At 40.0% G+C, this 72,089-nt stretch overlaps 1 protein-coding gene across 1 annotated transcript; it reads left to right on the top strand.

The window, feature by feature from the left end:
* The first annotated feature begins 29,868 nt into the window (after positions 1-29,868).
* On the top strand, positions 29,869-65,957 carry SMPD3 (sphingomyelin phosphodiesterase 3). The gene is made up of 7 exons (XM_086469473.1): positions 29,869-31,206; positions 45,320-45,395; positions 53,612-53,767; positions 57,964-58,053; positions 58,926-58,989; positions 64,262-64,424; positions 65,856-65,957. Exons 1-7 carry the CDS (start codon positions 29,869-29,871, stop codon positions 65,955-65,957), a joined length of 1,989 nt encoding a protein of 662 aa, XP_086325599.1.
* Positions 65,958-72,089: the final 6,132 nt, after the last annotated feature.

The following is a 72,089-nucleotide window of genomic DNA, read 5'->3' as shown; positions in this document are numbered from 1 at the left end:
GAGGTGTTTAGACTAGTATTTCTGATGGGCAGTGCTGTATACTGGAGAGGTTTGGGCTAATATTTCCTTGATCCTATCAAGGACAAAAAGCTAACTGACCATGTTGGTAAGCCAGTGGGGGAAGTGGGGAAGGTGAACAAATCATTAGTTACATAACTGTTGTGGGCTGATACTAGAGAATTTAAACAAGAGAAACTTAGAAGAGTTGTTTGAAAGCATAATGGTGGAAACTAGCTGAGGTTGCTTGAAGAAATTAAATATTGTACATCAACAGCTTCCTGGTATTTTAGCCCAGACCGTTGCTATGAGAACTTTTTGGATGGTGTTTCCGCTCTGTCATTTTCTCCCCATGATTCTTCAGAGAGTGTTTAAGCCTTGAGGAATGAACAACACGGTGTCTTGAGGACAGAGAGCAGGACTCCAGTCTGAGTTCTACTATCTGCTTCCCGGACTGTTTCATGTAGTTACCTCGCCCAGAAACTGTATGGTTGAGAATACTCCTGCTAGGTGAGTGCTCTTGATAAGCCGTTCACTGAGCTCTGCTCGGTTCGTTTGAACGTGTACCAATGCCTGTCTGCAATGGATGAACAAGCCTGTGGAGGTCAACAGGGTGGCACAGTTTTCTGCAATCTTGTCAGATGACTGTCAGAGTTTTAACCAAGTAGCAGAATATTTTAAAACAGCTAATTCCAGCTAGTTTCTTGCTCATGTTATCTGTTATTTTAAACTCTAAAGGTAGCTTTCAGTATGAACTGTCTGGCAAACCTAGGTGTCTAGTTCAAAGGGTTCCTCTCTGAAGTCCAGGTGTGTAAAAGCTACAGACTGAAGTGGCTTTCAGGTGCCTATAAGATCTGTTAGATCACAGCCAGTTTATTTACCTGTCCAGGACAGCCTTAGAAAATAATCTTTCTTCCATCTTTCTTCCCCCATATTCCCTTCCCCATCCAATGCTTTAGGTGATAGAATAATATAGCCTTAAATCATGTGAGATTAGATACCCTTCTGACAGCACATATAAGAGACTTAAGATATGAAAATTAATTGCAACTCATTGTGTTCCTATAATTAGATAAAAGCACAGTGTGTCTCAGAACACAGAAAGCAAGGCGAAAAATGATTTTTTTAGATTTTTTTGGTTTTTTTTTTAAGGGAAGATATGGCAGCAGCATGATAATAATCTTGTACTCAGATATGCTACAAGAACTGCCATCGTAAAGCAGATTAATGTAACAAAAAGGTAGTGTCAAACACATTACGTCTTGCTTTTTATACAGTTTTAAAAACACGATTTTACCCAAGCTTGTGTACTTTTTGTATAATTATTATTATTCTATGCAAACTTGCTTTTATGAAGCATAAATATGAGGAATAGCTCACGCTTTCGTTTAAATGAAAGCTGATTGTTAAGGCAACTGGAATACACGTTTTAAAAACAGTGCTTATATTTGGAATATGTACTCTGATTATTGTGAAATAAATACTCATTTGAAAGATATGGTTCTCTACAGAGTCCTCATTAGGCTTTACTTTAACAGTTGAGCAAGGTTTTTTGTTGTTTTTGTTTGTTTGGTTGGTTGGTTTGGTTTGGTTTTTAGGGTCCTCCTTGAAAAATCATCTGCTTCATCTGGCTGTAATTCAGTCTATAGAATAAACTCAAACTGTACAAAAGGGTTGTGTTAACAGGTTTATATCAAAAGAAAAATAAGAAGGGAAAAGCATCGTCCTGGGCCAGTCTTTTAAATTGTTTTGGAGGATCTGCAAATGAAAAGATAGGGAAAATACATGTATAAAAATACATATATATGGATAAATATATATGGGGGGGTGTACACATATCTATTACAGAAATTTATTGAATAAACATATATGTATTTTTATATAAATATTCCACGTAAAAAGTAGAAGCATACATGTACAACTTCTGTTTATACATGTGAAGAGAATGATGGACTGACCTAGTGTTTTCTCTAGAATTTCTTTTTTTGAAGTAAAAATGTTGCAGTTATTGTTCTCCTGACTCTTTCTTAAAGCCTCCTGGTCTCCTGAGATTCAAAATAACCTGTTGGCTATGTGTGCATTTGTATCACATGGTAGTTAACCATGTTAGCAGCAACTGTATTTCTAGCATCCTTTGAAGATCCACTTCTGCCTCCAGAAACTGATTTCGGCAAGCGATTTTGAAAATGGGCTCACTTAACATAGCTCTGTTGACAAGTGATGACTGGTGAGAATGGAACAGATTATTTTTTTGATTTTTTTTTTTTTTTTTTTTTTTTAATAAAAGTGATGACCATAAAATGTTTCCAATTCATTAGTGACCTTAAGGAGTGAAGGAGATCAGTTTTCAAACACCAACATCGAAAATGGATTTTGGGATAAAGTCTATATGTATTGCAGGTGATATTTGGTCTCAGTCCAAAGGTGATACTAAACCTGGAAAATCAGTTCCTCTCTACTGACTCAGTTTATGTAAAATTTGCATTTCCCTTTTGTATAAACATGTTTCTCCAAAGATAGAACTAACATCCAGTAACATAAACTTTGATGTCTCTAGTACAAAGATCCGTAGTTGAGTTAAGATCCTTCAGGCTTGCATCTCATTGCTTGTCCCACTAGTTAGGAGCACTTACCTTGACATTGAGTGTTCTCTTGCAAATTCATGATTCTAGTGAAAAATCTCTTGAAGGTGGTGAAATGTTTGGGATTGTCATAGACTTATTTTTCACAAGAGATTTTTTCAGAAATACTTGTTTTTTCATGACAGCTTTCATTTCGAAATTGTGAGCTAACTGGACAATAATACTAATTTGTAAAAGTCAAACCATCATGTTTCTATAAAACTGTGCTAGTTTGATTCTTCAGTGTCATGCTGTTTACTCATTCAGGCGTAGCCAGTGAATTCAAGCCTCTCAAGACTTAATGTTCCTACATGTTTCAGGCAGGTGGTTTTTTTGTCACACCTTGGATTATTTGGCTTTTAATCATAATTCTTCAGCACTTGTGCTTTTGTTCTGGTGATGACAGGAAAACAATCTTACTGCATCCTGTAAAATTATTCAGTGGATTACTTTACACATTTGTGGTATGCGTATGATGGGTGCTTCATCTAGATCTTCCTTTAGTTAGCAGAAGCTTTACAAATGTTTTTTTTTGGTCAGTGTTTTCAGCAGTTTGCATAGCAGGAGCGTTTCAAATTTTAAGGTGTTACTGGTTGTTTTACCATACACTACTGAGTTATAGGAAGGTAACCTAATTATTCTCTTGTAAATCCCATCACGAACCAGTCACTGAACTTCACATCAGACAGTATTCTAGTGAGCAAACTTGGGGGGGAAAGTGGTCCAAACGGTGTGTAAATATTCTTAGGCAGTTGCTCACAGTGAGGATGACAGCCTGGTACTTTCTTTCCCATGTAAGCATGCGAAGAATTCTTTTATTGATGCAGTTTTTCTTGCTTATTGCTGTGGTTTCTTTTCGCTACCATTTATTGCGGATACTTTTAAAGAACTTGTCATGTTCCCTTTGATTTTTTTGTTTTAAATTTTTATTTACTTATTTTTAATTTTTGTTTATCTTGCTGAGGTAGGTCAGCCTGCATCCAGAAGGGATGGATAGGGTGGTTAGCACTGTTACAAACTGGCCTAAGGGTTAAGCTCTCTGAGCCCTGCGAAGTAAAGATGGAGTCTTATTTGAGCCTACTGACTTCTAAGGAGACCAGAAGGTCCCACCTTTGATACCTTGTGTGTGAGGAGGGGTACATTTCATTCTTAATTCCAAGACACTGCGTAAATCTACGTTGCTCTGCTTGTAGGGGAGGCACAAAGCACTGATTTGTAGTGTTGGAAAAAGTCAGAGCTGTAACACTGAATGACTTCCCTGGCGGCTTTTTGTCAAAGAAATTTTTAAAGGCATTTGAGCACCAAGCTCTTCTTTGTGCCTTGTAAAAATACCTCATGTGAAAACAAAGGTGATTTAGAAAGACTTCTATTGGAAAGCCTTTGATAAGACTTCATACTGCTTTCACAATCTAAGGTCAAACATTCTTAATCTAATAGCTACTTGCTTACGAACAAACTCATGCTTTCTCAAATGCATCCTTACTAATAGGGAGGCCACAATGAATGTTTGGATACCTGATCTGGATCCCTGAACAGGATGAGTTGTGAGCAGTGTACCCTAGAAGAGATACCTAACAGACAGCAGTGCTTTAGTTCCTTGTTGACTGTTACGTAAATATGTATTGAATTTTCCAGAGCACATCTCTATATTTATTGCAAACTAGATTTAGTGCTTTTCTTCATATGTTTTCTTACTAGGTTATTCCTAGCTTCTAAACCGTGTTGGCTTGGATCTCTATGGAAGTTTTTTATGTTTTGTTGGCATCATGTGTTAATAGTGTTTTTGCGTAGTCAGGGTTATCTACCTGAAAGTTCCTACCAGTCTTGAGCTACCCGTTATTAGTATAACTTCCATGAATTATTAGAATATGCACAGAAACAAATGCTGTGCTTGGGCTGCAAACTCATTTTCCTAATACAAAATCAGTTGTGTTGTTCACTCATATTGCATGCCATGTAAGGGGTTCCTGTGAGGTCAGGACCTCGCTATGCTTGCTGGCTTATTGACATGTCACTGAAAGACACTTGTTGCTGCAAAAAGAAATAAAACCTTTGAGGACAAGACATAGCTCATACTAATAGTGATGGAGGGTTGCTCCTCCTGTATTTGTCAAATACTCATCTCCACACAAAAATACATCTTTGTGACTATTTTAAGGATCATCGTGCCCAAGAAAATGTTGCTTTTTTTTTTGTATTGTCAAGATTGCATGTATTTTCAATGATTATATTCTGCTGCAGCTCTGGCGGAGAGATGAGCTGCACTTATGCCTTTGTGGTTTTATTGTAGAACTAGCTTAATTTTCTGATTTCAGAGCTTGTTAACACAGACTGCATTTGAGAATGGTATTTTTCATTTAGTGGAGTTGCATTAATGGGGCTAAAACTTGCTCAATAACTGCATGACATTTTTAAGAATTTTGTGATTTTTGTATGCCATGTGGCATCAGTTTACAGTACTTGGTGTCCTTTTTAAGGAATGTAAGACTAGAAGGGACCATCTGGGTTATCAAAAACAAAGCCCTCACAATTGCAGGCAACAGGGAAAGAAACAGAGCCGGTGCAGAAAGATCCACAGAGTATATTTTATGTACCCTCCCTCGCCAAGGACACTAAAGATAAAGCACTTCCCCAAAACCTTAAAACAAATAAAAAATATTTTTAATTAGGAAGAAAGTGAACTGCTGTTTCAGGTTTTATCATGGCCAAGAAGAAAAGCTAAAGTGTAATGAGTTGCATCCAGATTACGAGAAAAAAGAAGGCACAATTAACCGAGAACAGGATTCCGAAGACTTGAGAATTTTTGCAGTTTACTTACTGCCAACTGCATTTCTGAAAGCAAAAATGAGCCACTAGTTGGCACACAGACTGTGTAGAAACCTCTTATCAGTTTGGAAGGGACATCAAGGCTGTTGAAGAATGGCTATCCAAAGCACAACTCTAACATTCTGAGCTGCAAGGAACAGTTCATTTCGTAGTATAAATTGCCTTTGTCTTTAAGATGAATATAAACCAACAATTACGAAAAGATAGTCTAGTAATGCAGCTATTCATTGTAAGCAATTTTTAGTGGGTTGATTTCAAGTTAATTTGGAAAAACAGAATCTTTTGTTCAGAGAAAGAAACTGCATGTGTTACCATAACATTATGCAGATCAGCACTCATTACAGTAGCATTTAAGTTGATTTTAATAGGTAGAGGTTTTCCGAGCCATAAAGGGGGGCAGTCAGCTGTTTAGTTCCTAATTGAGTTCAAAAGAGTGAGATTCTTGTTTCTGTCTTAGTGTCTCTTGAAAGACGTATCTTTTTCCATATTTGGGAGAAAATGAACAGGTGAATGTATGCTGTATGTATTTATTTGGAGTTTCTTAATCCACAGAGGCGCATACTATATTGAATTAATCTCTAGAAGAGATTTACGCATGAGGGAATTTCCTCTTCCCCAGCCCTTTCTCCCTTAGGATCTTTGTACACAGTAGAGATATATATTCCTGCCGAGTTTGAGGAATTTTTTTTCTTTTCATATTATGTGTGATTACTTTAATTCTTTTATGTTGTTTTTAGGAAGATTTTGTACCATAAAGTAAAACTACTTTGCCCTTGTCTAAATGAAAGAAATAATTTAATACTATGGAGAAGGATGGACTGGCAGTATTAAACATTCGCATATATGCCACAATAAATGCACCAGTTCTTTCCTACAGCTCTTATATGAGTGATTATAAAACAGCTTAACAGTTCTGCTAGTCAATGTTAATATATGCAAATACATACATGAAAGTTCATGCACACGTACGCACTCGTCAGTTCATATAAGTGAAATCTTAGGTGAGGAAAGTCATGAGAATGGTTAACATTGTACAGAGTAAGTTCCGTCTTGAAGACAAGTTTTTCAATGTTCCTACTTGTTTTTTGACATGTCTCCCAGCTCCTGCCTTTTGGCTTCATTACTGTCAAAGTTCCACAAGTGTCACGATCTGCTCCTGTGGAACATGTAACACTGTTCGGACTGGTGGACAAGTTCTGTCTTTGTCACCCTTGCTCAGATTTGAGCTGCTCACAGAAATGCAAGGATAAACCTGGCTTACAAGAGTAAAATATGCAAAGAAAGATTAAAAATGTGTCTGTTGGTCTGCTGTTGGCTGCAACTGTGTATTCCCACTGAGGGTGCCTGATCTGCTGAGGTGTTAGGAGCAGATTGTGCTTGAGTAATAGAAAATCTAAAAGTCAGGTTACGTTGTTTATCATAACCATGTTCTTAAACTGCACATGCTTATGGATTTTAAGTAATTACATTTCTTGCTGTCTGTACAGGTTATCCAGCTCATTTTGGTGTATCTTCAAAGGATTTTAAGTGTTAACTGTCAGATGATTTTCAGTGATACCTAGACAAGAAGTTAATTGATCTTGGAAAAAAAAAAAAAGAATTCGAATGACTTTTTAAAATTAGTATTTAGTATTAGGAGTTGGTAGATGGTAACTGTGACCATCTCCTCTAGCTGTTATTTAGGCATAGCTCAAGTAAAGCTTTTTTAATTTGATTGGGAATTTTGCCTAGCAGAGATTCTAAGATTTGTTTCCAAGTGTCATGTTTAATTTATATAGTACCCATACTTATTTAATTTACAATAATAAAAGCCTTTTTAAATTCTAGTAATATACAGTGAGAGCTGTAGGATAGAAGTTATTAAATAACTTTGTCGATGCAAACAGAAATTTTAATTAAAGTAATTTAGGTTACCTCATGCTTCCATAAAGTCAGCACACAATACAGGAAGTACGGAACACTAGATAATAAATTCCAGAATGTTAAAACAGCTGGCAATTAAAAAATAAATCAGAATAAACAACAAAAATGCAAAAAAAAAAAAAAAAAATCCCTGTGTATTTCTCCAGTGATTGCGGAGCTGTCTTTTCCTTCTTTATGCAGAACATTTCTGTTAAGGGCAGTTTTTCCTAACCCTTGCGAAGAAATACACCACCACAGAAATAGAAGCAGATGCTGTTTCATACGCTGCATAACCTCAGTACTGGTAGGGGGGTTTTGCCTGTTACTATCTGCATCTGTTTTAAAAAACTGTGCTGTTGGAGCTAAAGTTCTGCTTAGTATTTGCAGTGTAAGTACGTAAACCAACAAATCTGACAAACAACGTACGCTACTGAACACTTTAAAAAATGCTAAATAGCATTTAGTACAGAAGTTCCGAGGGATCTTGTAACAGTGTTGTTCTTGTGAAAGACAAGCAGCAATCATGCTGGTTAAGCAAGCAGTATTATTTCTTTGTTGGGAGCTTCTTGCATTACTTTTATTAATGTAACATTGCTTGCCTCTTTATGATTGTTTCTTATTGTTTCATGTTGCTTTGCTATTTGCATTCAAAGACTTAAGCTCTTGCTAAGTGCACATTTTATGTCTGCAGGAGACAAGGAGTAGCTTTAAACAATTTGACAACATTTAGTAGACTGTGTGTAATGGGTCTGCGTGGCAAGGTTTTGGTAGTGGGGGCGGTTACAGGGGTGGCTTCTGTATGAAGTTGCTAGAAGTTTCCCCTATGTCAGATATAGCCAATGCCAGCCGGCTTTAAGACAGACTCGCCGCTGGCCAAGGCCGAGCCAATCAGCGACACTGTTTTTCGCCTCTGTGATAACGTATTTAAGAGAGTGAAAAAGTTGTTGCGCAGCAGTAATTGCAGCGAGTGAGAGGAGTGAGAATGTGTGAGAGAAACATCCTGCAGACACCAAGGTCAGTGAAGAAGGAGGGGGAGGAGGTGCTCCAGGCGCCAGAGCAGCGATTCCCCTGCGGCCTGTGGTGAAGACCATGGTGAGGCAGGTTGTCCCCCTGCAGCCCGTGGGCGTTGGAGCAGGTGACTGCCTACACCCCGTGGAGGGCCCCCACGCCAGAGTAGGTGGATACCTGAAGGAGGCTGTGACCCCGTGGGAAGCCTGCACCGGAGCAGGCTCCTGGCAGGCCCTGTGGCCCGTGGAGAGAGAGAAGCCCACGCTGGAGCAGGTTTGCTGACAGAGACCCCGTGAGGGGGGCTCACGCTGGAGCAGTCGGTTCCTGAAGGACTGCGCCCCATGGAGGAGACCCACGCTGGAGCAGTTCATGAAGAACTGAACCCGTGGGAAGACTCACGCTGGAGAAGTCATGGAGGACTTTTCTTCCGTGAGAGGGACCCCACATTGGAGCAGGGGAAATGTGTGAGGAATCCTCCCCCTGAGGAGGAAGGAGTGGCAGAAAACAACAGAGTGATGAACTGACCCCTACCCCCATTCCGTTTCCCCCCCTGTGCCACTGGGGGAGAGGAGGGAGAGAAATCGGGATCAAAGTTATGCCCAGGAAAGAAGGGAGGGATGGGGGGAAGGTGTTTTAAGATTTGGTTTTATTTCTCATTACTCCTCTCTGAGTTAATTGGTAATAAATTACATTTTCCTTTTAGTCGAGTCTGTTTTACCCGTGACGGTAAATGCTGAGTGATCTCCCTGTCCTTATCTCAACCCCACAAGCCTGTTGTTATTTTTTTTTTTTCCTCTCTCCTGTCCAGTTAAGGAGGGGGAGTGATAGAGTGGCTTTGGTGGGCACCTGGCATTTTGGCCAGGGTCAACCCACCACACTGTGCTGAGTGCTAACAGTGCTTGGAATTTTATCTCCAGTATCTCAGGGTGTGATAGCAGATATGAGTTGAGGGGTTTCAGCAGACTTAGATTGAACAAAACTTCTTTGGTTAGAAATAAAATCCCCCAAAATTACTGAGAGGCACTCTCCAGCAGACAGAACCCTTCTCCTTAGAAGATAATGAGGCTAGGCTAAGTTGGCCCTATCATTTATGTTTCCCCTCGATAAGATACAGGAAGAATTTGGAAGAATTCCTTTCTTTTCGTTCTTTCTTCTGTTTGCTATGTTCCCATGTGGTTAGACAGTATTAATTTCAAAGGAGTCTTTTTGGGTCTCTGCATTTACACCATTACATTTGGTCTCAGCTTTTCTTGTAGCTGAAGTGCTAGGTGGTTGCCTTTGCTGAGAAACTGATGAATGAGGGTTCAGTTACCTGGGGCATTATGACTCAAGGAATGCTGCAATTCTACCTCAAGGGTCTGATCTTTCTGAGGATGCATTTCTAAGAAGCCCGCAAAGATTTCAGACTGCAAGGGTGAAGATTACCCTACAGGAGACATAAAGCCTAGCTGAAGAAATTATGAAAGGTAATTGTAGCTTCTGTGTAGCAGCAAGTAGGATTAACCTAGATGAACCTGTTCTTTCCCTTAGTCTTAGGTCTTTGGAATTGATGCTCTTTGATCTGTTTGTAATGACAATTAGTTGGAGGACTCCCATGTGGGTCTTTACAGTGAATAGTATATTATATATGTTGAATGCTTCCAAATGGATGTTTGGGGTGTATGTGTTTATTTATTTGTTTTGTCAGAAAAGTATTTTGATGGGTGGCCAAATTGATGTAAAATTAGGTAGATAACGGCATACAACTTTAATGTTAAATAGTTATGGCTACTATGAGCTGCTCTTGGTATGAGCTTTCTCAGTGAACGAAGCATAGCATCTATCTTTCGTGTATTCTGCATTCGTACCGATGTGATGATTACAAACTTAGAATCAATAAGCTGAGAGAATTAGTCATTATATATGAGTATTTTGTCCTTTCCCAGGGAATTTAATCAGTAACACCATACGCAATTAATTTGAACAATTCTAAGCAGGTTGCAACAGGATCAGGAGCAAGCATATATTCATAACAATCAGGCAACACCGACAAATAACTGTTCAGATTAAAATCATAATTTGAATTAAAATTCAGGTGAGGCCCATTTGCCTTTAACCAGTTTCTTGGAAATAATCACTGCTGAAGTACATATTGAGCCATTTCATTAACCTTTAAAAGAATGCCTCTAAGTGTTGCTCCTTGGCTGAGATGTTAATATGCTAGTCATGCTGATGACCTCTTCACAAAAGCTGAATTACCAGCTGCATTTGCATTGATGTATGGATGAAAAGTGCTATTTTAGAGCTGAGTGTTGTTCTCCAACCACAACTGTATATACTTCTTAGAGTGATAATACAACAAACATTATTACGTTGATGAAAATGTGTCAGTTTTTAATGTGTTGAGTATGAAATATATATTTTTGTATATATGATGGGAAATCTTACACAATGAATAATTTGTCAACTAAAGACACCAAGATTGACAGTTACCGAGCTCCTAAAAGCTTCTGGTGTGAAGGGATGAGACACAGGGCAAGAAATTAAGTGATCTCAGTGGGGAAAGTTGCTTGACTAGCATTACACAGCTGATTGTTGCCTCAAAGAATAAAATTGTCTGTTTTCAGAAGGCTTCTTGTCTTCTGATGTGCCGATGGGCTGCAGGTTCACTAGCTCATTGGGCTCCTGATCCAAGAACCTCCCTAATAAGCTGTGCCTGAATTCAAGGTCTAACAAAGCACAAAACTCAAGCAGGTAAGTCAGCTTGGACTGGGAAATTGGGCAGTGAACGAGGAGGTGCACACAGAGGTCCAAGAGCTTGCCTAGGGGCAGGTGACAGGTGCAGGAGAAGGAATACGCTTTGCTTTGTGTCTCTGCCCCAGCTCCTGCTGCTCGGTAGCTTCTGGATCACCCCATCTGAGATGCTTATGTTGTGCAGTGGCAAGTAGGCAAAGGCAGGGCAGCGTTTGAATTGGGACTATGGATGATACAGGGGTGTCAGAAACGGTGAAGCACATCTAGAAGTTTGTGAATCAGTGCTTTGTCCTGTGTTGGCTGCCATAACCTGTTGATTACTCTGGTCATCAAGTTTATTCTCCTGATGCAATAAAAAGAAATAATACAAGTTGTTTAGAATTACCATGTTAGGCTGTTGTGGAGGTCACCCTTTAGCCCTGGCCTGGCAGTTCAGTTAGTTTTTAATTGCATCATTACCACTCTATCTTTGAGATGAAAGCTAGTGACAAGAGACACATCTCTGGTTCGTTCCTGTAATATTCCTCTTTAATTTAGCACGTCTGGAAGGTAGGGTTTTAAATCTAAAAGTAGGTAGAAGTGCTACCTTGAAAGCAGTGGTATGCTGAACAACTATGAATGAGTAGAAACAAGTTGTATTAGCAGTATTTAAATGTCTCCGTGCATTAAAAGTAAACTGTGAAACAGAAAATGTTAGGCAGAGGAAAGAAACAAGCTACATTGTAAGATTTGGGTTTCCTACTGTGTGAATGGCAAAGTCTTTTGTTGGTGACGGTCTTTTTTTGTGTAGGTTTACCTAAACTGTTCCTATTTTGGGAATTTCCATAAAGTAATAATAATACAGTTATACTTCATCAAATAAGAAGAAATAGAAGCCATTCAAAGGATTTTTCTAAGGAAAAGAAAGATGTGGCCACAGACCATAGGGAAAGAGAAATGGGGTCAAATATGTCCAATAGCTAGTAAATCACTAAAAACTAGAGCTGACAGGTTGGCATCATAAATCAAAACAGAAAGTTAAGTTACACACCCTACATTATGATTACTTTGAGTACTTGATGGGAACATTGCCAAGATTATCCATTTATAAAGAAGAGATTTTTTTTCTCATTGAATTAAAGCATAAAGTCTGTCCTAGCCTCACCACGTGAAACTGAAATTACAGTAGTTAAACCTCATCAGCTTGCAGCCTCCTCATATGAGGCACAGTATCAAATAATCCTCCTCAGCTGTTCCTCAACCTCCCTGTCGTTGCTAGAGTTATAGCTGATGACTGCTACTGTATGTTGTGCTTCCTGGGAAGCCTCAACTGTGTTGCTTCAGACAGAGACCAGCTCTTTTATAGGTAACTGGAGAGTTCAGGCTGTGAGGGTATTCAGAATATGAATGTATTTTGGTTTTGAAAATCAGAGTGTATGCCGATGACAGCGATAGTTTGATATGTGAGGGTTTGGCTACCCAGTGCCCATCTAGGAAACATGCTGCAGTCTGTAGTTCGAGAGTTACCTTGTGAGGGAATACGATTTTTACATGTCATAAAAATTACTTAATGGTGATGGAGTTCTGTTTTGTTCTTCTGCTGATGGTATTTTGATGTGAAGCATTGTATGTTTTGTAGAAGTAAGCAAAGATGTAATTACAGGAGTCTTCTCTTTACATTGCAACTTGGAGAGAGGACTGAATTAAAAAAAAAAAAAAAGTTAGTCCTCTGAAGTACCAAACTACCAAGATACCAGTACAGTTGGTAACTGAAGTATGTGTGGTTTGATGATTGTTCTGATTATCCCAGAGATTATTCTCTTTTGAAAAAATGTTTTCCTTGTAATTATTTAAAGCAAGCTGACACAATGTGATCAGTGGCATTCTAAGCTTTCACAATTTAAAATGTGCCGTTGCTTTGCCCTCCAAATAAAGGCAGAGGTTTGTACGTTTGTAGTAATCAGAAGTGGTTCTTTGAGCCAAATGTGTGCATGCAGAAGTCGTTTGTTTTCAAATGTCACATTTCCAGTCAGGAGTATGTCCAGAATGGTTAACATGATGTCCAATCTTTGGATCAGTATGCTTTAAAGTCTAACACTGAGATCTCTTAATGTCAGCAAAGGTCCATGTGGATGATTGCTGCAGTGATGGGATTTAAGAAAGGGTCATTCTACACAGTGGCGTATAATCACTAAGTTCTTTTATAAAGCCTTCCATACACTTTGTTGAGGACACTTTTTATTTCTATATGTGCTACTGCATACTAAAGCCTAGGTTTTTAAAGGTGAATTCTTAATTCAGATTTGTATGAGTCATCCCTATCCATTTAGACTTCAAATACTCAGTGCGGTAGAGATCAAGCCGTTCACCTCAGTGCTTCCTTGTGTTTGGGCTTGCAGGTGATACGTACAAAGTGTCTTAATTCAATTGTCTGACTTCTCTGCATGTTACTCTGTTAGCATTTCTAATGTTGTTTTTAACATGCCTTTTTTGAAACGCAGTCAAATTAAGGAAGAAAAGGTCAGTAATAGGAGATCTCCCTTGGAGGAGTTTGTGGCATGTGATGCCCGTATCCAAGTCCTTTGTGTCCAGGTGACAGAATCTGGCATTCAGCTGCTGTGGTATTACCTTAATTTGCAGGTGGCATCACTTTTGTGTGTAGTAATAAAAGGGAAATCGAGCATTTTGCATTCAGTATTAAAGTCCTTTACTCTGTCATTTATTTTAAAATATAAGCACTGGTACTGATAAATATTAATCTGCATTTTCAAGCATATTGTTTGAGGTATATTCCAAGGTTACAAAAGAAGGTCTTGTTCTGAGCCCCAAAGGGAGGTTGCTTAGGAGGTACATGTGTGGGTAGGAGGTCAGAAAAAAAAGTTTGTTGTTTTTTTAAAATTATTATTTATTTATAGAAGCTTCCCCCCAGAAAGCCCATAGACCTTTCTCTTATTTCGACTTTCCAAATATTCTACTGAGTGCAACGCAGCAGAGAAATGCTTTGGGTTGAGCTCTGTCATATAAGATAGTCAGCATCTGTCCTGTTAGAGTAATGCAAAGTTTGAGGTTCCTGATTGTTTTCCTTGTACCAAGTCAGGTTTTGCTTCAAAGTACTTTTTCACATGGCTGTTGCTACAAGTAGATGATGTGAGTTTCTTCAGAAACCGACAACGATTGTAGCTGACTGGAAGGTTAGTGTTTACAATGGCATGCTTGAAAAGCCACAGCTGCAGTCAGAAAAAGGATTAGACCTGGCTGAATTACTTGTTGCAAATCAGTTCTGTAGAATTGTGGGTATGAGCCATCGTAGGTGGAGTCAGAGAACTTTCAAAAGTGAGTCCTAACTTAAAACAAATACTTCACAGTTTCCAGGGCATACTTGTTATATAAACATAATGTATAAATATGTATTATAGAACTATAGCAAATAGCTGTAATATGGCTGGTGAATGTAGATAGCTTACTAGAGGCCTAGGAGAGGGAACAGCCAATACAGATTTGCCTATAGAGGTCAGTATTGATTACAAAAGCAGTTGTTGCCTCAAAACTTTTTTGTCAGAGTTCTTACAATTCAAAAGAAGGAGGAGTGGAGTAAAACAAAGGAGCTGTTTGGCTTCTGAGAAATATTCACAAACATAGAATTAGGGCTTTTTGTTGTTCTTTTGCTTTGTTTGTTTTCAGATAATGCTGTAGCACAGAAGATTCTGGGATGTAGAAGAATAATGAGTAAACCTGCATTTAAATAACAATTAACTTCAAAGAATGTCTTTTCTACTGGAGGATTGGTTTTGGAACTTGAATGAATTTTCTTTGAATTTACTTAACTTGTATTCATACCTTCTTTTCTTCTCTCAGTTCCTTGTAATTTCATTGATATAAGTACCAACTGTGTATTTAAAAAGATAGTATAATGATGACATAATTAATATGCCAAGGAGCATGCAAAGGAACCTTGACAGGTTTGTGGTATACCAACAATAGCTTTATGAAATTAGGCTGTAGCTCTCAAACCGACCTATGTGAGTTATTTACTTAATTTCTCATAGTGCTGAAAATCAAGTGTTGTTATCAGCCGAGTGAGCAGCAAAGTCTTACTGTCTTCACTGCTCACCAGTCGGGCTTCTCTGCCTTAGTGGAGCCCAGTTGGGCTTCTCTGCCTTAGTGGAGCCAGTTATAATTCTCAGTTTCAGGGTAATAACTTCAGAGAGTAATTTTAATCTCAGCTACAAAATTACTTCTTTAAATGCATAAGACAGTCTTGAGATACAAAGGAAAAACAAACATAAACTGGCCTTATGGCTTTTGCCCAGTGGTATTTCCCACCAAAACAGATCAATAGTCCTGTTAACCAGAATGAATAGTGGAACCAGCTGCTTTCAGTGTCCTGTGCAAGTGATCTCAGCCCAGGCCCTGGCCACCTTGACAACACTTAGTACAAAGTGCATCAGCAGTATTTAGGAACTTCATGGTTGTTTTGGCTGTAGGGCTCAGGAGTGAATGAACGTGGCCTGTAAATAAATGCCTTCTCTTCCCTAGGTCATTCATTTTAGGGTAACTGTGTAGCTTGTGGATTATGCTGGTCCCTGGATATGACAGCAGTCTGCTACTCACAGCAAAGGCAGTTATTCCTCTTGATCATATTACAACGAGTTGTCCTTTTGGTGTGGAAAGTTTGACATTTAATTGCACAGACACAAGTATTTTCTTGTTACCTGTAGCCACGACACACTGGAATTTGAAGTTCTAATTTGTGTGCTGTACTGTATAGCTCTGAGTCAGTAAATGAGGCTTCTGGTCTCTCAATTTATCAGCCTAACACCTGTCAGATTTGTAGAACAATTAAGAATAAAAATTAACGTTCTCTTTTGTGAATTCACTTCACTAGAGGTAATCCAAAGGCTTTATTTCTTCAATTTTGCTGGTGCGTTTACTGCTCATAGCAATAATTATCTAAGATAAAAATCTACTGTACTTCGACTCCTGTTGATAGTGAAGCTCATTACACCCCCATTATAGTTATTACCCTCTTTATGTATACCTCGTTAAACACTTCAAAGGCAGGCATCCAGGGGATGCTGTTTTAAGAAATTATTTAAGTGATCAGGATGAATTACGTAAGATACTAACAGTATGTTCCCTCTACATCACTTCAAATCTTAGAAAATTCTGGGTGCATAATAATCAGAATTATATAAAGAATGTTATTCTGTCTAACAGGTCTCTGATACTTTCCCAGTATGCATTGCGCTAATGCAAATTTGCCTCTGGGAGTAGTCCTATTAAAGGCAGTATAGAAGTACAAGGCATGGCCAACAAGCAAATGGCGTCTCTACCTGCAATACTCAAGTAAATGTATGTTCTGCAAAGTGTAGCACAGGCAAGGAGCAGTTAGCAGAGGTAGAAATGCAACTAACAGCTAATAAAGATCACTTTCGTAAAAAGCAAGCAAACAAACAAACAACCAAAAACCACCAAACCAAAACATTTGCTGTTTCATCACTGGTGCTGCAACATTGATAACACAGACTCTCAGATACTGCTATGTGACAACTTCAGGTACGCAGTGGGGATCAGATAACCCAAAGCCAAGGAGATTAAAATTATCAGAAACATAGCATTCCATGACTTGCGCCTTTTTCTTTGACAACTGTCCTGTTACATGCAGGAGATAATGCAAACTTACACTGGAAAATGAATTTCATTTCAGTGCTGAAGAGCTTCACTTCCAAGGTCAGAGCGTTCAACATACAAAGGCCTGCTTTTCTAGTAAAGGCAATCGGAATGTATTTCTGTTCTATAAAATTAATCTTAAAAATTGAATTCGGAAGTGAATCGCCATGCAAAGTGAGTTTATTTAATGGTCAGACAAGACTATGTTGGTTTGGAAGACGTAGCAAAAGCCTTTCCAGCTTTAGGCATTGCTATTAACAATTCTGTTTGAATGCTGTACTTCTTAGCACTTTTATAACCCTAATAATTTATACAGGTATTGTACATATCTGAGGATGCTCTTTGAAAATAATGGACTGCACAGTTAGTCCAGGGGATGGAAGAAACTTGATGAATATGTTGATGCAGGCCTTGTAAAACCAAAACCCATTTAACTTACCATGGTAGAACTGGCTGTGTACTAAATCCAACGTTTTTGAAGCTAAAATTAGTTTCTTGACCTGTGAATATGATTTAGAGATCTGGTAAAAAAAAATGCCACTTTTATGTTTTGACCAAATTTTAATGCACTCTTTTTTTTTTTCGTTTGATGTTTTTGGTTTTGGTGGGTTTTGGTGGTGTTTTGTTGTTTTTGGTTTTTGTTGTGTGTCCTCCCCCTGGAATAGCAGTATTTATTTGTACTATCTTGTCTTCTTGCTAAACAGTTGCAACAGTAAAGCTTACCTGACTAAAAGCAGCAGTGAGATTCTAGGATGCTTGCTTTGTATCCTAAATGTAATACTGAGATCAAGTTGTTTAAATTGGAGATAGGCCCAGGTCTATCTTGGAGTCAATGCTTCGAGTTCTCTAAAGTTTCGTTATGTGGATTGAAATCTTATTTAGGCTTGTCTTATATTCTAGTATATGGAAAATATCACGCATGAAATAGCATGCATGAAAATCTAATCTGGAGATACCACGCATTTGTGTGCACAGCTTTGGGTTATTTATTAAGTAACAGCTGTTTCAATTAAACATTTTACTTTCAGTCATAATGAAAAAAATGGTAATAGTTTGACTCAGTAGAAATTTTTAAAAGCATATTAAATATTTAAACAATTTTTTTCTGCTGATGGCTAAGAGAGGCACCTAGTGTGCATCATCTGTTGGTGATCACACAAGAACACTGCAGGGATTCCTTTAAAATATGTAAATAAACTATTCTGTCCCTTCTGCTCATCCTGGGTGTAGAAAACTTGCTCATTTCATTGTAGTTGCAAGACTAATTAAAAAATAGAGGTCAGGGGTGTAAAACAAAATATCTGTAGATTGTCCTGATCTTTACAGGTGTGTTTAATAACAGAAAAAAAACATAAACAATGACTGTATTTTTTAAGGAAAAGTTCACAGAATAGTAAGGTGAACTCTGTATGCAGATATGCATACTCAAATGAAGTAGCTGCTCATTTTCACTTTTTTTTTTCTTTTAAATTCTTGTCAGGTGCTTTTACTGGCTTATGCTACTCTCTGATTTAGTGATAGAAGTGTTAGAAGGTTCTCTTAGCATAGCTTCTCTTGTTTCTGTTCTAAATGTGGACCACTTTGAGTAACACCACCGCAGTTTTGATATTTCAGGGTGTGTTATGGATTAAACATAGTTTTGTCCATGCTACAAACATGAGATTTCCCTTTATTCTTGTTTTTTCCACAGAGATACAAAATCTTTTGGCTCAGAAAGAAGATTCCCCTCTCTCTAACCACCCTCAAATTTTGCGTTTACTTTGTTCTACCAAATCCGCTCTGAACTCATGCACAAAACCAGAGTCGTACTCCACATACATAACTCTGAAACGTGGAACCTGGAAGGGTGGAAGCATCCAGATGTGAGCCAGGATCTGTTCTGCCCACAGAAAACACGGGAGACTTAGGCAGTTTAGTGGAGAGTGCCAGAAATCTGGTTCTTATCTCAGGCAGTGTTGGTAGACTTCAAAGGGTGCCCTGTGACTGAACATTGCTTCCTGTGCTGTAACAGTAAGGTGTCCAGAACATACTGAGCATGTTTCCCGGTTTGTCAGGATGTCTCAGAAGGGAAAGAGGAAGGATCAGCATTTTCTGTATAACCCAAGGTTTAATAAAAAGTCAAATAAGTTTTAGTGCGTGTGGGAAACATATTGCAGTCCTTCTGTTTTTGCATTCTTGTGAGTCTGGAAGATTTTTTTTTGTGAATGCTATTTTGGTGGCAAACACATTTTAAAAAATACTGCAGGGTTTCTCTGCAAACGTGTAGGAGCAGAATCATGTAGTCAAATAGTGAGTTGGATTCTCAGCATGGGTCTTTTTAGGTATAACTTGCTGTTTTCCCAGAGGTACCCTGTGTAACAGAGTGGCATATTACTCCATTGTAGGCAGTGAAGAGTTGAAATAGGTCTGCACCTCTGTTCTGTGATGTGATTTGTAGCTGTAACATGGCGTGAGCCTTCCTAGAATAAACCTGCACAAAATCTTCTCACTGCTTTCACAGGAGTGGGTTTAAGACAAATCACCATACAGATTTTGTGATTTTAAATATTTCGTTCACAAGTATTTGAGAGATTAATAGCTTTGTAATATCTGAGCAAAATTCATCCACTCTTTGTGTAAAGATGGCAACATGTTCTCTTAGGCAAAGTACAAGCTGATTGGATAGGATATTTTTAAAAAATCATATACTGCTGTCTTTTTTTACGTCTTACTCTGTAAGAACAAATGAAAATACAAGAGGATTGGTGTATTTTAGTCTACCAGTGTATAACAATGAGATGGATTTACAAATAAGTAAAAAAATAGTTTTGCTTGAATTTGTTACCACGTTTGAAAAGTCAAGTGTAGATTGATGTGGGTTGGTTTTTGGTTTTGTTTTGTTTAAACAGAATTTTGATAGACTTATATTTGACTATTTCAAAAATATGCAACAAAAATACTCAGCGTGTCTCAGGCAATTTAATCTTAAAAAAACCCTTGAGTTTTGATTCTTGCCTTTTTGTCAGAGAGGCTGTCATGGTAACAAGTTTTTGGGGAAAGACTGAGTATTTATGTGTTGAGTTTTAAGTAATGCTGATTCTTTTATGATTATCCACCATACAATTAGATCTCTGTGAATCCTGAGGAAATATGCCTTTGTGAGTAGAGCAGGAAGTTTTGAGTTAAGGATTTTAACCTCAGGGTTACCATGAAAACTTACTTAAGTTACAAATGCTCTGGTTTTGCAATTTTCCACATGTAGAACATGAATAAATGTACTTTAATTTTCTTTGTAGGGATAGCTGTGTTTTAATTCAGTTGTGTTGTATTTTAATTTCCTTTATAAAGTATTTTGAGAATTGTAGTAAGCTTTTTTATAGAAGAACAGGTATTTATTGGCAGGGATTTGTGTTGGATTTACTGTAGGCTAAGATAATGTTTCTTTGCCAGCTGTTAAGAACAACTTCAACAGTATAAAAATGCCCACTCTGGGAAAAATTTGTTACTTTATAATTCTGTCTGATGAGCCATATTGGACTAACCAGCAGCCTGAAGGCTTAAAGTGCTGCTTGAGAAAGTAAAGCGTTTCATTTTACAGGGGCATGACAATTTATGGACTAGGCATGGCTGTAGTCAGGCCCCTGTAGGTTTTAGGTGGTGAAAGATGAGTAGGAAAAATTTTATCTCCAATTCTGTCTTGGGCACCCAAAGCTAATATTGTTCCATCTCACTAAGATCTGTTAAACAAACCATTTACAAAGATCAGATTTATTTAGCTGTTATTGAATTACTCCAGCTCCTGTAAAATACGAGGCTAAAGCACACTAAAAGGTGATTTTGTAAATACAGCCCATTCCATTTCTATTGTATAAACAGAGGTTAGTGTCAGATTCATGCATTTGTGTGCTGCAGTTGTCTCAATACTGAAGCACACCAAATAAGGTCTCAAAATAGAGAGTGTTTAGCTTTCCAGGTACTGAGTGAGATCACCAAGTGGTTAGATGATTTTTTTTTTTTTTCTTTTAAATCTAAATCTTGCCTGATAGCAAAGCTTTTCTGAAAACTTAAAGCTGTATGAAGTATTTGCTGTTATTTTCAGCCATTAGAGGGTATGCTCTTGATTCTACTTCTTAGCAGTTCTTAAGGCCATAAATATGAATTGATATTTTGGAAATATGTGATTGGGTCTCCTGTACAAGAAGAGACAGTTTCGCTGATTAGGATTTTTTTTGTATGAGTTCTTGAAGAAGCTACTCAAATGATGCGCTTAAGTTTATGTTTTAAAGTCATGTCCTTGCTGATCATAACTGACATTGGTTGTTATGTTACTTAATTTGCATAACCATGGTATTTTTAGAGGCATAACCATGGTATTTTTAGAGGCATTTGTGGCATTGGCCCCTCTAAAATACAACAGAAACTGTCAATCTTCTTCTATTTCCACTGAAATAAAAGTAATTTATGAAAGTTTCTGGAGTCCAGATTTTAGATGAGTCTTCATGCACTACAGCGAAGTACAACTAAATGCACTATTAAAAAGTTCCCACATGGCATGTATCTGACTAGTCATCTTATGTTTACAGGCTGCTATTGGTGCACCCACATTCAAATAACAGAATGCACAAAGTTTTGGAGGTATATTTTTGAATTTGGGATTGGATTGGTGAAGTTTTCTGGGTTTGGGTCAGGCCTGCTGGGAGCCATTAGTGCAGCTGGTGTGTATCCCGGTGTAGACACACGAATTGTCTGGTCATTGTTGGGATTGCAGTTTATGCGTGTAGAGTGAGGAATTAAATCTCTTGTAGGCTTGAAAGATACAATGTATCCCTTCCGTATTTGTGACTCCAGACCTAAGTTTTGAGCAAGCAATCAAGATTGCTTGCAGGAACATAAAAGCTGGTTGTTTTCTGCAGTAATGAATTCAGCTTCAATTTTCCATCCATTTTGAAAGAGAAAAGCGACAAAACTGTCATGTTTTTAAATCGGTTATAATTGTTTAGGTATATTTTTAATGTGTGTTTCCATACGTTAACATAAGTGAATTTATATTTTAATGACAGAACAGTAGGTGTTGGAAGGGACCTCTGGAGATCATCTAGTCCAACCCCCCTGCTAAACCAGGTTCACCTAGAGCAGGTTGCACAGGACTGCACCCAGGCAGGTTTTGAGTATCTCCAGAGAAGGAGACTCCACAGCCTCCCTGGGCAGCCTGTTCCAGTGCTCTGTCACCCTCGGAGTAAAGAATTTTTTCTTCATGTTGAAGCAGAACTTCCTGTGCTCCAGTTTGTGCCCATTGCCCCTTGTCCTGTCACTGGGCACCACTGAAAAGAGCCTGGCCCCATCCTCTTGACACCTGCCCTTTAGATATTTAAGTGTTGATAAGGTCCCCTCTCAGCCTTCTCCAGGCTAAAGAGCCCCAGGTCTCTCAGCCTTTCCTCGTAGGAGAGATGCTCCAGTCCCCTAATAATCTTTAAGTTTAAAACTTAATCCAATTTAATTTAGGTAGCAGAAGGTGTGTGGGTATGGTTTTTGGCCTAGGAATGTGATCTGGGACTACCAAATTGAGATGATTTGCTTTTGGAAATGAGAATCTGTTGCCATGCCATGCTTAACTGTAAGGCACAGAGCAAGTTTTACGGTCTGATCATAAGCAAATTTTCAGCTCTGTGATAGAAAGCATCCCATTTGGGGTGAGGAGGTAATATAAGATACCACGCCAGCAAGAAGCTTAGTTTCTCTGCTAAGGTGACTAAGCAGGAGACCAGCTACAGCCAATCTTTTGTCAAATGTACAGGATTACTACCTCCCATTCATTGTGGCAGGCCATCATATGGGTGACAAGAGCTACCTTTGTCACTATGGATCCAACTCCAGTAGGGTAGGCTTCGTTGCGGAAGGGCTGATCCGTTCTGAATAGTCAATGGACTTCATAGCCCTCTTTCAGGTCCCTTAAGCTACCAAGGCTGTGGTTAATAACAGTAGTGTATCTGCTTAACTGTACAGCTTTTACAGAAATTCAGTGAGAGGCATCATTGACATTCCAAAGACTCCTTTTGAAAATGTGCTTGTTACCTCTTTATTTTGAATAGAGATTGCATCATCCTAACTCTACTCCTTACTAAATATGCCAGAGGCTTGAGCAGGCTCTGTGGACTTTTGAGGCTGTGGGGATTTTTTGTTGTTGTGGGTTTGTTGTTGTTTTTTTTGTTTTCCTACAGACACGTACTTAACTGCTTTCCTACAGGCACTTCCTTGATTTACAAGTAAGACTTGTAAATTCACACTTCTTAATATTTTATTTTTTACAGATTAGTTCAATTAAGCTAGGCATCTTGTTTATAGTGGCTTCTTGCTTGATAGCAGCCTACGGACATAAGAGGGACAAGCTGTGGAGTAGCTAGGCAATGTTTGACTACCTTCTTTGGAAAGAAGCACGAAAGTTTAGGGAGAAGCTGGTAAACGAACATCGCAATGGCAAGTCTGCAAAAACACTTTCCTCCTTCCCTTCTCCTTCTGACAAATCCTTAGTTTGAATGGGTACTGCTTTATTCATCAGGTTCAGTAATACATCCAGTTCAACTTCTCATATTGTAGTGGATCCACATGTTTATGAAGTTTTTAGTAAGAATTTCATAAGATGGTAAATTGTTACTGACTTAAGCAAAAATTAAGGTGGGCAAATAAGTGCTGCCTAAATTCCCTAACCCTGTATCTTGAACTGCTTCATGGAATGAGTCCAATACAGGACACAGGATTTCAGTTAAAACATTGGGCTGTGAAGTGATCTGAAGGGAACAAGAAAGCATCTCCATTAGAGCCACCGACACCTTGAGGTGGCTGCATCTCTGTAATTACAGTCATGTAATTCAGCATGGAAGACAGTTCATGTGTACTTTGCCTTTTGGAGTAGTTTGTTTTCCAGAAGGGTAGTTAGGTGTTGAACTAGACTCTAATCAAAAACATGTATAATAATAATCGAGGGAAAGAGACCAAATGAAGAAAGGGAGAATTTATGAAGTGTGTGTGGGAGCAAAACCATGTGAGACCATGGAGGAAAGCAGAGATTAAGTTGTGGTTCATCTAGTAAGCGAGGATGAGAGCCTGAGTGGGAATTCTCTCAGTTCTCTCAGATCTTAATTTCGCCTATTCTTAGTTTTAAATGCTAATGTTTGCTGTTTTGCATCGTGTAGTGGTAGCATTGTTGTAAGTGGTATTTCTCTGCTTCAAATTACAATGACAATAATGAAATAAAGCTAACACAAAGTCAACACAATCTAAATAAACTGCTTTTCTAGAATCCAGTTTTAGACACATCTAGCTATGACTTTCACTGAAGACCAAGCAATTGTCAGGATTAATGAAAAAAAATAGTTTTAATGAATTTATGTGAATTATTATGTGAAGTTACCCATAGAGTAACTTTCCAAATCAGTTAGTCACTTTGTTAGTTTTATTCTTACCTGTTCTTGCAGTGATTTAGATATATTTTAAAAATACAGTTGAGATGTCAATAGCAAATTTGAAGAAATTTGAGTTGCCTGAATTTGAAAGTTTATTTTAGTTTTATGAGAAAAAGGAAGTTAAAACTTTCCTGACCATTTCTAGACTGTCCTAACCTTATTATTGCAACATTTGTTGTTTTTCTTCTGTTTCTCTATCATTTGTTGACTTGTGTTGTCCTTTATTTAGTTTGCAAGCTATGTTGGAGCTAGGAACATCTCTTTTGATCTATGATGTCTGTAGCATACATCTGGGCATAATTATAATCATAAAAATCTTTGAAACCTTTCCACCTGATGTCTTGTTATCACTAAAGTTGAGATGTTCTATACAAAAAAAATTAAATAAAATCTTTTTTTAGCCTTCAAACACTTAGAAAATAATAAAAAGCAACTAAACATGACTGCAGCTTACGTCTGTGTAGAATACAAAAATATCTGTTTCATTGCAATATCTTAAATTCTCCCTTAATCTCTCAAACCCCTATGAATAAAGCATTGGATTACCAAGTAATACCCTTCATCACAAGGAATTAGACACTTTAGCTTTAGGCTCCATCTAAACCGTTGCATTAGAAGAGATGTTACTGACGTCATGTTCTGCAAGTTGCAGTTGACTCACATGGTGCCTTCCCTCACCCTTTAAGATCTTGTGGAGATAAAACATGTCTCTTACGACTCTGTTAATTCTCTCTTTTTTTGGGTGGCTTTGAGGCATTAGTATCCATATGGTTTTGTAGCTAAGAGACAAGAGTAGGAAACTTAGTTCCCGTTCGTGTCCGTGCCAGTGAGTCTGTAACACAGCTTTGACAAACCGTGTGATGTCCTTCATTGTGATAGGTAGAGACACGGACAATTTAAAGTGTCAAAATCCAATGCGAATTTTATTATATTAGCAAGCGAACAAGAGCAAAGGCAGCGCTGGGCGGCCGGGGAGTCTGCGCTCCGCCAACGGCTCGCAACTTCCTGCCTCGTGTAAGCACATTATATACAGTCTCATTTTCTGTATTCGCGACGTCACAATCAGGGTGATGTCGCAATCAGGGCGATACTCTGCGCATACTCCTTCTGTTGCTAGGGGGTCTTTTTCTACCTCCTGGTGGTCGTAAGGATGAAGGCTGAGGGTCTTCCTCGTTGCCCTGTGGGTGAACTTATGCAAGAATGTGATTATTCAACCCCTTCAGCCACGGGTCTTGTTTACTTTGCCGAATGTCCTTCGGTTGAGCTATCAAGCCTTCTTGTGAGCACATAAATCTTTCATCCATACCCTCCCATACAGGTTTAATGAACAAAGCACAACATGTTACTTATTACATTCATCTATAAAATTAATGAATTAGAATAAGATTTTACTTGCAAGAAGAGTATTTTTAATTAGGGCCTTGATGTGTCAATGTCTGTCTGCAATATGCAAAAATGTAAAGGACATCCAGCTCATGATTCCCTCCTCCCTTTTCTCCAGCTATCATATTTCAAAACTTGCTGTGGTACCAGAGATTTTGTACTTCTGCATCAATATTTGTGAGAATTCTATTAGAATTCATAGAATAAAATGGACGGAATGCATCTCTGTACTCAAATCCCTATTGCCTCCCCATTTCAGCTGGCTAGCAATGAGGAATGCAGCTGGTATCTGGTCAAAAACTGTCCAGCAAATCCCTGATTTTCAAAGATACTATCCTCGTTTAAGGCAAAAGGAAGTATGGGAGTCACCAGTGTGGCCTTGAACCATCATACAGTCCTTAGCGATTACAAGGAATTACATTCTTGCTAAGCGTTGTTAAAACAGACCTCAATCTGAGCCAGTTTGCTTTATGACACTTGCTGTGTAATCCAATCCTGTGAAAAGATTTCTGATTGCTTTATTTTTTCTTTCTTTTTTACAAATAGACATGATAGTATGTTCTATCTACAGTAAGCATGAATTCCTTAGAATTAGTATGTCCCCATAATCTGGATAATTGCCTTTTTGAAGGCACTTTAGCACTTTATGGTTTGCTATACAGCTATTTATCTTGTAGCTTATTGATGCTGCAGTCTGTAACAGAACTGGCACGAGTTATGTTGGATTGATTTTTTTTTTTTTTTTTTACTTCATCACATCATTGAGCAGGCATTAACTACTTTGTTGACAAAATTGTCAGTCAATGTCATGTTTCCCTAGGAGTTGTAACACCCTGTTATCATATACTTAAGAAAATACTTATCTATAGAAGACTTAATTAGACAAATTATTATGGATTCATTCTGGTTCTGCGTTTTTTTCTGGTATGTTATTTTAAAATAGTAAAAGTCAAATTGACCTTATAGTCTGCAACACAACTGCAGCTTTCACCGGAAAGCCTGAAAGTTGGAATATAAGGTTTGCAGTCTGTCCCCAGTTCACATACCCCAAACACCAGTGTTCAGTTTACCTTTGGCACTGTTGTAAACAAGAACCTTTCTGGTCTGCTGAGTGATCATGTAAATAGACAGAGCTTTATAAAGCTTTTTAAGCATCTACTAGAACAGAATAACTTCTTTCCAGGTTTTTCTTGTCTAATGGTAGTTACATAATTGGACAGGTTTTAAGTTATTTTGTTCTGATATGTAGATACCAGAGTCTCTTTTGAGCATTCTTACTAAAAAGTCCTGAAAATCATTCAGGAAAACAAATCTGCTAGGCTTTCCCCTATTATCAACATCCCAAAATGCCTTTGGCAATGAGTAAATGCCAAGCATTTGTTGTTTGGCACTTGAATAGTCACTCGTTTATTTAAACTCAAACATGTTGCAGAAGATCATGAAAGTTATGCTAAGCTAATAATTAAAACAAACAAAAAAATAACCTGCCTTGATCCAACCTTTCCAATTTCCATCTAAATAGTACCATCAGGGCAAAAGTACCTGGGACCGTATATCCCATTAAATGTAATTGCCTGATGTTGGCAAAACGTGCAGTTGGCTGTGAGCAATTGCAGGAGCATTATAGTTATGCTCAGAAGGCTAGGTGTGTGTTGCTGCAGCTTCTTTTTCTTCTACCCTGCCCCCCCCCCCCCCTTTTTTTTTTTTTTTTTTTGATTTTTAGTCAGGTTTTGGCAATCTTTTCCTGGTATCAGTACGTGCATATTTATTAAGCATCGTTTTCTGTCTTGAAGATTCTACATAAGGTCTCTCACTGGCTTTTCCTTCTCTGTAGTATTGGGGTACCAACTACTTAGTTTCACTTTGGAAGGTCTTTAGAATCTTGTCTCCACCCAACCTGATTTTTCTCAGTCTCTTTTAGGATTTGATTCCTATCTCCAGTCAGGTTTTGTTATGAGTCCCTGTCACCATCTCCCTAGATTTTTGAGACTGACGCTTGCTTGCTTGCCCTAGGGTTGCCTTTTGCTGCTGGGAAGAAATATCTGCAAAACTATCTCCCCTTCATCTGTTCCTTTATTCAAATTCTTCTTTGCCGTGGTGCCTACCAAAAATGTATGGCTGCAAATCTGACATGCTGTGACTACTGTTAGTCCTGCTGATCAGGAATCTAGACTGAGGGAAGAATGATCTTATCGTTAATAAACAGTGTGTGTGGTAAAAAGAAAGCTAGTTAAGAGCTGGTGTGTACCACAATTAAAAATATGCTGACAGCAGGAACATAAGTCAGTTGCAAGGGCTTGGTTTGAAGAAGCAGAAATCTAAAAGGTGACAGAAAACTGAAGAATTGAATTTTTATTCTGATTCCAAGGCGGCATTGCTTTGTAAATCTATTTCTCTTTTCTATGTCCCATGTAATTATTTTATTTGATATTAAATAGCAATACGAATGCCCTCTGTCTCTGTGTGCCATGCAGAATGTTTAAAATTCACATCAAACTACTGTAATTTCCTTAATTATGGCTCCCTGAGAGCCCCAAATTTTAATTGAATTTATGCCAATGGTTATTATTATATAATTTTCATCCCTCCATGATGTCGAAACCAAAGATGGGTTTTGAAGTATGGTCCAGTGTACATTCTTTGTTTTGCTTATTTGGTGAATGGGTTTAATCTAGTGCTGCTTGATATTATTTACATTCTAGGTTTGAAACTTGAAACATTATAAATGGGAATTCCGCCTTCATCAGTCACCTAGCTTTGCTCCTCCACCTGGGTAGCGTCACAGTTTCAGTTTATGGAGCATGACATGCATTCATGGGTGATACCATTCTGAAGGCTGATAAAGTTTGATTAATATTAATGCTTGTTTTTTAAAAATAATTTACATTTCATATTATCAAAACCTGTGTTAAAACCTGAACTTACTATAAGTTGTTAAGATGACTTAAATTACTTTAAAAAAAAAATAAATGTAAGCTGTATGTATAATTCCAAGCTTTTTTAATATGATCAGGCCCCTAACAATTTTATGTCTTTGGTTAATCATGACATTCGCTGAATACCTCAGGTCAGGATGTCCCAACTAGTGAGACAGCTTTCGAAAGACATTGTCCGTCTTCAGAGGAAAGATATGAAACTGTTTTTCTTATTTGATATATTCAATTAGTATTGTTTCCTTCAAAGCTGAAAACTGCAATTGAAAAACAGTAATGTTAATTATGATTAATTTGTATTTTGCTTAAGTATTCACTGTATGTAAGAAACCTTTAATAGGAAATCATATCAGGAGGTTTTGTGGGCTGTATCGGAATGAAACTGAACTACAGCTTGAAATAAATAGTGAGTATTAAATAACTAAATATTAAAGCAAAGTGGTTTGACTTACTGTTTTTAATAAACTGAAAGTTAAAAATTTGAAACCATATGAAAAGTATTTTAATTGATGTAAATCAACCCATTTTGTTTTAAAGCGCAGCAAAGCAAATAATATTTTATAGCAAATAAATGTTTTTTGCTTTTAAGTACGAAGTGCCTCTGTCATTGTACCTCCATCAGATCACATTTTTTTTTTTTTTTTTTTAAGGACTTTGGCAATTCAAGCAAATTTAACTTCAGTGATAAAACACTAATTGCAATCGTCTTAGAGCAGCCTAGAGATAACTGCTAAACACCATTTTCAAGGTTCTGAAAACAGCTAATAGAAATAAATATAAATGTTAGTGTAATGGATTATAAAATAAAAGAAACTCCAAACTATATTTCCCAATGTAAGGCCTAAAATTCATAATAGAAATGTATTTCATGACAACATTAACCATGTGCATTGAATGATCAATGTACTTACTTCATTTGCAGAAATATCAGTCTCTTGTTGTTGGAGTTGCCCTAGATCCATAGTGTTTAACAGACTATCAAAAATTCTAAATTAAACAAAATAATTTAGACTGTAAGTCAAAACCGGTGTGAGAAATTCTGATTTAAACTTTTAATAACTGTTACATATGTTTTGTGTCTTTTGTTTTTACAGATTTCCTTGCCTCCGGAGTGTTTTGTTATGGCAGCCTCCAGTGAACAATGACATCCTTTGACAAATATAGATGCCAAAAAGCCAGACGAAAACAGTGGCCTTGTTTCATTTTTACTCCAATGCAGTGAAATGGTGCTCTTAAAGTTTTGCTGTTGAATCACTGGAAAAAACCACACTGTTGACTGGACCTTTTTTTCCCCAGCCCTCTCCCAGTGTTCTTATGGATGCTTGACACAGTGACATCATGTAGTAGGCCCTGAAGTGTTGTCATAACTAAGTTGCAATGGTTTTATACACTTCCCCATTTCCCAACAGCTTTCTGTCAGTTCTGCATTCTTTTTCCTGGGGCCTGATTTTCCCATGTTATTGGTTAGCAGATAGGCTTGTGGCCTCTTTTGTTCCAACCACCTATGAAAAACGTCAAAGAGCAGATGATCCGTGCTATTTTCATGCACTCTGCATCATTATTACCACTCCCATCTACTTGGCACTGTTGGTAGCCTCTCTTCCTTTTGCTCTGATTGGCTTCTTGTTATGGTCCCCACTCCAGTCAGCCAGGCGGCCATACATCTACTCCAGACTAGAAGACAAGAACCACGCCAATGGAGCCACACTGCTCACTGAATGGAAGGCTGCAGGGAATGGGAAAAGCTTCTGCTTTGGCAGTGCCAATGTTTGCCTGCTGCCAGATTCTCTGGCAAGATTTAATAATGTTTTCAATACGCAGGCTAGAGCTAAAGAGATTGGCCGGAGGATCCGAAATGGGGCAAGCAGACCACAGATCAAAATATATATAGATTCTCCAACCAACACATCCATCAGTGCAGCAAGTTTTAGCAGCTTGGTCTCCCCCCAGGGTGGAGATAGCACTAACCGTACTGTTAATGCTGGCATCAAAAGGACAACATCAATGGAGTATAAAGGAGACAATTCTGGCTCAAACAACAGTGAGGACAGTAGAGAAGACAAAGGTGGAGCTGGAGAGCCAAATGAGGGAGAAGAAAACACTTGCATTGTCCGCATAAATGGAGAGGATAATGGCCACATGTCAGACGCAGAAACAGATCCTATCAATGGCCAGGCTCATGCCAGCGGCCCAGCAGAGCCCTCACAGGAAGGTGATGCAGAGATCGCAAAAACACCTAACCACAAACAGAAGGAAGGAGATTCTGGGAGTTTAGACAGCTACTCTGCCTCGCGAGAGTCCTTAGTTAAAGTTCGTGTTGGAGATGGTACAGTGGACCAAAGCACTGTCAACAACAAGCTCCTCTACAAAGCTTCAATCATGAAGAAGACTTCAGTGCGGAAAAAGAAACATACAGACGAGACCTTTGATCATGAGATCTCTGCTTTCTTCCCTGCCAACTTGGACTTTCTGTGTTTGCAGGAAGTGTTTGACAAAAGAGCTGCGGAGAAATTGAAAGAGCAGCTTCATCACTATTTTGAATACATTGTCTATGATGTTGGGGTCTACAGTTGCCATGGCTGCTGTAGCTTTAAGTTTGTGAACAGTGGTCTACTTTTTGCCAGCCGCTATCCTGTTATGGATGCTGCCTATCACTGTTACCCCAATGGAAGAGGAACGGACTCCTTGGCTTCCAAGGGAGCCTTGTTTCTCAAGGTAAGAGCCTTTTTGAAGCCATAAATAGTGACTCCATATATGTGACAAGTTATAAAGTTACGTTATTTTTCTCTCAGTCATTTCTGTTAGAGTTCAAAGAGGCAATATTGAGATCTAGATTACCTGGTATAACCTAGATACAGGTTTTGTGGCCTAGATACTGTGTTAGAGATGGATGAGCATGAAATAATGAGTGACTTTTGGAGGTAGAACTTGAGTATAATTTCAAGTGTCAAAATTTGAAGTAGTTTTCATGTAATTTTAGTTTCTTTTTTACAGAAACAACTTTAATAAAATGCAGAAATTCTACGCTTCGTAACACAAGTATAGTACAATGGGCATTACTGTTAGAAACCAGCTTATGCATGTCCTGTGTTTATGTGGGAATCAAAAGACAATCAAAAGTCTAAATGTCAGTAGAATAAAAGTGAAAGAATTGCAAGAAATGTATGGCTATCCCTCTCTCTTGGTTGCAAAAGATTTGTTAAGGAGAGAAGGATGATGAATAAACAAACCAAAAAAATGCCTGGGGCACTGGGGAGCACAGAGCTTTTTTGCTTTATTAACGTAGTTTACTTAAATTAGCTAATGGTAGTGAGAACATGGGGTTATATGTCTGTAATTCTTGAAAAGCACAAATAAAAGTCTGCATGCAATGATTTGCTTTTCCAAGACTACTGTCTGTTCATGCTTAATTATTGGGAGAATTTGGCTATGTTCTTCATAAACTGGAAAGCAGGCTCTTCTAATTTGTGATTAATCAAGAACCAAAACTTTGTGCAGAGATCTAAATCTGTAGACCCAAACCTAGACAGATCTGAAAATCACCTAGAATACCAGATTTGAGATTTCGTGATTTTTCTCACAGTTTGGAATAGCTTTCGCTAACTAAAACCTGAACTTTTTTCCTAATGCTAGCAAAATACATCAGGTGCCTAAATGATAAGTACTTTCTAGTGCATATGCTCACGAGTGCTCAACAAAAGCCATAAATAGCCATTAAGAATATTGTTAATAATGATCAGTGTGGGGTTTTGTACCTGCTGTTTATAGTTTGTAAACAAAGCAAAAACTTTTGGTTTTGTGGCTTGCATTTAAAAAAGCAACTATTAGAATTTGCAGTCTGATAATAGTTCATTATTTAATATACATTTCACATAAACAAAAGCCTGTCCATATCCGAAAACAGGTTTCCAAAAATTAGGTCTAATCTTTCTATTCTGTACCTCTTATGTGCTTATGAATAGCTAAAGTTTACCTTTTTCATTATAAAGTGTCGCATGCAAAAAATGAACATACATGTTGTGCAGTGTAAGTATTACCAGGGTCACAAAGACTACCCTTCAACATATGCATATATTAGAGATTAAGAGATTAAAACCAATCTGCTTTCAACTGCCCTGTGCTGAGTCATTGATTTGCTACCCTGCTAGGCAGGATGCAATGTCTCCATTTCTCTTGCAGAAAATTAAGCCTCTTTTTAAAATTCCACTGGGATGATGAACTTAATTATGGATTCAAGTTGTTAAATAACGTTACAGTTGAGCAGGGAACAGGGACCAATTATTATGAAGATTTGAAGATGACTACATTCTTTTAAATACGACAGAATTCTGGCCCAGCTTGTGTCTTTGTCATGCTGGTATGCTGTACTTTATACTTAAAATATTTTTCATTCTGATTTAAGTCATAGAATGACAGAATGGTTTGGGTTGGAAGAGACCTTAAAAGATCATCTGGTTCCAACCCCCTGCCATGGGCAAGGACACCTTCCACTAAACCAGGTCTCTCAAAGCCCCGTCCAGCCTGGCCTTGAACACTGCCAGGGAGGGGGCAGCCACAACTTCTCTGGGCAACCTGTGCCAGCGTCTCACCACCATCACAGTGAAGAATTTCTTCCTAATGTCTAATCTAAATCTCCCCTCTTTCAGTTTGAAAACATTACCCCTCGTCCTGTCACTACCCTCCCTGATCAAGAGTCCCTCCCCACCTTTCCTGCAGGCCCCCTTCAAATCCTGGAAGGACTCTATAAGGTCTCCCCGAAGCCTTCTCTTCTCCAGGCTGAACCACCCCAAATCTCTTAGTCTACTCTCACAGGGGAGGTGCTCCAGCCCCCTGATCATCTCCGTGGCCTCCTCTGGACCCACTCATGCATGTTGATGTCTTTCTTGTGCTGGGCACCCCAGAGCTGGATGCAGCATGGCAGGTGGGGTCTTGCCAGAACAGAGCAGAGGGGCAGAATCCCCTCCTTCGACCTGCTGGCCACTCTTCTTTTGATGCAGCCCGGGATGTGATTTGCTTTCTGGGCTGCGAGCCCACATTGCTGACTCATATTCAGTTTTTCATCCACGAGCACCCCCAAGTCCTTCTCTGCAGGGCTGCTCTCAATCCATTCTCCACCCAGTCTGTATCTGTGGGATTGCCCTGACCCAGGTGCAGGACCTTGCACTTGGCCTTGTTGAACTTCATGAGGTTCGCACAGGCCCATGTCTCCAGATTGTCAAGCTCCCTCTGGATGGCCTCCCGTCCCTTCAGCGTGCCGACCTTCCCACACAGCTTGGTGTTGTCAGCGGACTTGCTGGGAGTGCGCTCAATCCCACTGTCCATGTTGCCAACAAAGATGTTAAACGGCACTGGTCCCAATACCAGCCCCTCAGGAAGGCCGCTTGTCACTGGTCTCCACTGGGACATTGAGCCATTGACTGTGACTCTCTGAGTGCGACCATCCAGCCAATTCCTGATCCACTGAGTGGTCCATCTGTCAAATCCATGTCTCTCCAGTTTAGAGACAAGGATGTCAAGTGGGACAGCATCAAATGCTTTGCACAAGTCCAGGTCTATTGTGAAATGAAATTACTTTCTGTCTTAATTGTATATTAAGTGATTGTTGATAATTTCTTTCTTTGACCAAAAAAAAAAGTAGGAATGATCTATTTAATTTTAGCTTTGAAACAAAGTAGGTTTGAAGATTGTTTTTCTTGATGTAGTGCTTAGTTAACAACTGAGTGTGTGTGGACTCTGGAGAAAAAAGCTACAGTAAGTAAAAGCTTGTTTGTTTTTGAAGTCAGTGAGAATCAATCCATTAACTTCAGAAGTCTTGAGGTCTTACACTGGGATAGCAGCAAGCTAGCAAAACGTGTCGTAACTGTGAGTGGAAGGTGTCGTTCTACCCAGTACTCTGCCATTCAAAATGGCCAGCTTATATCACTGCTTTTAGAGGCTTCTTTTACTGGCTCTTACAGTATTTTGTATGTATATAATGCAATCCAGTCCTACATTAGAGTTTATCTCAGTGTGGTTTCAAAGACAGTGAGGGCCTTGCAGAACAAGAGTCTCCTAATGGCTTTTCATTCAGTAGTGCCATGGAGTTAAGGTTCTCTGTCCTCTCTGTATTTTTAAGTTCCTTACTCCTATGGAAAGCATGGTATTCCTATTTCTGAAGTAGAAAAGACAGCAGTTGAGCGTTCTTTTTTGGAAGCATTCTTAGGAAGACTGTTCCCCTTGCATGGCTTCCATCACTGAGCAAAGGAGCAATGCTCTCTATGTTGTTTAAAGAAAAAATAAATAAATTGTGAAAAGCACGTGAGAGGAGAAGACTTGCGTATTTTGAAAATATAGATAAAATCACTTGATGTTTCCACTCACTGGGAGGATGAAGCCTTTATTCAAATCTTTCTCAACCTCAGGAAAGATCCAACACCCAAACTCAGAAGAACGTTCAGAGAAAGAAACTGGCTGTCCTTTAATGAGTACGGTTTGTCTCCTTACTACAAATATAACTGTTAAGGAGATAAATTAAAGGTCTCGGAACTAAACATTTAGTGAAAGTTGAACTATTTTGAACAAAAAGGCAAAACTGTTTTGGGGGAGTTGTGTTACAAAACAGATCCCTACTGCCAAGGTGCAAGTGTTTCACACATTTTTTTCCTTTCGGAATAGGTTCTGTTTCCAGTGAAGGGGAAATGATTTTCCATTGCCCCCCTCTTCCTTGCCCTGTCTTCACCATTGTAAAGTTCAGGTGGAGATTTGGAAGGATTTGAAAGATTTGCTTAGTCATACAGAATTATTTTACCTGAGAGACTTAAACAGCTCAAGGGTTATTATTAGTAGCTATAATAACAATCAGCTCTTACGTACTGCTTTTCATTCATAAGTCTCAGAGTGCATAATAAAGAAAGGTCAATATCTGCTTAATAGAAGGAGAAACTAAAGCACAAGAAGGTGAAGTGACTTGATTGTGGCTTAACACCTGGGGTGTCACAACCAAGGAAAGGAGTTGGAAGTAAATTACAGAGACTTTTAACACTGTTTCATGCTACTGATGTCATGCTGCCTAACACTGGTCTGGAGACCTGTGCAAAGGAATTTTGCTAGCCTTGGTCTGTTCTCTTCCTAAAGATGTCGTCTGCCACAAAAAGTGCTGCTGCTATGTTTTCCTGACAAGGATCACTGGCTGTCCTTTGATGAGTACGGTTTGTCTCCTTACCTCAAATATAACTGTTAAGGAGATAAATTAAAGGTCTCAGAACTAAACATTTAGTGAAAGTTGAACTATTTTGAACAAGAATAGTTTTCGACTGTTTTATCCATCTGTATATGCTGATGCTTTCCAGGTTAGCCTCCATGAAGGCATGAGGATGACATAGTTGTGAGTAGCTATTGTGTAAAGCCCATTTTCTGCGAAACTGGAGGACTAATTTACATTTGGCACTTTGATCTCTTCAAACTCTAGAAATGTTTCTGTCTCCAGTCTGAGGGCCTCATTGGGACATAAGAGGGACACAGGCACAGAAAAAACAGCATATAAGAAGGGGGGAAATGTCACTTGCATCTAAGTGACAGTTTCATGTCTGAAGTGTTAAACCACAATTCCTCATTGCCACTAAAGACTCAGAGGAGAAGTTAGCAAATATATAAATCAGCCAATCCATTTTCATGCTTTGACAGTCTGGGCCCTTGGGAGACTCTGCCGTGACTCTCTATTCTAGCACTGCATTTCACATTAATTTAAAATGCCTAAGAAAAGAACCCTTGAGTCTGCTTTGTAGGTTTTGTAACTCCAATTGTGTCTTACTGCTGCTCTGCTACAGATAGAGGAGGGAAGTGGGACTGACAGATGCTATCCTGTGCTGGCAATTCTAACTAAAAAGCTAGCTTGTATGTATCTGTATATACCATGATGCGGATTGCGGTGTTCTCGGTTACTCTCTAGCTGTTGGTTTGACACACACGTAATTTTAACTCCCAGTGGTTTTGATTAAGTTAAAGGGAGCTTTAAAATACATGTCCTTTCCAGAAATCGGATGATGATTTTGCAGTCAAATCAAGTTTAAAAGGTATCAGTGAGTGCTGAGCAGAAATTGTGTAATGTGTTACCTGTTTGTAATTTACTAGAAGGTTTCAAAATGTCAACATTCATCTTTAGATAGAGGGATTAGCATGTAGCCTTAGTTACACTGTCTTGCAGAGATGCTGTGTAAGTTTTAGCCAGTAGTGTAATAAAACCAGAAAACATCCTTAACTTGAAGCGACGTGTTACTGAATTGGAGAGCTTGTCCATATTTTTCCAGATGCACCAATCTAATAAAACCTGTCGCTTCTGCTGTCAATTTTTGCCTCTCATTAAATTGTAATAGCTAGAACTGTCACGTAAATCTAAGCCATACAAGACATGTAAATGCATACTCGGGTAGGGAGATGGATGAAAGAGGTATCGTTCTCAAAATGGCTATTAACTGAGGAGAGGTTTTGGAGCGGTTTTGCTCCCACTGAGACTGGGAGATATGGAGGAATGTTGCATAGGAGGCTGTTCTCCCTGCCGTTCTTAGTAGGAAATTATTCTGGGTTTTGGCATCTGCCAAGAGAGAGAATTTTAGGAAAAATAAGAGTTCTTGCTTAAAACACAGTATGTGAACATAGAGCAAAAGCAAAACTGCAGTCTCAAGTGGGTAGTTTCAACAGCTAATAGTATTCTAACAAAAGGAAAAGGAATTAAAAGGAGAGAATGTCTTGTGGTTTTAGCTAAATTTCTGAAATAATTTGTGTTTAATTAATATTAGTTCCTAAGCTTATTAACAGATTTACTTTTCAAATTCTCTGAAAATTAATGCTGTTCTCAGGAAGTACAGTAATTGTGCAGAGAACATGTTATTATTCATTGCTTAAAGGAAACCTAGCAACCTTTGCTTTATGTGCAGAGCTAAACTTGTTTTGAAAAGAGCTGATGTGGTGGTAACAGATGGTAGGAGGAGCAGTAGCTCTGACCGCAGAACTGCTTTGAAGCAGAGTTTTTACTATTTGCTACTCTTGATGTGCCTGCTTTGTGATAAAATGAGAGTTCCCTGAATTAACCTCTGTGATTCTCCTTTTTGATATTACTGATGCAGATGTATCTTGCGTGGGTAATTTAAGCTGTCTGTGCTATCCCATGCCAACTTGTGTGTGTTGTGGCTGAGAGTGAAGGGGCAACTTCTGCTACACAGTTGAAGGGAAGCCCTTTTACCTAAGGATTACACAGAAAAGGGGAATAGCTTTTTTCTGACCCCAGTAAAAGATCATCTAGAGATTTCAGTCGTTAGATTTTCTTGTCCGTGATCAGTTGTCCGGTATCTACAGTTATCCCAAGATGTATAAAAGAAATGTCTGGTGCTGTTCATGGATTTGTTTAGATAACTCCAAAGCTGTGCCATTTAAGTCAGGAAGGCAACCTAAACATTTTCCACATGTTGAGTTTTTGCTATAAAATGTTAATGCAGGAGTTGGATCGAGTCCAATAAACTGCCTAAGACTTTTTTAAAAAAGAAAAAAAAAAAAAAAAGACCCTACCATGGCACTGTACCATGGTCCATCACTTTGATATAATTAATGTTACTAATCACAGTCTTTTTCTTCTTCATTAATGGGGACAAATTAAAACTGTTATGCAGAATGAAATACAGGTTTGAAAGAATGTGAGTTGTGGGCTTTATCCTCTTCAGAAGAGGAAGAGGCCTTCATTCATGGCACCAATTTGCAGCCACTTTCCCCCACATATAAGCTTAATGAAGCTTTGCCAAACAACTAATTCTCTGAGTTCATGGAACAGTAATTGTTGTCACATGACCGGTGGGGAAAAACAGGATTCTGAAATAATCAAGGGCAAACATGGCTAGAAAGAATTGCAGAGCACCAAACAGAATTTTGAGCTCACCTTTATAACATTTTAAGCTTATTTAATATGCTTAAATAATATATCTATAATAATAAATAAGTAATTTAACGAATGCATCTTCTTTAGAAGCTTCTACACATCCCTGAAGGCAAAAGGCAGAGCTTTCAAAGTACTAAAAATAAGAAAGATCTTTTTACACTATGTCTAAGCTAACCAGAAAACTACTACAAAGAACACAAAGTACAGGACATCTTTCTTGAAAGTTACCGCTAATCTAAGTCATCTCTGTGGGACAGGAACATTTGAATAGTAAATGTGAGTAGCTGCAAGTTTTCTGTGGCAGCTTCTCTTAACAGTAACAGGAATGAGGACATGGGTACACAGTTGACGGGCTATTCCAGTTAGTTGCTTGGTGCCAGCTATCCTGTTTGTCTTGGAAAAATGCTGAAATGGAAAAGAAGTGTCCAGGAGGGGACATTAGGGAGAGATTAGAGAAAAGTTATACTGGAAAGAAAGAGAAACTCTATTTGCCATTTCCTTCTTTTCTCTTCCTTGCTCTATTGGTTGCTTGTTACAATCACAAAGGATGTCTATAGTGATGTTCCCGCCGTAGTTGAAATAGGGAGGTACAGACAGTGTACTGTTGCCAGCACGCCTCAGAGTGTCAGACCTGGGAGGTCTGAACTACAGTTGCGTGGGGACACATGCTACTTCTGTGTATATAATGGAGCATCCCTTGAACTTAATATTGGCTACATATGGCAAGATGAGTATTTCTGTGGGAGTAAGTCAGTGTCACATCTACTGTAAAGTCTGTTCCTGCACCCTGCTCTTACTGTCTGTCTGGGGTGTTTTATTTCTAAGACAAACAGTAACTCGAGGCCCCTGCTTAGATGATGGTTTTTACAAATACAGTGTTCATGCTTTTGTTTTTAAGGAGAGGGTTTTTTTCTACAGAGCATGCAGGTGTGCTTTTCGGCCTGGCTCGTTTTTCTTCATAATATCATTGAACATCATTAGCTTGGTTCTTGTCATGATCGTAAATTTGTTTGTTGTAGAGCTATCTACTTTGGAGACATACCCTCTTCAAAAGAGTAACGCAGTACTACAGCTGGCATTTATTCCAATGCCAAAATTGGCACCTTTCATGGTCCAACTAAGCTAATTAAATGAATGTTTTTGCAGTCCAAGATGTTATGAAACTATAATGGCTAGAAGCTAGAACTGTTCTGTGTAGCATCCCATCTTCCTGAAGTATTCTTAATGTTGCATCCAGATTATTTCCCTTCCCAGCTTTTGGTTTATTGGCTGCATGTGGATTGTGGGGTGATAAACTCTGTGGAGCTTTTTTTCCAGTACGCCAAAATTTTAGCTCTTTTCTGGTTTGCACACCTGGATTTGCTTCCCATGAAGGAAGACGCAATGGCATATGCTTGGACTTGTATGTGTATAAACCCTTCATATTGAAGGGTGCGCATTTAAGAAACTTGTCTACTTTATTTAGGATTTTTTTGAATGCTATCTCCTCTAAATGTGAAGCTTCTAGAAAATGTCACTAAAGGTTAAGTTCTCCTCATAACAAACCTTTTATTTTTGCCTACACATTATTGGTCAGTGTATGAGAATCCAGTTTGATTCTTTATTCGAGTGAGATTTCTCATGTACGGCATGGCCCAAATTTTCAGGCATTAAAGAGCATCTCCTTCCAAGTAGCTTATGGTTTATTAACACACCAATGACATGTTTGAAGCTGGTTTTTACAAAAGTATTGAAATACCCCTGGTATTTATGTAGCATTTCCCTGTCTTTTGTTTAAGTATCTGTTGATGCTTTTCTTGACATCCAGATGTAATAGAACTGGTTTGCACTGCTGGGACAAATGTGTGTAAATATAAACTGTTAAAGACAAGATATTTGTCATGTTTGCAGCTTTGTACACTTACTATGCTGAAGCATGGCGAACATGAGATGTGCAAGATTTTCCAGTTAGCTCAGAAAATTCCCATGATAGCAAGTAATGTGATTGAATTTAAAGTTATTTCCTTCAGTGTAGCTCTAAAATTTCAACTGTTGCTACTCATTACGTTTCTTTTTTCTTGTCAACAAGAATCTTTCTGCTGTAGCCTTCTTGGCTTGATTTCTTTCATGAGCACTGTTTGTGACCTGGTACCAGTCTAATTGGAGGACATATTACTCCTTAGTTCCCATAGGAGTGAAAGACGACAAGTTTTTGATACACAATTGTAGGAATATACATAATTTTGCATAGTACAGCACAGTATCCGCATGGTCTCACCAACAAATTGTACTAATGTGCTGTGGCATAGAGATGAAATCGTTTAATAAGAAGTACTTGATGTCAAGTACTTTTGTGTACTTGACACAGTCAGTACTCTGACTGAAAATAAAAATTCAGAGCTGCCAGCTTTGCACTTATTTATTTAATTTACAGGCAGGGGACAAGTATAAATATGTAGCAGTAGAAACTGGCATTTTGGATTCCAAACACAACCTCAGTAGTCTCTTTCTCTTTCTGAGCTGTTAGAGAGTAGCGTAGGGGAAAGGGACTTGGGGGTCCTGGTGGACAGCAGGATGACCATGAGCCAGCAATGTGCCCTTGTGGCCAAGAAGGCCAATGGCATCCTGGGGTGTCTTAGAAGGGGTGTGGTCAGTAAGTCGAAAGAGGTTCTCCTCCCCCTCTGCTCTGCCCTGATGAGACCACATCTGGAATAGTGTGTCCAGTTCTGGGCCCCTCAGTTCAAGGACAGGGAACTGCTTGAAAGAGTCCAGCGCAGAGCCACAAAGATGATTGAGGGGGTGGAACATCTCCCTTATGCTGAAAGGCTGAGGGAGGTGGGTCTCTTAAGCTTGGAGGAGACTGAGGGGTGACCTCATTGATGTTTATAAATATGTAAAGGGCGAGTGTCAGGAGGACGGAGCCGGGCTCTTCTCGGTGATGACCAATAACAGGACAAGGGGCAACGGGTGCAAGCTGCAGCGTAGGACGTTCCACATGAAGATAAGGAAAAACTGTTTCACTATGAGGGTGACAGAGCACTGGAACAGGCTGCCCAGGGAGATTGTGGAGTCTCCTTCTCTGGAGACACTGAAAACCTGCCTGGATGCGTTTCTGTGTGATCTACTGTAGGTGGTCCTGCTCTGGCAGGGGGGTTGGACTAGATGGTCTTTCGAGGTCACTTCCAACCCCTAACATTCTGTGATTCTGTGATTCTGATCTGTAATCAGCTTTTTTATGCCGCCCCCCAATGTAACATTCATCAGTGTAACAGGGATCAGAATCCATTCCTAGCTTCCAAATGTTTGACTAGTTTGATTACATAACCTTTGCAAATCTACTGAGAATTGCAATATATTTTGCATATTTCAGCATAATATTGAAAAATATTAATTTGTTTCTGTCACAATTATATAATTGGGACACTTTATTAAACCACAAATATTTTCTCTCAGTTTAATTTTGCCTCTAGATAATATCAGACTTTAACAGGATATCACATATAACTTTTTCCTCTTGTAATAATAATTCTATTTTAAAACACTGGGAACTTCTAAATATATTTAGATAGATATATTCCTACAAATTTTCGTAGATGTAGAAGAGTGGTCCATGACACAACTAAGACTATACAATGATTTTTAGAAAGTGGCATCTGAAGTATTTCCCTATAGAAGGGTAATTCAATGAATGTATTATTGATACAGAGCTACTAATGTAGAGCAGTTGAGGTGAACTTTAGTCAGGCTTATGGGGAAGGAGCCACTCTGGCTTATTTGCTTACATATATTTTCTTTGTAAATGTGAATTTAGAAGTTTCTTCTGCATCAAGCAGCAAAACTACGTTGTATTTGTGAAGTGCTGACTTGGTTTGGTGGAAGTGGAACCTTTCTGCCAAGATCCACGTTGCAAGCTGAAATGAACACTCAGTGTTGTCTTCCTGCAAGACTGCCACGTAGCTGCTCAGGCCGAGTCACCACAATATAATACACCCTTGAAATGGAACAGTCTAAAAGTAGCTACAGTATTTGGTCACGCAAAGGACTGTTTTTATGCAGAATTATAGGGCTTGTAATATTCCAGAGGTCAAGTAGTTTTGCTGTCTGCACATCCCTTAGTCCTTTTTTGTCTGTGAAATACCAAATTAGACTGAATGACCAGATTTTCCTTACTCTTTTATTTCAGATCATATTTAATATACTAGTGCTTCTACTGTAGTTGGGAATTGACTAGGAGGCTGCAAGGATATTTATTTTATCTCCTAGTAGTTGTCACAAGTATTTGCCTCCATTATGATTATACTCAAAATGACTCTGCTTGGTGGTTTACATCAGTACTGCCACTCAAAAAAACCCCAAGCCAACCAAACCCCAAAGTCAAAAAAGCTGGAGCAAATGTGAAATCTGGGAGACAAGCTGCTTTGGATGTACTTCAATGCTGGCAATTTTCCAAAGAAATTCTAATTATGTTAATGTCTTCACCTCTTGGGTTTTTTATTTTTTTTATTTTTTTCTTTTTTAATTAGCAGAGTGTTTATGAAAGCCCCTCTCCTTTCCCCCTCAGAGGTGTGTGTGAAGCAGCCATTGTTCCTAGCAAGTGCAGAGCCCTGGGCCACTGGGCCCCTGTGGTGGCAACCTGGAGGGCCATTTGTTGGGCAAATGTACAGCAGCAGTCAGTCTTTCTTCTAGGCCATTTCTTGTCATTGAGAGTGAAAGATCCCAAGTCCCTTTCAGTATAGGTCTGAGCACACAGGGACACCGTACGATACATATTTATTTATGATTAATGGCAGTGAGTGTGATCCTATGCATAAATTGGTTGATGAGTATGAGGCCTTGTAAGGCACTCCATTAAGGCTGCACAGGAAATTCTAATGCCAATTTGAGTTGATTTCTTTTTCTCAACTGACTATAATTTTTGTTTGGATGTTCAGCTTGTAGACTTAAATCTTTTATGCTTTTTGGATAGAGACATTGTAAATGATTCTATCTGCTTTAGTCAATAAGAGGATTATAAGCAGCACATTCTTGTATAAGGCAGAAAACTACATGCAGTATTTTCAGTGTGGTTGCAGTAGATGGCATTGAAAGATGTACAACATGCACACTTCTCCGCAGCAGGAGACACTGCAAATTTGTAAATGAGTAGAGACTTTACAATATATAGTTTACAGTGTCGAAGAGAAAATCTGATTTTGAGTTATTAAGTTTGGAAAATACAATTCATACACCTGCCTGCCCTAGATAGTAGAGGACGTAAATGAATGGTTTCCCACTTTTCTATTGGAATGGCATATGTTGTATAAAAAAATTGGAGAGAACGCTCCTTTTAATTCACCTGTGACAACTGTGATATATTCAGACCAAGGCAGCTTGAGGGAGGAAGCAAGAGGTCTGCATAGTGAGGCTTCTGCAGTAGTTGCTAATAGCCATCCAGCAGATTGGCATATCCTCTGAGACTTGGCTACCATCTTGTGAGTTTCAGAGAATCCTCTGGCTTAGCGGTAGATCCACGAGCGATTGCCTGTATTTTCCTTGTCTTCCTCTGCCTTCACCCTCCCTGAAGCAGATTAACTGTATGGGAACAGCAATAAGTACACCATCGATATGGTTTGGAAAACTGTCTAAAAGAGGACTGAACAGACTGAGGACAGAATAATGCAAGTTCTTTGTTACACACTCTTCTAGCTGGAACAAAAAGTGAAAGTTAACAAGGCATTGCTGAGTACAAACGACTTCTAAATTCACTTACTGCAAAGCTGACTTTCCAGTTATAAAATGAATCAGATGGTTCTTGGATAGCTGAAAAACAAGAAAACCAACAAAGCTGACAAAATTTTGTCTGAAATGGAGCTCTGCTTGTTTACAGGTGTCAGATGAAATCTGAGCGTAGCCTTGTGAAGGAGAGTCATCCGTGGCTTTGTTCTCCGAGCCCTGGGTACAGCTTTCCTCTGTGGGCATTTTCATTAGTAGTCCATGCAGTGTTGCCATGTTAATTGTAAAAAGGGAAACCATACTATCAAACTAGTTTCTTGCCTCAATCCAAGTCTTGATCCTCAAATCATTGGGAATTTTGATTTGCAGCTGTGCAAGTCCTGAACGGCCAAAACTTTCAATAGAATTGAAAACCTAAACCAGAACTTGATTCTAATTTGCTTGTTGTCCACCAGCAAATATATTTTTAAAAGACCATAGCGTATGATATAGATGAGGAATTACACTACATTCCAGCTTCCCTGGAAGCCCTGCCTCTTCTGTATGTAAGAGCAGGGGCACACATTGTGTTTTTGTCTGGCTGTCAGATGTGGGGACTGCTGCTGTGAGCTGAAGAATGTGAACACTTTGCTAAGACATAGCAAAAATCCCCAACACCTTTGTTGAAGAATGTAAAAACCCATCAAAATCCAAAACTCGCTGTGGAATGGAGAAAACATGGTCAAAACCAGTATTTATTTTGTGTTTCATTCTTTTCCCCAGACTCCCTTGGCATTTTTTCCTTCTGCATTCTAGTCTTATACAGACACCAAGAATTAGACTGCTGATAATATTAGTATTATAAGGCATTTGAGTGGTGGGCCTGGATCTTGCATGTGAACAAGAGCTGGGATGCAAAAGGGTGGCAATGCAACTGGGACAGAGAATCAGTGGGACTGTGAAGAGCAGGACAAAGTCAAATTTTTGTGTGTGTTGCAGATCAAAATCAAAATGTTGAAGCAGTGGTGATCAGGAAGGAGTCAGTCTGCTAGCAGCAGGTGGGACCCCAGTAAGCCCCACTGTGTTTCTCTGGTGGTTTTGGGTGGGTGGGTGTGGGTGTGTTTTCAAAATGGAGCTAGATGAAAAGAGTAGTGAAGGAGGCCAATGCTGTATACAATGGCTGCACAGTTGGGGTTGGAAGTGGAGTTGTATGAACTCTTCCATTAATCTCTTTATTTCTTCCCTCCCTTCCAGGTGCAAGTGGGAAGTACACCTCAGGACCAAAGAATTGTGGGATACATTTCCTGCACTCACTTGCAAGCTATTGCAGGTACTGTCCTAATTTGTGTATCTTAGTTTTTCACTATTTCTAGGCTGATGGTGGTATTCTCCCGCAAAAGTAGCAAGCATTGCTCCTCCAGTATTTCTGACAAAGTGCAGTATGCATTGCAAATAGCAGTGAAATAGCGAAGAAAGAAGGGTAGACAAGTATATCCCCAGACCTTTGCATTTTCAGTCTTGGAGTAATTACTGCAGGACACAAAAAATGTCCCTTGAGAACTTTTCTTCTCTTTGCTCCCTCTTAACCAAATACTGTTATTTTAGCAAATACATTACTGTCATCATTACTCAGCAGCATTTAACAACCCATATTGTGAGCATCAGCACATAAACTAAAATTTCTTTGTACATAACCAGGGGATTGGGACAGTTTTTCCATCAGAAATCAGCAGCTGGAATAAGCCCAAACCCAAAGAAGGTTTTTGACCTGCAAATTTCATACATAAATGGCTAGCAAGTTAATGCGCACATTGAAAAATTCTCTTGGTCGTGTTTAAAAGCTGTTCCACTATTAACATTTACTACAGCATGACACAGCATGTTCTGTGTCCTTTGTTTCATGAAACAGTATTTTCTAAGGTCATTAAAGACAAACAAAATGTAAAAACTCTTAGCAGGTCGTGGAAAGCTTTTTTTGAATTTTCACTGAATTATCTTAAAAAAGAATGAGATGTTCTTTAATAGCGGATTTCTGTGTCTATGAGATATGTGAACTCTGCTGCTTCCCATAACCAGACTGGAATTTCATGTAGCTCTGTCAGGTTGTGGTGGAGCCTGTTCCTTCTCAACCATCTTATGACCTTTCTTTTATGGTAGTATATCAACACTCAGCTCTGCTTTTAATATTATCATTCAGAATAAGACTGAGGTAGACGGGTGGCCTTATCTCCATTTTACAACTGAAGCCCAGAAAGCAAGGGGAAGAAAAGTTAGTAACTTGGGGTTGTTTTATTCCGTTTTCAGTACATTTTGAAATCAAGACGCTTCTCCATTTTAGCTGTTTGCCTGAACACTCATCAATTAAAATTTACAAATCCTTGAAATTCTTGGAGATGTCTATGGAAAATTTTCCATGTATGTCTCCTAATTTTTGCATCAAAACTATCAGTTCTATACTTAGAGAAGGTGTAGTAATAAAATAAAAGCCAAATCTACATACCTTTACTTTGTGTAAGACTGGAATTTAATTTAGCCAGAGGGGTGGAGTACCTTTAGTTTTACTTGATGTGACTGTGTTTCTTGTGCTCCTGAGAACTGGAGAGCACAACACAGCCCTCCTAGACTACTTGAAGACAGTGTGTACGCTGCCGACTGAGGCACGACAGTAATGCATTATAAATGGTAGAACTTTGAACCTATGCGCTACAGCATGTCTGGGTTAACCCAGCCAGGCAGCTAGCATTCATTCTGCTTCAGTTGCAGAGAGACAGACTTGGGAACGAAACTGCCAGTCCCTGAAGTACATTAGAGAGACTGGATAGTTCTCAAGAAGGTTCATGAATTTTTCAGCTGCACTTCAACAATGTAATGTCCTTCTCTGGTTTTCAATTTTTAACTCTGGAATTAAATGTACTGTGAGATTGCTGTTGCAGAGCAGAGATTTGTTGCTGTTCTAGTTTAGGTTATAAACCTCCATTTTTAGTCCTGATCCTTTTTACTACCTAGTCATGTATTCTCAGTTAGTGTTTGATAACCACATTGTGAAATCCCTAAAATATTAAAGAGGAAGAGGTGGGGAGGGAAGAAGAATGAGGAAGTAATCTTCTATTTTCAAAGTCAGCCTAAAGCTTCTTCAAGGGTAAAACGCAACCTTTCATTTTCCTACTTATGTTCTTGCTTCATATTTTCAGGCTTATCTGGTTCAAATTACATTCAAATAGAACAAACAATGATTTAAGAGTCTAACTGTCCTTTGGTATATCACATTAGTTTATGTAATGAAATGGAAAGCTAAAGTTCATAAGTTTGGCAGAGCTGTGCTTTCTGATTTGTATCATCTGATTCATAACATTTCACGCATTAAAAAAATTATCCAAAAAACAGTTCAACGATGTAAAGATGTGGTATCTATAAAAACAAGCACTGTTTAAAAGGTTAGTCATTTAAATCATCTTGTCATACGTGGCTGAGTGCAATTTGGCTTCCCTTCTAGGATACGTAAACTTTCACTTGACAGTTCTCATACTTATGTGACTATGAAGTGAAGGGATCCAACTGCTTATGGTCAGGATGAACTACTAATGCTTTCTTCAAGAGACGTGCTGGCTCAACTCTGTTCTGAGCAATTACCACTTTTGTAGACCTGACGACATTCACCTTTTTCAATATAACTTTAGAATTAGATATAGCTTATCCTCTCAATTCTCTGCCTAGTACTAAATGATGCTGTGAAACAGCTCTTCATTTCCACTGTGGAAACTGCTGCCTTTCAGTGACAAATGATGGAATCCTTTAATGAGACTTGAATGTAATTATTTTCCAAGGGGCTGTTAAGTTTACATGGTTCTTTTATGTCTTTCAATTAGTCAGTGATTAATGTTCTGGACAGGTTTTGCTGCCTAGAATCCATCCACCTCCCAAGTCCCTTTGAGTCATGCCTTTCAGACACCCCACCAAGCCATCAAAACAGAGTAAGCCTCAAGCTATTCCAGCCTGGGTCCAGATGATGTAGCGTGCTGGATGCTATCTCATAACTTCACATGCCCGTTTCATGTTTAGTGTGAATCCAGTTGTTAGCAGTACAGGTATGGGCAACTCACAATTCTCTAGCACCAGTTTCAGGTTCCACAAGCCTACACGCAGCTTAAGCAGAACTGAGCTGAGGACTGAGAGAGATGCCTCAGTGTTTGAAATTCCAACTGTGCAATCAGGAGTAACTTCAGTGCCAGGCATCCTTAGGCAGTGGTTCCACATATGCTTCTGAAATGGCAAAGCTGGCGTACGCACGCCATGGCAGCCTGCCCTTGCCGCTCCTCTCAGTTGTGCTAACACAGTTGTTGTAGGCTGTGTTGCACCTGACTGGAGACCTGACCTAGCTGAAATAACCCAGCAGAATAAAAGGGGTGTTTTGTAGTTTTGGTTTGTTGGGTGGTTTGTTTCTATTTTATTTTGATTTCCCAGCCTATCCTGGATTAAGTGTGTTACAAGTGTAGGGGTCTGCTTAGTCTGTCACACAGTCAGGTGTGACACAGACTGTCTCATGGCTAAACTGGAGCCTTTGTTTGTGACTTGGAAACAATTTTTCCTTTTGATTAGGCTTTACATCCTACACTTTACAAGATTTTTTGCTCATCTTCTCCAGGTTCTCTGCCAATATATCCCATAGTGGTAATCAGTGCTGAGAACTCTGGTTTTAAAAACCTCCACTGGATCTTTTAATTCTCTGACTAGGCCTGTCAGCTGCTTTGTTCAGCCACCATAGTGCTCCTTCCGAGGTCTTTCAGAGTAGGACAAAACAGGCTTCCTCAGTGTATAGTACCTACCTGCAGTTCTAACTAAAGCCAGGATTTCACTTAAGCATTTCCAAAGTGAATGGAAAGTACGATTATCCTACACTAAACAAAGATGAAGTATTTATTTATGCTGGCTGAGGTTTCCCACACTACCCTTTCATCCTTCCATGAAATTTGAAGCTGAAGCGAACTTGCAAAGAATTCGGAAACGCTGACTGCAGGAACCAGTCACAACACAATTATTTGCATTTTTCCAGGCCAGTTACTGAAAAGAGTGTAGAGCAATTAGCACAAACCTATGTTCCCTGGTTAATCACTGGTGGCAGTCAATCAGATCAGTGATTCTATCTGAACGTTTAATTAGAGCTGAAGGCTGGAAGAAGGAAAAGTTGAATGTTAGTGTTGGGAGTTACTGCCTCGTTCTCTTCTGTTAATATTTACTGATGCTATTTCATTTCAGCAGCAGTTTCTGAAATGACTGCTCCCCTGAGTGTTCTGGATTCAGGTTTGGCTTCTCCTCTACGTAGGTGTCTCATTAGTTCAGTTATCTTCATCTCCAAAGCTATTGATCATTGGGAGCTGGTTAAGACTGAGTCTCACTAGTTAATAACTTTTGCCTACAGCTACATGCAGTACCTGCTGTGTAGCCGCAGTAAGCCGCATACCGTTTGTCTAACATTAATCTCGGAAAACAGTTATACTCAAGTTGCATTAGAGGATCCCATCTTTTGTCATGGAAATGTAGCTCACTTCATTGCACATGCTGCACAGTGTACTGAAGTGCAATTACTTCTATGACCTCTAGTGGGGATAATCAGAGACGCCAGACTATCAGAAGTTCTACGCTTTTTCTAAAAAGAAATGTCATCTGGTTTTAGAGTTCCAAGGCTACTATTTTTCTGTAGAGCCCTGAGGTTATCTGGTGTACAGTGCTGCTACAAAGGCTCAGCATTCTTACCGAGGGAGATGTATGTCACTGTGTGTAGTTCATGCTTTTTTAATAATAGCAATGCATGTTTCACAATATCTTCCCAAAATCTTTTTGCTTGTCTGTCTCTCGTTTTTTCTCAAGAGTTTTCTGTTTTGGTGAATTTTACCTTCATGTGTTTTGGTTAATTGGGTTCGCTCCATTCTTCATGCTGGTCTGTGACAGGTTGCTGCCTGAGTTTTATGCCCGTATGGTAATGGCCGCATTATTTTATCACTCATCCGAGTAAAGCCATGCTAGATGGATAATTCACAGAAAATGCAAAAAAACCTTGACAGTTCAGGGATATGAATGACCGTCTTAGACAGTTAAGCAATTTATATAATCAGGGCTTTATGGGGAGCAAGATGTTACTGCATTCTTGCCCACAAGCACCATGCTTAAAAGTTAATGTTATGAGGAAACGAAGGCAGGCCAGAACAAAGTCCTGGCCTCACCAGATGAGGTAGGATAGAAAGATTCAGGTGCTGCGAAAGGGAGAACGGACCATGAAGTTCAATAAGCTTCACCAGGAATGAGAAAGCTCAGACTGCTCAGCTTCAGGAGAAGGCTCAGGAGGGATCTTAGCACAGGGTGTAAATGCCTGACAGGAGGGTGTAAGGAAGGTGGAGGCAGACTCTCCTCAGTGGTGCCCAGTGACAGGATGAGAGGCAACAGGCACAAATTGAAATGCAAGAAATTCCACTTAAACAAAGAAAAATGTTTTTTCTTGCAAGGGTGACTAAGCACTGGGACAGGTTACCCAGAAAGTATGGAGTCTCCAACCATGGAGATACTCAAAGCCTGACTGGACATGGTCCTAAGCGACCTGCTGTAGGTGACCCCGCTTGAGCAGAGAGGTTGGACAAGATCATCTCCTGAGGTCCCTTTCAAGCTCCTGCTTTCTATGAGTCTGTAATTTTGTCTGTACCTTTAGTTAAGCAGAATGTATACGATAGTCATGCACACCTTTTGTGGTAAGTGTCACCTGCTCTAGGCTGTATTTCTTCCACATGACCTATTTCTTTTGCTTTTGTCTAGCTACACCTTCACTTTCTTGTGCTGGTTGTAGCAAGGGGTTTTCCCAAGAATACGTTGGTCTGGGGTTGTGTCAAGTGGTGTGATTAGACTACTATGTGAACTTAGGGAACAAGTAACTAGAAACTGTAGGTTAGGGAACAGATCCAGGAAGCACTTTTACCCGCTTTTATATTACAGCACAATTGGTAAAGATTTGTTGGGGATAAGTAGAGTGGAAAAAAAAATCAGATTATTTGCTGTTGGAATTACCAGTCTGAAGAGATGAGTCTGTGTCAGAACCTACTTAAAGCTCTCTCTCTTTTTTTTTTTTTTTTCCCCCTGGTCATGTTCTTTTCAATATTTCTTTTAATTATGCAGTATATTATGAAGCCATGCTTGGTTGAACATTTCTGATTCAGTTTGTATTTAACTGTTGCTTTAACACACACACACACACAGAGATGTTCTTGAAAATCCAGCCCATCACAGGTTAATAGTGGTAGGAAAGTGAAGTCTGAAGGCCTAAAGCTTGTCTGTATGGTAATGCCAGCTACGGAGTTAACATTTTGAAAGTCTATAAAGAGTGCTGGTGACAGCTGCAGTTGAGACAAGCGATTAACAAGCTGTGAGGATGTAGACTTAAATATTCGCCACCTCCATAGTGGCCACTGACAGCAGCTTTGGACATGCATATCTGGCATTTATAACTGTTTTACACCTTTTTAATAGCTAGCACACAGTAGTGAAGTAGGTTAAAATAAAATTGTAGTCAAAGTCATTGCAGGTTTGCTGCTTTTCCTTCCGACTGCGGCATTTGAAAGATTGTGGCCTTAGGAAGAAATTCTTCACTGTGAGAGTGGTGAGACACTGGCACAGGTTGCCCTGAGAAGCTGTGGCTGCCCCCTCCCTGGCAGTGTTCAAGGCCAGGCTGGACGGCTTTGAGTGACCTGGTCTAGTGGAAGGTGTCCCTGCCCATGGCAGGGGATCTTTCAGGTCCCTTCCAACCTGTGGAAACAGGTATTTTATTATATGAAGAAAAATAATATTCTTCTGACTTGACATACCATTTCAAGTCTGAAATAAGCAAAATTATGACTGTTAACTACAGGTACAGTGAAAAGAAAAGGAAAGACAATATGGTAAACAATTATTTCTAGAATGTGTCTCTTCCTGCTCCTTTCCCTGCATCAAGCTTTGCTCCAATCATTTTAAGAGAGCCAGTAACTAATTTTTTCTTAGACTTCATGTCAGCTAATGTGCTTGAAATTAAGTGTAGTTAGTTGCCATAATTAGAGCTGTTTTGTGTGTCAGATGGTTTCACAAACAAAAAATACTTGGCAACCAATCAACCTCAACCCTTTCGTATCACTCCTGTAAAATGGGGGCACATCCTCAGCACATGTAGCCTAGTGTGACTTCCTGCCACTGATGAAAATTACCTGGTTCTTTATTTCTGAAGTACTGCTTATCTAAAGCTGTATCTACACATATGTTTAAAAATATGAAAAAATACTTCCAGTGTAGGCATTCTTACTTGAACACAAATAGAACCCTTCCTCAGATGGACTACTGCAGTGTAAGCTGAATTCACCATTGATGTATATTTACTAGTAACACTTGAAAGTTAGATTTTTCATTTTTAAAAATTAGAAAACAAAGCAAAGAAAGATCAAGTTGTTTACCCCAGAACATGCTGTCCATTTTTGTCCAAAGTAGGATTTTAACTCTGAACTCCTGATTATAATGCTACAGGCTTGAGGATGAGTGGCTGGAAAGCTGCCTGGTGGAAAAGGACCTGGGGGTGCTGGTTGACAGCCGGCTGAACATGAGCCAGCCCTGTGCCCAGGTGGCCAAGAAGGCCAATGGCATCCTGGCCTGTATCAGCAATAGCGTGACCAGCAGGAGGAGGGAGGTGATCGTGCCCCTGTGCTCAGCACTGGTGAGGCCGCACCTGGAATGCTGTGTGTGGTTTTGGGCCCCTCACTACAAGAAAGACACTGAGGTGCCGGAGCGTGTCCAGAGAAGGGCAACGAAGCTGGTGAAGGGTCTGGAGAACAAGTGCTGTGAGGAGCAGCTGAGGGAACTTGGGTGGTTTAGTCTGGAGGAGGCTGAGGGGAGACCTTATTGCTCTACAGCTACCTGAAAGGAGGCTGTAGTGAGGTGGGGGTCGGTCTCTCCACCCAAGTAACAAGTGAAGGATGAGAGGAAATGGCCTCAAGGTGTGCCAGGAGAGATATAGGTTGGATATTGGGAAAAATTTCTTCACCGACAGAGTTGTCAAGCATTGGAACAGGCTGCCCAGGGAAGTGGTGGAGTCACCATCCCTGGAGGTATTTAAGAGATGTGTAGATGTGGTGCCGAGGGACATGGGTTTTAGTGGTGATAGGTTAACAGTTGGACTCAATGATCTTAAATGTCTTTTCCAACCTAAACAGTTCTATGATTCTAAATGTAGTACATCAGATCATCCTCCTGTGGCTAGAAACATCATTTTGGCCGGTTGTCTGCAGCACAGATGCCTTGTCTTCTTATTTCTTCAGATGCGCCTAGTATGAATAACTCCAGAAAGAGATATTTAAATCATCAAAGCATGGCTCCCCATGAACTTGATAATGGGCTAAAGCACTGAGTATACTGTTAGCCACACCATTTTTTTTTCTTGCACTTTTTCTCAAGATGTCTAGCAATAGCCTAGCAACTAGTATGTGAGTAACATCCTAAAAGAGGTTTTACTTCTTGTTTTCATTATCTGTTTGTGTGCTACAGGAGATACTACTGTTCGATGTGAGCAACTGGATATGCTTCAAGATTGGCTGTCTGAATTCAGAAAATCTACCTCCTCCTCCAGTACAGCCAATCCAGAGGAGCTGGTGGCTTTTGATGTAATCTGTGGAGATCTCAACTTTGATAACTGCTCCTCTGGTAAGACAAGGTTTTCCTTTTCCTGGTGCCTACCTATTCCAAAAAGGAACAGGAAGGTTCTTGATTCCTGTGGATTACAGCAGTATACTATGTTGTGCCTGGCTTTTGTGAGGAAAGACTTAATTGCTACAGATGCTTCTAAAATAGGCACTGCCTTGAGATGAGCCAAGGACAGTAGCTCACATGAGCTCTGATGAGGTATTAAGCATGATTTTTTTTTAAGGCACAAAGGACAATAATTTGTCACTTGCAGTAGCAATAATGAGGACAGATCCAGTGGTTTAGTGTTACCTGAAGTAGGTAGACACCTATTGTCCAGAAAGACATGTATGTTATGGGATTTTTGTGGAGAAAAAGTTGTATACACAGACATAGGAGATTAATGCTGCAGAGAGAACTAAACAAACATTGCTGAATCAGTCTTGGGAAAAATTAACTGATGCTATGTACTTCTGGGGGTTTTATTTTAATTTTTTTTTTCTATATTTGGATGCTGAGGGTACTAGAAAAAGAACTCCACAAAACTCTAATTAATGGGCAGTGAGTTCACAGGAATGGTAGCCTTTTCCAAACACAAATATTATGCTCTGTTAACAGTTAAATTGCCAACATAAGAGTGCAGAGCATTGTGTTTTGTATCCTCTCCGCCTTCCTGCTCAGTAGAGCTCAGTACATCCAGCAGAGTTCCTTGTTGGCTTTATATGATGGCAGTCGTCTCTGCTCGTTTGGAGCTGGCAAAGGGCTGATGGCTAAAAGGGCTTTTGCATGACTGGGCCAAAACTGAAGTACTGAGAAATACAAGGCAGGTTCAGTGAAGGGGATTCATCAGAGGGATTTTGTCTGTCCTGTGTTACGAGGGAGACATGCCATGTGCAGGTGAGCACAGGCTGCAGCATGCAAAGTGGCATTCAGATATTCAGACTAGAGTTTGTGGATTAACAGGTGAATTTTTGAACAACATCTAGTGTGAATGCTGTAGTCTTCATAAGAAGCCTAGGTACCCAAGGCTGAGAGCAAAAATAATCGTTAAGAAAAAAACCCAAGCATTGTCTGATCTCAAAAGTAACCAGTACTCTCTAATCTCATGACTTGTATCAGACACTTGTAATGGAAGATTTTAGCAAAGTTGGAGAAATATTTAATTGGGTAAAAAGACCATCAACCCAAAACACAGCCCTTCTGTTCATTTCTAGCTCCTATGTACAGAAAAATAGATCAGTCACAACTATATTATCCAAAGTAAACTCAGAATGGTCCAGGAAGGTGCTGGCAGGTGCTCTGACCGACAGAAGACTCCATTATGCACTGTGGAGGTGAACAAAAAGTGGTAATGGCTACAGAATACTGTAGTTAAACGCATATTAGGGTATAATAGAACAGTAGCAGTGGTAGTGAGGTTTTTTAGGGAAGGAAGGAAGAAATGGGGCCAATAACAGGTCTTCAGCTAGCCAAGCTGCTACACAGACAAGCTGAGGAGGCAAATTGCCCCAGTCCAATGAGGGGAGACAGAAGCCGGGGGATACAAATGCACACGTCTGCTGTGACCTAACTGTTTCACTTGCAGTTGGATGGATGGAGCAGCCTAGAGGCAAAGGTGTCCATCAAGGAAATAAACAATCGGCCGCATACCAAAGGGAGACTACCCAGTCAGATCGAAAATGGGAAGTGAATGGGGCTGTGCAGCATGAGGGGAGAGAGATGGGAGGGGAGCTGTGAGGCGGCACATATGGCCACTATGCTCTTCCTGAGAAGTTCTGGCACTCTAACCGAGATCTTGTGCAAGAAGCACAGAGTATAATTAATGCTGTTGTGACCCGTCTTTTTGAAGATAAAGTAAAACCAACTATTTGCTTTTGGAAATAATAGTTGTAAACATTGCAACTACTAGTAAAGAGGACTGGAAAGTAGGTTTTAAAAATCCATTTTATTTTTGCTATCTCTGCCGCTTATTTACATTCTGCTCCCCTTTAAAATTCTCTCAGCCTGGAAACTGAAATTAAGCTGGCTATTTCATTTTTTGTTTTCAGATTGCTTGCTTTCCTTACACACTAAACAAGACTAATGCAATGTTGTAAATTTTCTCCTCCATTTTTACATTACTTATTGGTTTAGGGACATTTATTAGTATTACAGGGAATTGAACATATTGAGATTAATTTTTTTAAGCAACTATCAGCTTCCTGTAGTTCTGTATATGATTTTCTATATTCTTTCCCACTGCACAGACTGATATGGCAAGTAATGAATGTTTCAGTGAATATCAAGCTTCTATTCTTAGATGTATTGACAGTACAGTTTTCAAAGATCTACAGGTCCATGAGTGACCTTATGCTTATGACAAATTTTCTGCAACTCAGTTTTCCGCTCCAGCTTTATAGAACATTATGACAACATTCATACAGTGAATTCACACTTAGTGGGAACAGTATTAGAAAGTTACTGTCAGGTTGCTTTGGACAGGCTTGTGTAAAAGTCTGTTAGGTTTTTAAATCTTTCAGCATAAGATAAAAAGCCTTACAGTCAGATGGGTTAAGTTTGTCTCATCAGCTGTGACTTGTTATTTTTGAGGGAAATTTTGTAGACACATGATGGAATATGGGAAAACCTGGAGAAATGAGCAATTGGACAGATTTCATCTTGTACTTTTCCATAAACATTAAACAAACTAACTGGCTGTTCAGATAGGGAGAGCCATTCTCTGCATTGCATACCTGGAAAACCTTAGGGAGGGCCAGTCCTCTGGTCCCCTGCCACAACTCCACGATACCCTGGCAAATTCATTTTTTCAATCTCCCTACGATTTATGAGGATCTTCTCAAGATCAAGAGCTAGTTGGGGCAGGGGAGGTGAGGGGGAGCTAGAAAGATGTAATCAGACAGATCAGCTGGTGTGGATGCAGTAGTCGAAGGACAGTCAGCTGTATTAACGACTTAACAAGATGGCGAAAGCGCCCACAGCTACCAACACAGTACTACTGTACCCTACGTTTGTGTTCTGCATCCTTCCTGACAGGGAGAGGTCAACAGCTTCTTCACTTGGCAAGGAACAGCATTTTACACAAGGAGCTCTAATGTGATTCCTAGTGTGTGAGCTGCATTCTGTCCAAGATACACCGCTCACTGTTCAGTTTTGTTTCCACCTTCACTTCAGGGGAGTCCATTTTCATGCGTTCTTAGATACCCTGGGCAATAGACAGTGACAAATGTGTTACAGCAGCAGCTCCAAACACAGGTGAATATTCTGTTGATCCCAAGAGAGAGCCTTCAAGTGTTGCTAAGAAGTTTTAACCTTGTAAAAGGTGTAAGTGCTGCAAGACAGTAAGTTATCAGGAGCTGTTGCCAGTTTCTTTGCCATTTAACAAAAACGGAATTGTAGCAGCTGGTATTTTCAAGTTATGGTTGTGCTTGTTTCCCACCTAGGTATAATGATTGCCATGTTAAACAGCATGGACAGAACTAGAACTTGCTTATTTGTTCAGTGTCTGAAATTCTGATGTATACATTTTTGTAGGATATCTTACTAAGTAATCCAAGGAGCCTGAAGCACTGTATTCTTTAAATGCAAGGAGCACAGTGGCAATTAGGAAGAAGTTCATTTAAAGTTGATAGGTCATGCTGGTTATGTTTAGAATAGCTTTGATGCTGTAGATAATATCCCAAGCAAATGATCAATTGCCTGTCCTTTCTGTTATCTATTATAGCTTGGAAAATCAGTCAGTCAGCCAATTCTTCTGAGGCAAGTAAAGCACTAGCTTTTATCTTCAAACTTACCGAGATGTGTACACACACCCACAAACAGCCATGGCCACTGCGCAGTCAGTCCAATTCTCCATTGGGTTGATCGGTCTCAACAAGTGTTTTGTACTGCTGTAAGCAATGCAATGGCAATGGCAGGGTAAGGAAGCATGTTGGAAAACTTTCACCTACTTTACAGCTAGAAACTACCAAAAAATGTCTTTCATAGAAAGACTTTGTAGGAAAGCACTGTTATTAGCAAACGTCTGTTGGAATTTCTGATCAAGACAAGATACTGGTATGCAGTAAAGCTACTACTGAACTGGTTCAACTCAACCCCATGTATGTATACTGAGTAGGAAGGAGAACTTGCCTTTTCTGTTGTGGCAGAACACACCATTGTCCGCAGGTTCACAACGTGTAGCTGATGTGCCTTTTCTTGGGCTTGGTCTTTCCCTGCAGAGGACAAGCTGGAGCAACAGCATTCTCTGTTTACACACTACAAAGACCCATGTCGAATTGGTCCTGGGGAGGATAAACCATGGGCGATTGGTAAGACCTTCTCTAGTTATCAGTGTATGATCATTTACTTGTCTGTCACTCACACGACATCTATATGCAGCAGGCAGTAAGCTAACGGGCATCAAGAATTTGGAGACCAAATACTTACAAGGGCTGTTTCTGTAATACGTATTTTATAAACCTTAAGTGTCTTGTTGAATTATAGTTAAGAACCAAATGGAGATCTCAAACTTCAGTCCACATTCTAGACCTTACACATCAAGCCACTTGAATGCCTTCCCACACCTTTTCTACTCTTAATATAATCTCCAGATTACTTGGGGGGGGCAGAGGAAGGCAAGCCAAGTTACTGTTTCTGTACTTTCTGCATGCAATGAAAGCCTGCAGCTTTTGAACAGAATGTTCCTTAGTGTCCTACAAATACGTACAGTAAGCGAGAATGTAACAAAGCAATTCAACAACGCTACGAACTTGTAGCGTTCCTGTTATAAAAGATTTCATGGAGCTCAGAGATACTCATACATGGTGAAACTCAGTTGACCTTGGTGAAGTTTTAGATCCAGAATTAGACTTTCTCTAGAGGAGCAATTCTAACTGTGAAGATACTAAAGGTAAGAATGTGGAACTGCTTGATGATGTGGCTTTACTCTGCTGTAGCAGAAAAACAAAAAAATCAGACATTGGGGCTGAGAAACTGGAAGGGCGGAGTCAATGTTTTGAAAGGCAGCAGGCAGTAATGGGGTCTGGAGAGAGGAGCAGTGAACTCAAAGCGCTGTCGGCCAGAGCGGTCCCCTCTCCCCCCCACAGATGCTGTCTGCACACAGCTGTGCCCTCAGACGCTTCCCACAAGGCAAGTCACGGGAGGCATGCTGGGACAGTCACATCTCCCTTTCTGTTCACAGGTACCTTGTTGGATCCTGAAGGCCTGTATGATGAAGAAGTATGCACTCCAGATAACCTACAGAAGTATGCAATTCCTAATCCTCCCACATTCATTGCTGGCTATTTAACATTTCACAAATTGATGGGTGTTTTAGGGACTGTAAAAATCCCAACAACCAAAAATAATTTTTTACTCGGGTACCCGGGGAAGAGGGGAAAAAAGGGAAGGAAAAGTGGCTGCTGCTCTGATAGAATTGGCTTCAATGGGTGAAAAGATGAGAGCAACTGCTGTCCATGTTTTTATGTCTCTAGTTGGTCGTGCCTGGACAGGCCCATAGGACAAGAAGCTCTCAGCAATACCGAAAGGGGTACATGGACAGCTTGTCTGAAAGGCTTTCTGCAGGCACCCAGTTCCGTGGTCACGGCACTGTGAAGGACGGCAACAAAGGGAAATGGAGTTTTCCTCAAATAAAAAACCCATAAAGTTTAAAACACCACCCCCAACCCCACAACTAATTACCCATTCTAGAAACCTTGCAGAATTCAGCACACTTAAAAAAAAGCAAGCTCACGTGACGTGTTATCTATTAGTGATACTACCGCAGCGTTACTTTTAAGGGGGTGTTTGATATTGAGAAACAGGTATCTTTGGTTTGAGCTAGTGGACTTATGAGACATGCAAAACCCCTTAATTTGCATAAGTCTTAAGATGAATTTATTGGATACTTGTATTGTTTGTTAAATAATATGCCAGTGGAGAGAAATTAATAAGCTTTATACATTTTAGAGCAGCACTTAAAGAATGGGCTAATCCTTTTTGCACCTTCTCTACCTTGAAGGCTAGTTTAATGGATTCAATATATTGTTATCATGACTAACTATAAAAGATGTTCCAGCTGTTCGTTACCAAAATATAGTGAAGAGGTAAAGTTATTTGGATTAATGAGCCTATGCAAATGCTTCAGTTAACACAGGTAATGGAAATGGTCCATTATACAGGCACAGTTTATGGTGGTGTTTTTACTCACCAAGTACAGTACATTGCATGGTACAGATGGACACTTTGTTGAATGTATTAGGTGAGGCCACCCCTTGAAGTCCTCTTTGTATCAGTTTTGAGCAAAGAAATTGAATTGTAGAAATAAGGTCTGGGTTTAGTTTATATTCAAAAAAAAGTATTTGTTACAGCAAGTCACACTTTCTGCATTCAAGAGCCTGCAAAATTCCTAGGCATTTTATGCACGTGTTGAGAACATGAACTTGGTACATGTGAAAGGGATTTCTGGAAAGCAAAAGTAAGGTAATTTGGCCCTACAATCAAGTTTGCAAATGCAAATCTGTATGTGGGTGTCACATTCTATGTTATGGTTCCAAGAGCAGGCTTGGAGTTCTTAAAAAAAAAAACAAAAACAAAAACAACAAAACCCACCCCAAAACCAAAAAAAACCCCCTGTGTTTTCAAGCAGCCTTTTGAGACAATCTGTCACCAAATTACTTTTGGGGTATTTTGTTTTATTCCCTGAAGAGTTACTTGTATTGAGCAATTAAGTCCTACTGACAGATAAAGAGCCATCAATAAAGATTTAAGAGTATTGCTTCCACTATCTATGTGTATGTACAGCACTTCAGTATGAGGTAACTGGAAAATATTCTTGAGGGTTGGTAACAGGATATATGCATGACTTTTTGCCTACTAAACATGGCTTTCAGTTTTCTACAATACGTTACAATTCTCTTAAACTGATGGGAAAAAACCTATTAGACTGGAATTTCCACTCGCTTTTCATGCAGATCTGCAGGGAAACAGGGACCTGCATGTGTGCATTACATAGACGTGCTTATACATTAGAGAACCCATCACTTCCACGAGCGGTCAAGAGAGCCTGTCCTCACATCTCTGCAAGGGACTGGTAAACATAAAAATTGCCAGTAGGTTCAGTAAAATTTAAAGCCATTGATGGAATCTGGGCTTTAAGGACATTTAAGCGTTAAATAGCACAGAGCTGTGGAGCACTGTCTAGCTAACAAGTATCACTCACATAAACAGCAAAACGGTACAGCCTAAAATTGATCCGTTCTCAAATTTTTCAATAATAAACTTGATCAAGCTTTACAGACATTTAAATTGGCAGTGTAAGCTATCCGGACAATTAATTCTTCATCAGCACTCTTCTCTAGTTTATAAATAAAATTAAGTAGCTCACAGTACTAAACCAATTAGGCCATAAAAGCAGCAGAACAACTAGTTCTTAAATACCTCTTTTATGTTAAGTATAGCATACGTAAAACATTGGCCTAGAAGAACATGCTTGGTACAAATAATGAGCAAGTCATTTATAATTATAGAGCAATTAATAAGCTGGGTGTAACAAGCCGGGCCCTGCCGCAGTGCTGGAAGCCGCACAAGCTTCTAATCAGAAAGGCTTCATCAAATGCACACAATCAATCTCCTCTCACAAAGATGGTTGTCACCTTCAAGCAAAGCACTGGAATAAGCCTGAATAGTCTGGCGCAGGAGGGCACATTACAACACAGCTGAGGAACAACATTTAAATGCAACTTTTTCCAGTCTCCACTGCTGGACAGTGGCTCACAATTCTGGGTGACAGGCTGCAACACAGTAAGAGAAGTCTTCCTGAACTCAGGTGCTCCTTGCCTGAATGAGAGATGGTCCCTCGGGCTTTATGATGAGGGAATAAGTTCTACCTTATGGCTCCCTTACCTGTACTGCTCCTCGTGCTCCTTTGTTCACTGCAGCTACAGCCAGCACTGCAAACAAACCACCGGGCAGACAGCTGCGGGACAGAGTTTTCATACTTCGGAGTTATTTGGGACTGGAAAAATCTTTCAAGGAAAAAAATGAAGTTCCAATTACTTTTTGTCGTCTCTTTCTTTGGGTCCTATGAATTAAGACAGTTATTCTGACAAATTCAGGTTTAGTTGTGTTCACTTAAATTGTTGGCATTTAACTGTTAGCGTGGCAGAGTCACATGTCCAGCACTTGTGTCTACATCCTGCAGAGACAAACAGCAAGCCATTGCATAGCAAGCGGTACAAGTTTTAGTCAGAAGCAGACACATGCACATTTACAGTTAGTTCTTCCTCATGTATTTGAAATAAACATTTCCCTTCCATGAGCAGTTGTGCAGGTTAAGTGAATACCCAGCATTCACGGACTTTTAAAAGGTCATAACTGAAGGTAAAACAAATTCATCTTTTAAATTAATGCAAATAAGATTTTTTTTTTGCAGTAGTACCACCGTGCTAATCAGCAGTTTCTTCTACTTTGATACTTAATTAGCTTTGCCAACTATAAATGCCATTTTTGAAAGAGGTCAGTCCCATCAAAGAGCTTGCTTTCTTGAACCTACAAAAAGAATTTCAGGAAGTGAATCACTTGCAGTAGCTCCTTGTAGAATCAGGTTGCAAATGGGGTACAGGCAGTAAGCTAGTGTAATGTGAGTTACAGGTGAAGTCTAAAACTGAATAGTACATTCAAGGAAGCTTACTTTCATAGACTGGTTACAATGAACTCTTAAGAATATTCAATACCTCACTAAGTCCAAAGGGGGTTAAGGAAAGTTCTGATTAAATAACTGTATGATCAGAATTTTGTCACTGTTATCTTTTGAAGGTACATAAAGCACTTCTTGTATCTATCCATTGACCCGAACTTACAGATTACAACACTGCTGAGACCTAACCAACTGTAGCAAGTGCTGTGTCCTCTCTGCCACCACTTGGATCCTTCCAGAGAGACGAGATTTGACAAAGAAACCATTTGAATCTCAAACCTTAAAATACATCACAAGAGTCTCGTGTTTTGTCGCTTGTTTTTCCTTCATTCTCTGCTCTCACATGCATGCATTAAAAAATTCCTAAAACAAATCCCATAAAACCCATCCAAAGTCAAGTCTTAAAATCTGGGTGATCAAAAATATCTTATTTTTTTCCAAGGTGAAATTAAAGGCTTTCTGCCTGCTAGGACCCAAGTTCATGGCTCAGTGTTTCTCCTGCGATGGTTGATAACATAGCTTAAAGACGTAATCAATTCTTACAAGGGAAACCACAGAACCTTGAGCTCGGGTTTTGGCAGGTAAGTAAAGGAAACTGATTTTCAAGGAGGTGGTTTTGAAAGTAGTTTGTGTTCCAAGCCAGACAGCAAAACCACAACCTGCTCTGTCCCTCTCTGCACGCACAGTCACCGTGCAAACAGCTGCGACTGTACTCACCATGACCTGTCTGCTAACACCCTATGCAGGCAGTCACCATGTGCAGCTGCTGCTTTTGCATGCACAGTTGTGGCTGCTGCCTCTAGCACTCCTTTGGTAGAGCTTCTAACAGAATACAGGACAATAAACCAAGTTTCCTTTTCAATCCAATCCAACAGCAAAAAAAAAAAAAAAACCAAACCCCAGAGAGCAGCATAGCAGCACAGAATTATTGTAAAGATAGTGATAGGGCCCTTTGTGGGCTATCTGGTCCAAAGTCACATTCAAAGCAGGGCTAACCTAAAAGTTAGATCAAGTTGCTTGAGGCCTTAATAGTCTTCTGTAGAAAACCTACTGTTAAAGGTTTAAGCACCCAAATGAAAAATTTTAATAGGAGAGCTGCAGCTTATTTGCCTGAACACAGGACTAGAAAACTGATCTTAATTCTGACTGTTTCTGTATATGGTCTTGGGCTGAGGAATCTCCGTGCAAGATGGGGGCAGCGCTCACACACCCGCTGAGTAACTCCATCTCTGTAGAGGAGTTCAAAGAGTGTCACATACATGAATCAAATAAATTAGGCTGTCATTACTAGTGAAGTAAGAGTTTGGGGTCCAAGGCACGATAATCTGATGCTCAAAACCAGCTACCACATGCCCAAATGTGTGCTCCTGAAAACCATTCCTTATCCATACCCTGTCTGTAAAGCTAGCTGTCTTAGTTTCAGGAGGCATCACTCTGCTCTGAATAGAGAGGTTTGTATCAAAGTACTCAGGTTTGTTCTACGGTAATCCATGAAACAGTTTCCTCCTCTGCTAGATTTGGAAAGTCAATGGCAGGGCTGCGGGCTGCAGCGCACTACAGAGAGCGGGCAGGCAGAGGTTGGTTCTCCTGGCTACACAGGTAGGTCCACCAGTACAGCAGCAGTGATGTCAAACCTGCTGTGAGGCTTCAAGAGCACTGTCAGCATTTAGTACAGCCTCATCCTGGAGAACTCGTTTGGAAGATGATGGGCTTTGCAAGTTCAACAGTCCTTTTGAAGAGGGATTACCCTTACTGGGGATTTGGAGAGAATCTAACGTAATGCACAAAGGGACAGAATGAGCCAACATTTAAAGCACTTGTTTTGTTTTTTAATGAAACAGGGTGCTGGAAAGTGAAGAAGGAAGGAAAGGATACTTAGTCTATCCCACCAGCAAGAACCACAGTTCCAGTCAAAAGGGGAGGAAGGCATCGTTGAAAGGAAATGGGAGGAGGATTGACTATATGCTCTATACAGAAGAAGGTCTCTACCTGGAATGGAAAGTGGTGAGTTTCAGAGTTGACAAAGAAAGCTGAAACTCACACCACAAACTTCTCTGGATGGCACGGCAGCCTGTTCTGCCTGGGTTCAAATTCACCCTCCGAGAGAACCTGCTGCTTTGTTATTTTCTACTTTTGCATGCACGTACTGAGTTTGTAAACCTATTACCTAACAAATGTGAGTTTAGGGTAGCTGGTAGATACGCTGCTCTTCAGAAACAAACCAACCAACAAACTCGTTTCCATTCCTTAAACTTTTGCCAGACTAAGTGTTTTAGCTGATGCATCCATGCCTGAATATTTTTTAATCTTTTCAAGTGTCCGGGTGTTCTTCTATTATGCTTACGAAAACCTACCTACATTGTAAGTCTGCAGTACGCAGGCAGAAGCTGACACGGGCTAACCAGAGTGGGAACCTGTAGTGCACTGTCTGCTTCCTGGTGTAGGACTGTGCCTCATACAGAATCCCATGATGGAAGCTGGAAACTAGATCACACTTACTTATCATGCCCCATTGCAGTCACTGCATAAGAGCAGGCAGTAGAGCAGTCCAGCATAGCTTAATGCGTGATACCTCAGTCTGTCTGCGCTCTGTTTGCAGGTGCTGTGGACACAGCAGCTGAATTCTTTTAAGGCTTCCTGTTTCAGATGCACAGCTGCCCATGGCGCATCCGTATGGTCAACCCACCTCACATTTTGCACAAACAGCAACAAAACCAGTATTTGAATAGTTTTCACCCAGATTAGGTCTTTGATAAGGCTCATACTGGCAGCATAAAGATGACTAAAATATCTGTGCTTCCAGCAAGCAATTCCCAAAGTACGTACCTGGCCCCTAGGAGGAGACGACCACATTCTATCAAGTGAGCATGGAGCTTGCTCCATCAGCTGTTGGAAGCTGGGAAGCACCCAGTATTTCCTGCAGAACTTTGACCTGGTCCTATGAAATGCTGACAGAACAAAAGGTGGAATTCAGAGACGCGACGAGCATGTTCCCGATTGCCTTCAGTTCCCACAAGGTTTTAACACCTCAGTCCAATGAAGACGGGCTTCCTTTTTAGCTGCATGCCGTACCTAGTCAGTACAGCCAGCCCTCCTCCCAGGCGAGGGCCTCCTGACGCACAGGGATTACCTACTGCAGCACAACAGAGGTGTTACTGCAAATGGTAAGAAAAGGTACAACAGATTTCATCCAGGCTAGTTCAACTGTGTATCGTTTAAATGGCTCACCCCATCAACTGCACCACATTGGCCCATGCCGTGTGGCAGATGGCTGGGCTTAATGGTCACCTAAGTGACACTGGTCCCATACACCTACTTTAGTGTCTAACTAGTTCAAAGCAAACCAAAGAGAGGCATGAAAGCTGAGTCCCAGTGTGTAATATAACAGATCAGTTTTCCAGTTCCTTCCTTCTTAATTCTGTTTTCCTTCTGCAGGAAGTGGAAGAGTTCAGCTTTATCACCCAGTTGGCAGGCTTGACAGACCACCTACCAGTAGCAATGCGTCTGATGGTGTCTACAGGAGAAGATGACCCTTAAAACTGACCAGCTTTGAGATTAGAAGAGGGAAACGTTAATGATATTAAGAAAATATCAGAGGATAAGAACGAACTATTCTGGTGCCATGTTAGGAAAGATGACCAGGCCTGACCCAGGCTACTCCCAGAATGTACCAACAATGGTGGATGTAAAGAGGGAAGAAATGGAAGGGGTTGTGGCCAAAAGCCACTGTCACAAGTTGCTCAGGCAGCAGGGCAGGCCTGTACCTACAATGCTTTCACTGTGGACCGAATGGAACCAAGATGGAAGTCCTAATTCCTTCTGAACCAGTGCCATTCTTACTAAAACATGTTTTTATACTAATATATAGCACAATTTAGTTTGTAATTAGTCTGTGAGTTAGTGCTGCTCAATGGTTTTTGCATCATTTCTTTGTATAACTAAGAAGCTAAAGCTTTTTTCTTTTTTTAGCCTGTTAAAAGTTGTAGTAGCGTGCTTGCATCAGTAGCATGCGCCCGCACTGCATGCCACTCAGAGATAAACTAGTAGGATACCATGGGGAATATCAGAATGGAAGAGAGTTCAAAAATCAGATACCAGCCAAAGCAAGGCATTCTGGGACTGGCAAACCCTTCTGTCATTACAGACAGACCTTCAAACAAACAAACAAACAAACACTCTATTCAATTTGCAGACCATTATCTTCCTGTCTAAAAGATCTGGAATTCAGACTTTAAGAACACAGTTCTACCCTTACTCCAGCTGTGTTCCCACTGAAATTATGAAGTGTTTTGTCTGAATAATGACTCCAGAATTGGACCTTTAGCATTCTAAGCGCAACTTATTCCCTTAAGAAGAAATATAGTTCCCCTGTGATATCTTTTCTTTCTTTCCCATATGTGGGGCAGTTCTGAATTATGGTTAAGGGATGATCTGTATGTTACAGTAGAGTGAATAGTTTCCTGTAGTACCACTGGTAACACCAGAGCCAACATTCTGCCTTAGCTAGAAAGAGTAAGAGGGAAATAGCTTGTAAAATGCATGCTGGGTATAGAGTTAAAATAAACGTAAGTGACAGCTGGGGGAGAGAAGCGTAAAACAGTGTATGATTGATAAGGCAGGATAACCTAACAATTTTCGAAAGGAATCAGTGCACTTAAAGGGAAGGCGTAGCATGGCTAGCTAGAGAGTAGAGACTAGAACTGTGACTCTCGGCCTTAGGCAACTACTTCGTCGGAGCAGAAGGTTCGTTTACGCCTGTGAGCCACAGCTCTCCAGTTGTTAGGCACTCACAGGCCTCAGTAGGGGTCTTGCCATCCAGTTCCTAGTTTCTTTCCACTGCAGCTCTTTCAGTGTGGGGCTCTTCTCTGCCAGCTTATCCCCATGACCTCACCTACTCAGCCTCTATAACCGTAACAAAGATAATGAAGAACTGAGAATCAGGTCCATAACGAGACTTTGCATGTGTTTAGGGAGTTCAAGTCAGCAGGGTTTGTGTTGCTGCGAGAACAATGAGACCCCCTATTGGTTTTAACTGATACTTAAGTTTCTTCTACCTACTTCCTGTTCAATTTTAGCATTATTTCCTCTTACGTTACAAATTCCCTGTGCTAAAAGAGTTAATCTAATATTTATACTTACGCATTAAGTAAACTGTTTTAGTTATGCTGGCCACAAACTCCTGAAGATGCTTTTGTTTTGGTTTAGTTTACACCTGCTAGGAATGAGCTTGAACTAAATCAGAACAGATCTAAATTATAAATCGCAGTCTGCACAGCCTCTGGTACCGGCTTAATTAGCTACAGTAAAGAATGGAACTTTGACTTAGATCAGCCTGATTTTGCAGGTAGAGAAACTCTTAATGGTCATGGAAGTACTGGACTAACAGCACTGGCTGATTCCTGGCAGGCCGTAGCCCACTGCTCACACTCTCCCACTGCGCCTGGTCTTGACACGTTTTTATGCCTCATTTTCCAGTCCTGGCGTCCCTTCAGCAGAGACTGCCTCCTGAGAGTGTGCCAAACCATGGGGTGGTCTGCAAGTGTAACCCATGGGGACTCAGAAACAGAACCAGACTCAATTCCCCTTTTTGATAAAATTAGGAATTCAAGTTTACAGCATCAGAGACTTTAGTGTACTATCCCAGTGCACCATCAGTTTCCCGCTTTGTACGTTTCTCTTTATACAGAGGGTGCACATACGTGCAATGTGTTTTTCTGGTTTGTTATCTCTCCACCCAATTCAGAAAAACTTGTACCTGAAACAATGGTTTTAATCCTATTTTCTACCTTGCTTGTATTTTATTAACCTTTTTAAAAAAACCAAACAGTATCAGTAGCAATTTGTGTGCTGTCCAGCAGCTATTTCTCAGTAGTAAGATTAAATATAAGGTACAGTATTTTTAATAGCTTTCCTAACAATGTAAATTACAATTTGATATCAACTTCACTAAGTATCAGTTGCAGGAGCTGAATTTGACACTGTGTGGGATATAATCGCAAAACCACTGCCAAACAATGTTACATTCACAGTAAAACTAACGTGGTCTAAATTACTTTCAAATTAGTTCCGTGGCTTTGTGCTGACTGAAAACCAGGCACTTTTGTCAACTTTTTGAGATACGCTGAGAAATATTTTTTCAAGTTTGAAGTAAACTCTTTTAGATTTTGATGTTCTTAGTCTCTCCGTGATGAAGAAATGGCTAGTTGTGAAACATTCTCTCTAAACGATACACGTACACGTTCTTACCAATTTACTGTCTTAAGGATCGAATGCAGCAGGAGAGTGATGCTGGAGGTACAGCATCATGGCACCACTGTACAGACGCTCCTTGCTTTTTCACATCCATCCTGTGCCTTCCGATGCCGCGGTACGCTCGCAGCGTCAGAGGGTGTGTGGGCCGGGGCACTGTAACGAACAGGCGTTCCTGCCCAGAAGAACAGCATCCTGGAGAAAAATGGGTTTTGCCTACACCACTGCCACCAGTTCCGTATCTCACAGAGATTCTTCAGACACCACCTGTCCCAGCAGGGTGCCAATCATTACAAGCCTTAGAGGGACACTAGGTAATAAGAGTATTTACATTTTTTTAAAAAAAAGGGGGGGGCGCAGGGACAACACACCCAGGAAATCAAACCCTGTACAGCTTTTTCAGATGTCAGTCCCACTTTGCTTAAGGACAGCATGACCCAATCTATGAGCAGGATGTTATTTGTAAGAAACTGGAGCTAAGCTTACCCTCCTGTGCTTACCCTGCTTTGTACAGGAATTTCGCTGTCTTCAAGAAGTGGGTGATAACGCTATTCTTGTAGTTTATTAACTGCCACTCCACAGGGATACTGTAGATGAAGTGTCATCTGTTTTTAAAAAAGCTAGGTCACATCTCTGTCTCTGGTTACAATTTGCATTTTACAACAGCACTTCTAGAACAAGTCAACAAAAAGATAAATAAGGACAGACAAAAACAAAGAACTTACAGAAGTTTCAAGGATGTCAGGTCCTTTCAAAGCTGGTACCTTTAGATCACTTCAAAGCCACAGCCTACAGAATGCAGCCTCTAGGGCACCTGCAGGTCTGTTTCTCCGAGGGTCTGAGGGACACAGGACCCATCCGCTTTGCACCACAGCCAGCCACTGAGGGCCAGGGCAGTAGCGCCGAGCGTACAGCTTCATGCTAGGTGAAAAGTGTTGACTGTAACTAGTGCAGGTGGCAGCCAGCTAGTGGTATTTCATCACAAACCAGAGGCTTAAATAGAAGCTGTCTAAAGCCACCAAGCATAAATTTATCCCAGACTGGCTCCAAGAGAAGCCTGCAGCCCGCTGAGGTGTGGCCTGCTGTAGGGAAACACTTGAGAAAGGTGTCTGGTATCACGAGTTCACCTGTCTTGGGCCAGAAGTATGACAAGGTTTTGTCCCAGAAGCACCCTCAGCTAGTCTGGCTAGACCCTCAGTCCTGCTTGTTGGCTACGACAGCAAGATTTAAGGAACTTACAATTCCAATAAAGGTTTTTTTTTTTTGTTAACAATGGCCTTTGTTTGCTGGTCCAGATTAAGCCGATCCAACTGTCCCCAGTTTGGTCTCTGAGCGACCCTGGGATCACACAGCAGCATATCAGTCTCAGCACATATCATCAGCTCAGAAATTTTTACCTCCTCCTGGCATTACAGGATGAGAGCAGAAATACAATTCAAGCACTTTGAAAAACTCCCAGTTTTATCATCCATTATAGCGAGAGTCAAATTGTTATCAAGGGTTTCATTTTTCCATGCCATCTTGTTTTAAATATAATCTTGATGCTTTTAACGACTTGTACGATTGCTGAGGTTTAGAAATCCTATGATAAGAATAATCTTTTTTATTTCAATGATTTTTCAGTATTGTATCCTTCTGGAACTAATGTTTTTATATGGTAAGCACACACCTTCTGACATTTTGTTATAAATGTATTAAAAAAATAAAAATTTAAATCTTTTCGTCAGTTTCTTTGCCTGCAAGAAAGCCACAATTTCAGACCTGATAAAACCAAGGTATTTTGAACAACAGGGAGGGGTTTCTGTCTTTTATTGGTGCTGAAAGGAATAACTGGTTGATGCAAACAAGATAATAAAATTTCAAGGCTCAAATGATTCTGTACAGTCTACTTCTTCTGGTTTTGCGATGTGGAGTCTGACGTCACTAACAGAAATCTGATTCTTAAGATGCAGTCTGGGGGTTGGGTCAAGCATGGTCTCACTGCATAAAATAAAGGGCGAACAGAACACGTGCTTTTAACTCGCCCCCCCTCCCCCTTGGCCTCCACTGCTCAGACGTGCCCCACGCAGACACACCCCGCTCTTGTCCCAGTGGGTGCCCTTCAGGTGAGCAAGCACAGCGCCTGCTGGGGGCTGCAGGCCTGGACCCCTCAGCCTCTCGCGCCCAGACGCTTTAAGCACAAGGATAGCTGCTCCACATGGCGCTCCACTAGGATTTAATGCGAGGCCACTTCACAAGAACAATTTCTTACCATGCAGCTGTACATCTTGGCATCTCAATGGTTATCTAGTCCCTGAACTAGTGGAGAGCAGGTTTTTATCTTTATCCTGTCCAGTCAAAGATAATTAACAACCAAACACACACCACCCCTCACCCATACACGGGTCTTTAAGAAATCCAGTGATTTAACAACGTCAAGGGAAAAGAATCCATTTTACTGGTTCAGTCTCTGAACAGTCCCCAAAGTCCTTTATAAAAGCCAGCAGGGAAACCCCCCTTGAAGAATTCACTTTTCCCCCAAGCAGAAAGGAGATCAGTGGAAGGGAAGTGATGACAGAAGAGCACACCACACAAGGCTCTTGCCATTATCTCAGGAAGAAACCACTCCATCCTGCGAGACGAGACGTTGGAGATGGATCTCCACAGCTTTCTCCACTGCTGTACAGCTGACAGTTCTCTGCATTCTGACGCTGCCACAGCACCACACTTGGACAGACTTAATTTTCCAGGGGTGGACTCCTAGTACGTGCCTCTCCTGCAATATCTGACCTACTTTTCCATTGTTGCAGTTTGCATTAGGATATGAGCAGCTCAGGAGTGGGTTCCCCTCTATAAAGTGCTATAGAACCACAATCATTTCTTGGGGAGTTTGTGTCTTACATACATTTAACTAAGAAGCACAAGTACAGAAAATTGCAACTCCTTCCTGCTCCCTCTGCCCCAGGAGCTGTAGCATAGTTTATTCTGAACTTGTGCCCACAGCTGCCTGTCAGTCAGCACTGTAACTGCAATGCCATCTGCCTCTCTGGCTATTGTACAGATTCTCTTGGCAAAGCACCTATTAAAACATAAACCTCCTTACCCCACTGAAGCTCCTGCTCAGAATGTGCGTGAAGCGATTATTCTTCTAGCCCTTTGCTTTGGCTGTTTACTACTTCAATGTACCCATTCTCCATGTTGCAGCGAATTCAAGTTGCCCGTCCACGTTTTCATGGCCTTCCAAAAGACATGCTCTTACCCTCTGCCGTTGTTTTTGACTACTCCCGATTTCCCATCCACCACTCCTACATCTGTAAGCCCATTTGCTTCCATGCTTTCCCTGACATTTAGGAAAGGCTCCAAGCAGCCGTTTGTGAAACCAGTGAGAGGCACTTGCGAGGAAGACAGGCAGGAAAACAACAATCCTCTCTCCCCTCTTTC

The sequence above is a fragment of the Leptosomus discolor genome, chromosome 8 (genome assembly GCF_034619465.1).
Source record: "Leptosomus discolor isolate bLepDis1 chromosome 8, bLepDis1.hap2, whole genome shotgun sequence".
NCBI lineage: Eukaryota > Metazoa > Chordata > Aves > Leptosomiformes > Leptosomidae > Leptosomus > Leptosomus discolor.
The sequence above is the reverse complement of the archived record's forward strand: the minus strand, read 5'-3'. Positions and strand labels throughout refer to the sequence as shown.

Excerpts from the sequence above, each read along its gene's own strand:
- SMPD3 (XM_086469473.1), top strand. The coding sequence starts at position 29,869 with ATGGTTTTATACACTTCCCCATTTCCCAACAGCTTTCTGTCAGTTCTG. Across the intron at positions 58,054-58,925 it reads GGATAAACCATGGGCGATTG|GTACCTTGTTGGATCCTGAA; the intron begins GTAAGACCTTCT and ends TTCTGTTCACAG. Across the intron at positions 58,990-64,261 it reads ACTCCAGATAACCTACAGAA|GGTGCTGGAAAGTGAAGAAG; the intron begins GTATGCAATTCC and ends TTAATGAAACAG.